General features: G+C 38.7%; 2 protein-coding genes across 2 annotated transcripts in view; both read right to left on the bottom strand.

The window, feature by feature from the left end:
- Positions 1 to 12444: 12444 nt before the first annotated feature.
- On the bottom strand, positions 12445 to 53868 carry gabra2a (gamma-aminobutyric acid type A receptor subunit alpha2a). Its single transcript, XM_010750089.3, has 10 exons — positions 53316 to 53868; positions 52999 to 53075; positions 48510 to 48622; positions 40107 to 40174; positions 27344 to 27564; positions 26198 to 26280; positions 24798 to 24941; positions 23039 to 23191; positions 16550 to 16752; positions 12445 to 14261 (listed from the first exon to the last, which is right to left on the bottom strand). The coding sequence occupies exons 2-10, from the start codon at positions 53064 to 53066 to the stop codon at positions 13959 to 13961; spliced, it is 1356 nt and encodes a 451-aa protein (XP_010748391.1). The 5' UTR covers positions 53067 to 53075; positions 53316 to 53868; the 3' UTR covers positions 12445 to 13958.
- A 14960-nt stretch (positions 53869 to 68828) lies between these two features.
- LOC113745784 (uncharacterized) overlaps positions 68829 to 71086 on the bottom strand; it is a 3258-nt gene continuing 1000 nt past the window's right edge. The window contains exons 2-3 of the mRNA XM_027278758.1: positions 69015 to 69114; positions 68829 to 68854 (exon numbers count right to left, since the gene is read on the bottom strand). Of these exons, the coding sequence (XP_027134559.1) occupies positions 68829 to 68854; positions 69015 to 69114 (126 nt within the window). The remainder of the gene's footprint in view (positions 68855 to 69014; positions 69115 to 71086) is intronic.

Consider the following 71086-nt stretch of genomic DNA (forward strand, 5'->3'; position numbering starts at 1 on the left):
CCACCACGAAAGTCCTGTTCTGCCGCCTCGCGGCTAGTTTAAATATGGGAGAAGAAGTGGAGTGTGGGTGTCATGAACGGGAAATTTGCTATAGAGACCAAAACTGTTTTTTGTACCAGGCTGGTAACATGTCTATTTCTGCTCTTCTCGTTCTGTAGCCAGCCTCAAATGGACATTCGAGGAACTGCAGTTTTTGGCACTTCCACTTTGGCTCCACTTTACAGACATGGAGGAAACCTGAGTCTGCCATGTTGAACTCCCATTTTCTGTAGTACCCCAGAATGGACAAACAGTGGCTCTAGCTGAGATATTTTGGATGTTTTTGCATGTTTCATGGCCACTGTAGTTCCTCAGTCAAGCCAGGTAGGAGAGAGGGTGAGGTGAGGGGGTTTCAGTCTGTAACTCCATCACTGGATGACACCAAATCGTGGTGTCATCCACGAATGCCCTGCAGTCATCCATATCTGCTTTGTGGGACCTTCTCCAATGACAATGATTCCTCGAATACAGTCCTGAAAGAATAGTTTAACAGAGAGACACCAAACACATAGATATTCAGAATTTTGCCTCATTAGATCAAGACATTGCAGTGTGTATTTGAAAGCATATTAAAGGAGAAACCTAAATAGGAGAACGTGGCAGAAATGTCAATGCAAAGTTAATAACTTTCAAAGTTTATTTCTATAATACTAAAGGAAACGCAGAGGAAATTTAAAGTGCTCTACATGAGGCGACAAAATTAGAACAACACTGAAAAACACATTAGAAAGGATGAGAAGAGATAAATGTTTTCAAGCTGTAGAGCTGTTGGTGTGAATGTTAAGCACTGTAACTCCAGTAGCTCTAGTCCAGACTACCACTAGTTGGTTCATTAGTCGCAAAGGACTGAAGAATTTATGCTCATCTTAATACACGGGCCAAACCTTGGCAAGTGTGTGTGTGTAAAAGTTGTGATGAGAGGAGACAGTTGAATCTCAAAAACAGCTTTGGAACACTGATGTGATCTGCAGCTCAGAAAGTTGCACTTATGCTACAGTTCATAACTAATGCTCTGTGTCATGGAGACTTTGCCCTCAAATGGATTAAAATTCACTAGTGAGATAGTAAATTAACTTATTTAATCAGAGCTTTTCTGGTCTGTTGACTCAAAATCACTTCACTTCTCACATTCACACACTGATGGCACAGTGATAGGGAACAGTTGGTTCAGAATCTTGCTCAAGGACACTTCAACTACACTTGGGGAGCCGGTTATCAAACAAGCAGAATATGGCAGGTCTACACATCCAAATATTAGAAATCAATTACCAGTCTTCACCAGTGCCTCACAGACACAGTTCCTGATATTCACCACAAGGAATGAAATTGGGGTTAGGAGCAAGTTGCTGTCCCAAGCGAAGGAGTTTAAGTATCTGAGGGTCTTGTTCAGAAGTGATGGGAAAATGGAGTGTGATATGGACCAATGGGTTAGTGCAGCATCTGCAGTACTGCAATACCGCAGTACCGGACTGTTGTGGGTAAGAAGGCTCAATTCTTCTGGTCCATCTATGTTCCAGTGTTCAGCTATGGTCATGATCTTTGGGTAGGAACTGAAACCCGTCCCCGGATAAGCAGAAGACAGGATGGAAATGGGAAAACAACATTACCCTCTGTTGTGAGAGGCCTGGACGATGGTTACTCACACTAGCAGCACAGCAGAGAGCGAAGTGGGAGAAAAACAGCTGTCTTTGAGTCGAGGTGCATGAGATAGAATAAGAATAATCTAAAAAACCCTCAAAACAACCAAATACATCCACAGCAACAATTCAAAGAGCAGGGGGAGTTCAGAGATAATAAGAATAGTTTAAATTAGAAATAGAATTGGTTCTCTTTCAAATCAAACATCCAGAGATATAAGATGTAACATGTTCTTGAATCCTGCTCTACACTGGCTTTATATGAACTGGTTCAGCTGTCAGGTTCAGTTCAGTTCAGTTCTATACTGTTCCAGTTGGGTAAGTTCAGTCAGAATAATGTTTTTGATTTTATTGATGGTTTTTCATTTGGTCTAAAAATCATAGTTTGGCTTTCTTAATTCCATAAGTGGCCAATCAGAACGGTAATTTCTATTGAACCTATAAGCCTACCCACATATCACCTAGTCTTTGTTAACTTGTGTGCTAGGCTTGAGGTCTAAGTTCCTCTGACATGTGTTGTCAGCTGCAGGCTGGCTGGCCCAGGGAGCAGCCCTGGATGCAAAGGGGTGTGCTGGATGTGATGGGGTGGAGTTGGATGAGAGTAGACAGCTCTGGCCTCGAACAACAGTACGGCCCTCAGAAAGCTACTCCACCTCAGAGATCAAGACTCCCCTGGAGGGCAGAAGCCTCATTGTGTGTGTGTGTGTTTGTGTGTGTGTGTGTGTGTGTGTGTGTGTGTGTGTGTGTGTGTGTGTGTTAGTAAATGATTTGAGTTATAGTGACAGAAGTAATGTTATGTTTACATGGCATGGTTTTGTGCATTTACAGTATGAGCATGTGCATATTTTTAGGAACACTATACAGTATACTACACAAGATCACACTTGGGTTAGGTTTTTTCAGCCTCTAGAAAATTGTGAAAAGATATGATCACATATATTATGAATCTGTATTTATTTTTGCCTATAGCTGGTGTGTGCAAAGCTTCGAGGGTTTGAGTTTCTGTGTGAATGGGCTGGTGACACCCATTGAAACACGAGCCAGCAGTGGGGATAAGGTGATGCTGGTGCAGATCAAAGGCAGGTGGATGAGTGCTGAGAGGAGGGTAAATGTGCTGATGTGCTGTGGATGCTGTGCTGGACCTGATTATAGCCTCTTCAGCAACACCGGCCATTCAGCAGGACTCCACTCTCAGCAATGCTGTGGATCTGTTAGGATTTGGACGCCTTGTGGCCTGCTGACTTGTGTTTGTGTTTGCACAGTGCAAGATTTAAGACCCAGTAACAGCTACATGTTCATCACTTGAATCCAGGGTATAAAGCATGAATGAACATAACATGATGACATCACACAACATGAACATAACAAGCTGTACTGCCATGAACTTTGCATATATACAGTATATCCTCAACTTTTTAGCACAGAGCGAGCAACAACCTGGGCTGGGAAATAAAGCCAATGCAGAAGTGCCAAAAACTGTAATTTCTCAAGTGGCCACTTGAGGCTGGCTACAAACGTTGTTTAAAGCCTGAAAAAAACAGTTTTGGTCTCTATAGCTAATTCCCCCGTTCATGACAACTGTATGGGTGAACTGTGAGGGTGAATGTTTATACAACTCACCTGTTCAAATGATATTAAGTTAAGATGGCTTTTTGGAGCACCCAGGCGTCATTCAGCCCGCCTCAGGTCATTGACAATGAGACAGTGGTTGTCAAGGGATACATGTAGATTTGTCTACATTTTAAACACAGAAACAGGGATTACAGGACAAGAGCTAATTGAAGAATCGAGTTCCAGTTTTCTAGTATTTCTTAAGATAAGATAAGACGCAGCTATGAGCCTGCTTTCAGCCATGACTTTAGGAAAGTTTGGGAAGATAGGAGCAGGCCGCATGCACTCTCAACATACATCTACTAAAAGTGCTTCTTTTTGCAACTAACAGGCTGTTACTATTGACAATATCATGAAAAGAACCCTGCAGAGATAGACTTTTTTTTAAGTAAAAGTAAATAAGCTTTACTTTTGCAGATTTGGGCTGAGGTCCTACAGCAGGGGTCTGCAAATAAGTTTGGACCCGGGCCAATTTTTTTTTCTGACAATTCCATCGCGGGCCATGACCATGCCTTTCTATTATATTAAAAATAAACGTTATTTAACTTTAGAAATGCATTTAATTTAATTTAAAAGATTAATTTGCTTCTATGTGCTGTTATTACGCCCACTGCGTCTGTCATGAAACAGGCAACCTGCCCTAGCAACCTGCCGTAACTAATGTATACAGCAGCGCAGATCTGCCGCTGATGTGCATTCACATTCATATTTGATATTTGAGCCGACCTTGTTTGGTTTTGTTTTTTTCATTTAATGAAACACATTTGTTCACGTTGTCCGTTACAAGAGGGACACAGGACACTTTGATTTTGCACAGGTTACAGCGCACGCACGCACGCACGTGCCAATTAGTGTTCCGACCTGTGCGTCAAGTAAAGAGGCTGCGAGGATGTTCTGGCTGCTGTCACGTTACTTATCAGCTACTTTTCAATAAATGTTGTGAAATCTGTGGAATTGTTGTATTTTGACAGGAAACATGAGGTTTAAAAGATATATTTAAAAATATATATATATTTTAAAATAAATCAACGTCATCTAGCGGGCCAGATATAATTGATGGCGGGCCAGTTTTGGCCAGCGGGCCGCTAATTGCCGACCCCTGTCCTACAGTATTGCTCATTGTGTTAAATCATTAACAATCAAATCAAGCTACAAGATACAAAAAACACCTCAGGTCACTTGACTGTGTACACAGTGGACCCCTACCAACAGTTCGGTGAGGAGATGAGAGATTCAGCAGGCTGATGATGCTAAACAGATGGCTCAAAGAAACGTGTGCTACTCAATCAATAAACTATATTGACAATTTCAACATCTTTTGGGAATACAGGCACCTCTTTAAGGCAGATGAATTTTGCCTTAACAAGTCAGGAGTACAGCTGCTAAGCTCCAACATTTTTTATTCTCTGTGTCAGACACCAGCAGCTCCTGTCAAGGACAAGAGGCAAGACAAGCCAAAACAACAGATAAGACGGCACTCTGGCAAGGGTGCTGAGATAAGGACTGACCACGGATGACAGCGGATCCAGCACAATAAGTGGAGTCTCCCCCAGCCCTAACAGGACACCCATTAACCTTCCCCATCGTCCAGCCCCTCCCACTCCACCACCTCAGAAACAACCCTCAACCAAAAGTCACAGAGCCCCCCCTCTACTCCTCTGAATCAACATATCTGTGAGTCTGACTGATATGTGCTGGGTCCAGGCTGCAACACTCAATAATCAACAATGTTCTTCCTCAGGAACAGTTAGGGCCCTATGGAGTTCAGGCAGTCTTCTCAATCCCTGTGATGACAGGTAACAGAAAAGTGGTTAAACTGCTGAGAAATAAAAAGGGTTCAATTACATTACATTACATTACATTACATTGCATTCAGCAGATGCTTTTATCCAAAGCGACTTACCGAGGAGGACATAAGCTGACAAAGGTGTAAAGGAGCACAGAGTAGTTGTTAGTTTTGTTAGTTTTGTTAGGCAGGGAAGCATTCTCGAAACAGAAAGGTTTTTACAAGTTTTTTAAAGGTAGAAAGGGATGTTGCTGTTCTTGTAGCCGTTGGTAGGTCATTCCACCATTTGGGGACAACCACAGAGAAGAGTTTAGAGTGACCTCGCTTTGCGAGAGGCGAGGGTACAACTAGACGGTTTGTATGAGCGGAGCGTAACGCCCTGGTCAGGACGTGTGAGCATTTAGTAAGACGCTGAGATAGGCAGGGGCAGATCCTGAGATGGTTTTGTAGGCTAGCGTCAGAGCTTTGTGTTTAGTTCTGGCAGCTACAGGCAGCCAGTGCAGGTCGCTGAAGAGTGGGGGTGACATGTGTCCTTTTAGGTTGATTGAAAACCAGTCGCGCTGCGGCATTCTGGACCATTTGCAAAGGTTTGATCGCGCAAGCAGGTAGGCCAGCCAAGAGCGAGTTGCAGTAATCGAGGCGGGAGCTGACTGTAGCCTGAATCAGGAGCTGAGCGGCATATTGGGTCAGGTACGGTCTGATTTTTCTAATATTGTACAATGCATAGCGACATGACCTCGCTACGGAGGAAATGTGCTCAGAGAGAGAAAGACGATCATCTAGTACCACGCCCAGGTTTTTAGCAGCATGGTTAGGGGTAATGGTGACAGTACCAATTTTCAGGTTGAAGTCATGGCAGATTGACTCATGGGCAGGGATGACCAGGAGTTCGGTTTTTGACAGATTAAGCTGGAGATGGTGGTCTTTCATCCAAGTTGACAGATCAGAGAGACAGGCGGAGATGCGTGCGGAGACCGTGGTGTCGTCCGGCTGGAACGACAGGTATAGCTGTGTGTCATCGGCATAGCAGTGGTAGGAGAAGCCGTGTGAGCGGATAACATGGGACAGCGAGGTGGTGTAGATGGCAAACAGAAGGGGACCCAGCACCGACCCCTGCGGCACCCCCGTGGAGAGGGTATGAGTCGATGACAGACGACCTTGCCAAGACACATTAAAGGAGCGTCCAGCGAGGTAGGACTCGAGCCAGGAGTGGGCAGAGCCTGTAATGCCCATGTTAGCGAGTGTGGTTAGGAGTATGTCGTGATTGACTGTATCGAAGGCAGCCGATAAGTCGAGAAGGATGAGTACAGATGATTGCCCTCGTACTCTGGCTGTTTTTAAGGCTTCTGAGACAGATAGTAAGGCTGTTTCGGTGGAGTGGCCACTTCTGAAACCCGATTGCTTTGGGTCAAGTAGGTGGTGATGGGTGAGGAAGTCAGTGATTTGTTTAGAGACCGCCCTCTCAATGGTTTTCGAGAGGAAGGGGAGCAGTGACACCGGCCGATAATTTTCAACCGAGGCGGGGTTAAGCGTAGTCTTTTTTAGTAATGGCGTAACTCTGGCTTGTTTGAAGGCCGCTGGAAATACGCCTGAGGACAGTGAGGCATTAATCACGGATGTGATCGGTGGGACTACTGTAGGAGCGATATCTTGTAGGAGTTTAGAGGGGATGGGGTCCAGTGGGCAGGTGGTGGGTCGGTTGTTTATGATCAGTTTGGATACCTCGTCTTCCGAGAGAGGGGTGAACGAGGAGAGAGTTGCGCTGTTGTCTCGGGGGAGTAGCAGGTTGTGACCGGGGGGATCACAAAATTGTTTGCTGATTATCGCCACCTTGTCTGTGAAGAAGAAGGCAAAGCTGTCAGCAGTGAGGTTGGTGGCAGGTGGGGGGGGGGGGGGATTGAGTAGCGATTTGAAGGCGGAGAAGAGTTTCCGTGAGTCAGTTGTGCTTCTGATTTTCTTGTTGTAATCAGGGCCGGTCCTAGCTATGGGCAATGTGGGCGGCCGCCCAGGGCGCATTCTCCGTGGGGGGCGCACGAACGCCCGAAAAAGCAAAAAACCTCTGTAATTTTTGATACCACTCATTAAGTTAGCGGAGCGGGCGTCCCGGGAGCGGGGTGTTGACAAGGCAGAGGGGGGCGTCGGACAGACCGATGGGGGCGCACGCATCCCGGGGCGCACGGCGCATCCAGGGGCGCACGGGCGGCCGTGAGGGCGCACGAGAAAATGTTCGCCTCGGGGGGCGGTTCGCCCAGGGCGCAAATGTGGCCAGGACTGGTTGTAATACTCCATTTTAGCAATCGTGACAGATGAAGAGAATGACGCTAGGAGAGATTGGAAGGCTTCTAGGTCAGTGGGGTTGTTGGATTTGTGCCATTTCCGTTCCGCAGCTCTGAGTGCTGTACGTGACGAGCGGATGGCATCAGTCAGCCATGGGCGGGGCTGAGTGGAGCGTGCAGGTTTGCTGGAAAGAGGACACAGGGTATCTAGGCATGCAGTTAGTGTGGAACTGAGAGATTCTGTGGCTGCATCAACATCTAGTGGAGAGAAACTGTTGGGAGGGGGAAGGGCAGCAGCGACGACTGAGGCGAAATGGGCGGCAGACAAGTTGCGGAGATTGCGTCGAGAGATGGTCATGGGTTGAGGGGTGGTAGGTAGTTCTGGGAGGGAAACCATGAAGTGGATGAAGAAGTGGTCCAAGGTATGTAATGGTGTTACCATTACGTCATCAGTTTTGCAGTTTTTGGTAAGGGTGAGATCCAGTTGATTGCCGTTTTTGTGAGTTGGGGGAGTACTGACTAGTTGCATGTCAAATGAGTTGATGAGGGATAGAAAGTCTGTGGCGTAAGCTTTGCCTAGATGGGCAATCTATTGAGTATAGCTTGTCAGCCCCAAAATTCACCAGTGTCTCCTGTTATCCCCACAAGGTTACCCCTAGTTAATATCAGATCACTAGCCAACAAATCTTGTTGTTAGTAAATGACATGATTATGACCTATAATCTAGACTTTTTAACTGATGTCAGTTATCTGCACTGACTAAAACTTTTTTATGATAACTGCGGTTTTTAACATTCACATAAACAATAACATGGACACAAATGCCAAAAACTTTGCTCTGTACTTGACACTTTTGGCGTCTTCCAACATGTGAAAGGGCCCACACACACTTAAGGCCACACTCTGGATCTGGTTCTGGATCTCTAAAGGTGTTGACATTTCTTCTGTTGTTGTTAAGGTCTTGGCTCTTTCTGATCATTTCTGTGCGTTCTTTGACTTACAAATAACTCCAAACATTCAGTTAAGCTCTGTGTCTGTTAGGAAAAGGTACATAAATGAGAATTCCAGTGCTAAGATTATGTAAGCTATAGCTATGTTACCAACCGTGAGTGCAGAGACAGCTCATGAACTATTGGATGTTTTTAACTTGAAAATCTCAAATGTCATGGATGCTGTTGCACCTATTGAAACTAAAATGACCTTGAGCAAACAGAGAACACCATGGAGGAACACTATGATGGTAAAGGCTTTGAAAACAGAAAGCAGGAAAGCAGAGCGTAAATGGAGAAAAACTAAACTTCAAATTCACCATGACCTCTACAAACAAAGGTCCTACATGGATGAGCGGAGTTATTTTGTGACCATTGGAAATAATCAATCGGATAAAGTGGCTATGACATGGGGTTCCTCAGGGGTCAGTTCTTGGACCCCTTCTGTTCAGCCTATATATGCTGCCTTTGGGACAAATTCTGCAGAATTCTAATATCAACTATCATAGTTATGCAGATGACACACAAAAATATATCTCGCACTGTCTCCAGATGGCTGCAGTGCATTGTGTCACTGTTTAGAGCAAGTCAAAAATTGAATGAACCAAAATTTTCTTCAATGAAATCAAGAAAAAAACTGAGGTCATTGTTTTTGGCAATAAAGAGAAGAGAGTTGCTGTCAGTAAACACCTTGAGTTACTGTCTCTAGAAACTAAAGACCAAGTCCAAAACCTTGGCTAGCTGATTCATGCCTTCATCCCCAGACAAGACTACTGTAACCGTTTTCTGACTGGACTCCCCCAAAAAAGTATCAAACAGCTGCAGCTCAAGTTTTAACTAGAACAAAGAGATCAGAGCACATCACCTCAGTTCTCAATCTTTACATTGGCTCCCAGTTAGCCACAGAATAGATTTTAAAGTTATGATACTGGTTTACAAATCACTGACTTGTTTAGGTCCAGAATACATGAATGACATGTTAGCAGAGCATAAACCCAGTAGAGCTCTACTGACTCAGGTCAGATAGTGGAGCACAGAGTTCAAACCAGACACGGTGAAGCAGCATTTAGCAGTTATGCTGCACACAACTGGAACAAACTACCAGCAGGACTGAAATCAGTCCCAACTGCAAGCACTTTTAAATCCAGGTTAAAACATTTCTCTTTTCATGTGCTTATGGCTGAGCTCTTTTAAATCATTTTAAATCGTAATCTTGGATTTGCACTCTCAACTGTTTTTTCTTGTAATTTTTTTTTCTTTTTCTTTGCTCTTGCTTTTAACTGTGTTTTAAATGTTTGGTTTTTTATGCTGTTTTATGCTGTTCTTTTTAAATGCTTTGTCTTTATGTAAAGCACATTGAGTTACCTCTTGGTATGAAATGCACTATATAAATTAAAATGCCTTGCCTTGCCTTACACAACAAGAAACTCTACAAGTTGTAAGTTCTTTGTGTTCTTACTCACCCTGGGTTTTACCTCTCAGGCTACATAGTGCAGTATATTGCAAATTGAAATTATTTCTTGTCCTTGCTTGTTCCCCACAGCTGTTGGGTGAAGAGGGCATTCCAGTCTTGGTCCTTTCTTAAGGGTGATTCAGCAGAGATCTTAATGTGTTGAATATTTGTGCTGACTCCTTGTGACTAGAAGACTAGTAAGAAGCTCTGACAGTTCAGCTATGTAAGGAAATCTCACTGGGATGCTTGGGGCTTTAGTCCTATACACTATAGTAAAATCAGATAATGTGTTACTATAAAAACAATGGCAGTATAAGCAGACATATATCTAATAAAATAACAAATATCATTTAGTGTTGAGTATCTCAGTTAACAGCAATCTTAGACCCCAGATAAAATATATAAATATGTGGTGTAGCCTCATGGATAAACATTTCAACAATTACTGCAATTCAGTGGTGTTATTTACATCAGCACGTCGAGGTTTTTCATGTTTCATATATTTTCTTCGAGGCCTTGGAGTCATAGAAAGGGTAAAGAAAAACAAAAGGGATATCATCAGAACATTTACATATGTGGATGGGTGTACTGTGGGTCACAGATATAAACATCTTTCTTTCTTTCTTTCTTTCTTTCTTTCTTTCTTTCTTTCTTTCTTTCCGTCTATCCATTCTTAAAAAAGAGTCCTTCATATCATCCGTGAATGAAAACATTTAGAAGCTAAATACATGGATTATGATTACTCTAACCCTAAGTAAGGGATGTAGTTAAATAAGTGCACAGTGAGCAGCAGGTAACACTAGACAAACTGGTGAGGGCAGTAGATTGCACTGACCTGATCAGAACTTCATTAGATCTGAACTAGAGTTCTGTGATTTCTGCAAGATTATCCCAATAAAGCAGATCCTGACACAACAGAAACAAGTATCACAAAGAAAGAATATCTGGGTCTGTAATGCCTCACTTTAGTGACCTTCTAACCTAAAACACCTAATGATCCTATAGAAGCAGTCAAAGATATTTCATGTTAGAAATCACTGTTTTGTGTAAATATATTCTTGGTAATTTTCCTTGTGCACATTATCTGTTTTGTGTCCAAATATGCTGATCCTCAGTTATATTGAATTTTCTGAGAGGAATAAAGTAGAAATTCAAAGAATGGTGTGGGGAGGAGTTATGTAACTTCTCTGTGAAAAATGGGAGGAAATATCAGAGGACGTGTTGTAAAATGAATGGATTCTCAACCATATGTTAGGGAGATCTAAAAACCTCTGTTTTGGATGTGAATGTCCTCCTTGATCTTTCTCTGGTCGTCCACTGACTCCTGGGCACTCCTGACCTTTGACCTCTTCCCAGTGGATAGTGTGAGTGGCTCTGCTCTGGTGTTCACACACGTCTGGCTCAGAATTCTGACTTTGTAGTCAAAATTCTTAAAATGCTTACTGACAATTCTGACTTTTAGGAAATCCTAATGCCATCTACCATTACTGGTATTCTCTTGCCTATGGGGTGCATTTGTGAAGGGGCTCATGCTGAAAAAAACAGTGTGCATTTTTGAGAGTCCCTTTTTTGCACATTTACAACAATATTTGTCAACTTTTGTTAACTATTTTAAATAGTTAAATCCAAATATTAAATGTTACACCTAAATGTAAATCTAAATGCTAAATTTAAATGTTAAATCTAAATGTTAAATATAAATGCTAAATCTAAATGTTAAATATAAATGTTAAATATAAATCTTGGCCACCACAGGCCACCTCAGTAAGCATGTTTTCCAAATCATGTAGCATTGGATTCTTGTCAAGGCTAACTTAACTAAACTAGCTAACAGTAGCCAGTAGAGATTTGCTACTAGCACCAATGCACTTTACGTGTAGCACATTTGTTTCTATAAACAGTAAAACTCACACCGGTAAGTGGGACGTATAGAAACCAATGTGTTACACATAAAGTGCAGAAGTCGCCGGACATGTTTGCAGAGCGACTGAGCTACTCGACACCCCCAAAACAGTTTTTTGTACCAGGCTGTAAACATGTTTATTTCTGCTGTGGAGTTGGACATTTTAACATGGGGACTGACTCACTTCTGTAGCCTGCCTCAAGGGGCAAAGATTTACAATTTTTGGCACTTAGACATTGGCTTCATTTCCGCTTGGTTTTCACACATGTAGGCTGTGAAGGTTTTGCCCAGGTAAAAACAGGAAGACACTGAGATTCATTTTCAGTGAATATCACAAGTTTGTATTTGTGGTCATATGAATCAGAAGCCGTTTCTCTGCCTAAACATTTAAAGAAACACAAACAAGGTCAAAGTGTGCAAGAAGGAAAAAAATATTGTATCTAGAATAATGCTCTAAAAAGTCTAGTCTAAAAGTGAAAAAACTGTGTAACATTGCACATGTACATACTGTATATTTATATGAGAAACATATATAACAAATATTTTTGGCAGAAAAACAGACATAATTTCAAAAAACGTAATTTCAGACAAAGACTACATAATATTTAATGGAGTATTATCAACACAATATGCTTTTTGAATGATGTTAAATATTAAGTCTTTTTTTTCCTGCTACATTGCTTATAAAAACATTACAATAAAACAAAACATTTATTTAAATAAACACAAAAATGCATAAAGACATGTATCATCATCCACAGTGTGACACAGTCCACAGTGGAAAAAAGTCTAAAAAGCTGTACAAAAGCTACAGAGCGGCAAAACCGAGTCCAGTGAGCGGCAAAGCACCATGTAGCCCTGGATGTTATAGTGGTCAATCTGTAATGTGGAATAAATTCCCAGCAAATATACTGATATGGTATAGATGTTAAATGTGACAAACTGCTAGTCCAACAGACCCAGACTACTTCCTGAAAACTCAGTTTTTGCCCAGAGATTAATCAGATAACAGTTGGGAGGGTTTCATTGATGTTAATGTTCAGATGACGACACCCAACAGTATGCTTCGGTCAATATAAACATTTTTAAGTTTAATATTTAACCAAATACCACTAGTGGACCTTAATGAATGTGATGATTATACATATATTTAAATCAATATGTTTATGCAAATTTTTCCCAATAAAACCGTGATGCTACTCTGCTAATGCTACATGTGCTGCAAACAGAGCTGAGAGTATTGCGGCTAAATGGTCAACATCACTGAGAGCTGTTTCTTGTCTCTTTTTAATTTGCCAGAATGGCTTGTAATAATAAAAACAGAAACTGACCCAACCCTACTCAGCCATGCTGTATTTTCAACTGAGTGCTGACTCACTGCTTCCCAGCTCCCTACTGCCTAATCAATATAGATGTTTATTAATGATAAAACTGTCAAGAGACCATAAAACTCATTTTAGTGCAAGCAAATATTAGCAGAGAAACAGATTCATAAACATTTGGCATGGTAAAATAAAATTCACAGACATTTTCTTGTAATTATGACTTCCATTAACCACCAGCATTATTCATTTCCCAATCATGGCACAATTTTCACAAATTTATGAGAAAAGAATGTTATTGCTGTTACTGCTGTTGATTATGGACTGTTTCATGGACCGTGGTGATGAAAATTACATTTTTAATTTCCCTCCTGCAAGCTTTCTCCATTTCCTGAATAGAATATCTGACTCTTTAACTTCTTACTTTTATTCTATTCTATATATCTGTGCGGACTGAAGCTAAACCAAAAGACTAAAAAACTCTGAGACACTGAGGCAAACTGTGATTCATTTCTGTACGTTTATCATCTTTCACCTTTAAGATATTCATTTAATCCATTGCTAATATAAAATGATTAATTAGTGCAGTTTTATAGTATATAATAGTTTTATAATACAACAGATGCTACCATGGAATATTTAGAAGTCATAATTAAGAGGAAATATCTTCTTTTTTTATGCAATGTGTTTGTAGATTTGTGACTGACACTGATGAAACTGAAAGTATCCTGTTTAACTATAACCTGGGAAAGGTGCTTACTCTTGTAATATAAACTCTCAAGTCTATTCTAACCTTGTTATGTTTACCTGCTTCAATCCAAAACTGTCCTCAGTAAGGGAAGAGAAAGGAATTCTCTATGCATGTAAACAGTTTCTGACTGACAAAATTAAAACCAACAGATGTATTAATTCCTGAATGGGTTCAGAGCGAGTCCTTACAGTTCAATTAGAAGGATCCATGTCTTTAATGACTGGCTCTCTGTTCAGGTAGGTAGCCCAGTAGACCAGGTTGAAGCTCCCGAACAGCACAGGGAACATAATGCGGGAGATGCGGTCGATCTTACTGACGCTGTTAAAGGTTTTCTTGTTCTGCTCGGGCTTCTTCTCTGCTGTGGTCTTGTTGGGATCGCTCAGGGCGCACTTTGAGATGGTGGGCAACGTGGAGTCCTTTGTGATGTTGGGGGCGTAGTTAGCCACAGCTACAGCATAGGCATTGTTCTTCTTCATGATGGACGCTTCCTTTTTCTGCATGAAACATGGCTCAGAGTTAGTATGAGACCTTTTCAAGTAAATAACACTAATTTCCCATGTTAAATTCATGATGTGGTGCAAGTTTTGAGAGGACAGTTTTGCTCAAATTTTCAAATTTTTTCTAAATCTGACACACTGGACCTTTGATTGTCACGGCTATGTAGTGTTTTTGCCTTGTTTCCCTCTTTGTCTATCTTCACTCCTCCAAACTGCGTGTTAATGACAACTCAAATGAGACTGAAATTTACCTTTCTTCATGTTGTAATAACAATAATTATGACTCCAGAAAAGCAATTACTATAATGCAGTGTAAGGTAGCTGTTAAATAATGTTATTCATAACAGCTGTATTTTACAAGTAAAAATAAATCTATTTAATCTATCTAAATCTCACATGGACTGGTCATGTGCACTGATTAAAATTGAGGTGTATCTGCTTAATCAGATGCGAGTGAGACTCAAAACTACTGTATAGCTGAAACACGTCCTGTGTAGATCTTTGAGACGAGCTAAATCTAGGGCAACTGGACTTGGCTGTAGATCTACAAACACATCTAGCTGCCCCAGATTTACCACTTCTCAAAGAATGGTGACCTCAAGGTTTAAGAACCTTTACAGACTTCCTGTGTAGTGTCATTATTATTGTTATTATTACTACTATTATGTTGTGCAACTTCAGGTCATGCTAACCTCTCTGCTGCCCTCACTTTCTCTTCTCTTTCAGAAATAGTTTTTATTCACTCAATAATCCCAGTCCTTTTACTTGTCTGTTTTTCATGATTAATGTTCAGCTACAGTGCTACATTCATTCATAACAGCTGCATGCACCTCAACATTTCCAGCAGATATTCATGTTATACACTACTCACAAAAAGTCAGGGACATTTGGCTTTCGGATAAAATTTCAGAATGTACCTAAAATACACTCTGACCTTTACAGGTGAACTTAATTTGATCTTCTCTAAACTTTTGAAGGCACTGTCCAACTGTTCAATGTTTTAGTACATATTGCAGAACATGCCGTTCTCTAGTGTCTGATCCATGAATCAACCACTAAATGTTGTGGTTCAATTCAATTTGTATTATTATTTTTTTTTTTTTCATCATGCTGTTCACATTTTGACATCATGACACGAAGACGACACCTAACAATCCATCAACAGTACCTGGCCAGTGTGAGTCTTCAAACAAGATAAGTACTTAGAGGGAAGTGACCTCTGAGTGTCAGTGTGGCAGGTTGGAATAAAGCCTTATTCACTCCAGGGACATAAGTGCCGCGGAACGGCTGCACTGCAGTCAGCCACTCTAATCAATCAAACCATTCCCACCAGGCGCGCTGTGGAACGTCTCAGCAGCGTCCCAGCAGCGACTCTCCGCACTGCTGCGCTATTATTCCATAGCACTTCTATTTTTGTCACGAGCCGCTGCTAAACCGCGTAAATATAAACAGAGCAGATTGCACCAGACAGGAAATCCGACACAGAATCAACATAATAAACTTCCGCCCCCTTTCAAAATAAAACACAATATGCAGTTCATGTAGCCTATGACAACTTCACATCAACATTACGTCATGACCGGTGGCACCAGGTCAGCAGTCAATCGATCAAAGGGTCTCAATATGAATGATGAGAGACTAATTGTTGAAGTGGAACAACACACAATCATTTATTACACAACAGATGCTTTTTATAATCTCCTCCATGTCGGAGAAGCAAAGTCAGCTGTTTGTTGTTGTTGTATCTTTACACACAGTTTATCGGGTGGTCTTGTGTGCAGTCAGGATTCTTGTCTTGCTACGCTGCCGTTACGCTGCAGTCACGCGCCTGCTGGGGATTGACGCCAGGCAGAGGACGGAGCTAAACTGCGGCACAGCCATTCCACGGCACTTATGTCCCCTGTGTGAGTCCCCAGTAAGTCAACTTGTGGACAGCATGAGACCTCTAGATGAGCTGTAATCGATGGTCAAGGATACATGACAGATTACAGAGACATTAACATTTTTTTGTTGTGCTATACGCACCACTGTTGTAATTCTACTTAAATGCTCTACTTTCATGATATAATATCACTGTAGCATGAAACTTTTACATTTTCTGCACCCAGTCAAGTTAAATATCCCTAACTTTTGGTGAGTAGTAGGGCTCTGATATAGCCTAGTATATTTAACCTATAAGGAATGTTCTCTGTTAGTTCATATTGTAGAACAACCCCAGACACAGTCACCCCATATATGATTGATCCTGAAGAGGATTGGACCCTCGAGGTGTGTTATAGCCCTACCTTGTCATTAACAACGCTCTTTCCATCCCAGGCCCAGCCTCGCTTGGTGAAGTAGTTGACAGTAGCAAATTCAATGAGTGCAGAGAAGACGAAGGCGTAGCAGACAGCAATGAACCAGTCCATGGCAGTAGCATAGGCCACCTTGGGTAGTGAATTACGTGCACTAATACTCAGGGTTGTCATTGTGAGGACTGTAGTTACACCTAGAAAAAGAGGACAAAAAAATACAAAAAAACATGCTATTCAGTATGAGAGGACAGACAAACAGGAGACAAAGAAATTGCAATAACCGTTTCAAATACTGATATTAAATCTGTGATCCTGACTTCCTAAGGCAAGCTTTTTCAAATCCTTTACAAGCCTTAATGGCAGCCTGGCCATTGAATGATTGCTTGTTGGAACATATGTTCCATATTCCAAGTGTTATTTACAGCCTGACTCCAGAACAGCAGGCATGCTGAAAGAGGAGATTGGGACAGAGAGTGGTAAATTACAAGATGTAGGTGCAAATATGCAGAGCTGTCAAAAAACACATGTTCATGTTTTGCTGCAGGCATGGGATGAAAATTTCACATAAAACAGAACAAAGTGAAATAGAAACTGAACATGCATATCAAGTCTGTTTACTTGGCATAAGGAGTTCTATTCAGCCTGAGAAAACAGTTTTATAATGTCTTCTGTGACAACAGTTGTACCAACAATGTCTACCAATACATCTCGTCACATTCGCAGTCTTTCTCTCTGTAGTCTGTGATTGATTGGCTGTCAGGTGTGTCTTTTTAATAACATACCAATCTGCATCAACATTTTTACACATTTTGTTCATGCAGTTTGTTTTTATACCCATCTTCAGCAGCCCCCAATCCATAACCTCCAGACAAGAGGTCAGGAGTGGACCAAAAGCATTTGAATACAATCTCTCCACACCAATAAATATTCAATTGCGCAAATTGTCTCCTCATCCTGATTCAATATTTCTAGACCCACAGGTCTTGGTCTTGGTCAGGATTTGGGGTCCTCACATATCAAATGGAAAAAAACAAAAACAAACTCATGAGCTGATAACATATAAATTAAAGACATGTTATTTGCCTATTGATGTCCTCTTCACTTCCGATCCTATGTACTAGTTCAACAGAATATTCAGGGAATATGCTAATAGCCAAATTCCATCCCAACATTTTGCCTTCAATATTGACACAATAGGACACACAGAGTGCACGCAAACCATACTTCTCTGTGGCATCCAATTAGCATGAAATGGGGTAATATTCTGGGTTATTATTGGGTTATATTTTAATATTTGTGCTGACATGTCACTGCAGGAGTAGCCAGAAGACAAACTAACCCAAGGGATAATGTACAGTGTAATACACATTTCCATAACAGAAAACAGACACATAACATATACATAATCCCTAAAACAATAAACAAAGCTGTTATCCCTCAAATAAAATAATACTGAAATGCAAACGTTAAAATCCTGCCCGAGTAACTTCCTTTATGTTAAAATCTATCTATCCAAAAACATTAATAAAGCACTAAAATAGAGGTAGAGCCCTGACCTTTAATGACTCCTCTAGATTTTGACCATTCTGTTTGTAACAGAAGTCTATTCCATAGTGGTCTATGTATAAAAGAATGACCTCCAGGCTTTACTGTTTATTCGCTTTACCTTGCATGAGCGCACACTGCCCTTGGTGTAGTGACCATGCTATGTATGCACCATGGCTATTTGTAACCCCAGATGTTAAGCATATGGTTGAGTTTCAGCTGTTACAGGCCCACCTTCTTGTACTCATTACCACCTACATGTGCTTTGGGAGGTTCATCGTGGATTTAATGAACATGTTGCTTTGTATAACCTGCATTTTGTTCTTTAGCCTCTGTACCAAGCAGAGCAGGGGTAATTAAAGACACTGTATCCAATTTTTTTATTGCAATGTCACCATGCCTTGTTCTGCAGGAACTCTTCGACTAGTAGCTGGAGAGGTGCCAGTTCACTTCCTGGGCACTGCTGAGGTGCCCTTGAGCAAAGTACCAAACCCCTAACTGCTCCCAGGGTGCCAAGCACACACACACACACACACACACACACACACACAGACATGCATGTGAATCTTGCCAACAGTGGACTTTGTATTTTCATTGTTTCTGGTCATTTTAAAAATACAAAAATAAAATAGAAATTTAGTTTTAAGGTATTTTATCATAATATTACTTAATATGTGCAGCCGTTAGCAATGTCTATCTATCAAAGAGGGGACCTCTATAGACTACAGTGTAACTGTCTGCAGTAAATAAACACTCACACACACGCACATACATACTATCTGTGCTTCAGGTCATATTTAAAAGCTCCCTATCACACAGTAAACACAGCACCATCCACTATAAGAGGATAATGTGCTTTCCTTTTGATGTTGGTTGCTTTTATGGAATCTCATCAGTCTCAGTATTAATGACAGCATGCTGAAGTATTCACAAATGTATTTCAAGATTTCTATCTAAATCACTCTCCACGTAAATATTTTTAATGCACACAAATATATTTATCATGCTATTAAAAAAACAAAAACATACTTCTTGTTTTAAATGATAATAGTAGTTGGTGATAAAAATGCACAACTATTTATTTAAAAAGTATTTGCAAAATTATGAATACAAAAAGCTTTGTAAAGTGAGTATCAAAATATGTTTTTGATGAAAAAAGTGGATTTCTACTATATTCTAGTGCAGGGGTCTCCAAACTCCATATTTTACAATGTGAAGACGCCTGGGGGACAATACAAACATTTAAAAATGAAAAATACCAATAAAAGTTACATACAAATGTTCTGTAACAATTTTGTTTTCGTTGTCATAATTATTTTTATTTTTTTTAAATGGCAACGTCACCAAATCTAATCCAATCAGGCATGAACACATCTAAAAATCAGTTCATCCTTCCTTTCACATCTCAAGTCAGATAACAAAGAATAAATTGTATGGAACATGGTAAACTTGCATGAAGTTGATACAAATCTCATTTAAACATGGCTTATTATGAGTAATGCAAAGTCTGTTAACACTGAAATTTAAAACATTTCACTCTTCACTTTAACAAAATCATTCAGAAGGTACACATATATAATACCAGCAGTTATGTCCTTAAAGGTATAAATGCTTCGTTATGTCAACCGAAAAAGCAAAATCTTCCAGCCATACAGTATCTGACAATCCCAGTGGGCCATAAATAATATATTCTAAAAATGAAGCTTTGGGCCGCATGAAATCTGACTGCGGGCCGCGATTGGCCCCTTGGCCGTACTTTGGACACTTTGGTTCTAGTGCAGTCAGAAATATGTTTGTGAACAGAATTTTTATTTTCCATATTCATCATGTGTGCGCACACATAGATGCGCAAAACCACAAACACTTACTTTACATTGCAATATTTTTATATCATTGTTACTTTACCTTACAATATTATTTATATCATGGTTACTTTACCTTACAATATTATTTATATCATGCCACTTTTACCTTCACACACACCTCTTCCCTTTTCATATTTCATCCTTAGAATATTTTTTTTTGGTTTTTTTTTTGCACTTGCCTGCATTTGGAGCAAATACGTAAATTACTATTGACCCTTCGACTGTTGACCTTTTGGTTATGATATTTACAGAGGTCATCCATTTTTAATCTGAATTCCAATCAGGTGTGACTTCATCATGAAGGCTGTATAAAAATGTTCACATTCTAAAAGCATGCTGGCGTTATGATTATAGTTTCTGCACTGGTCTGTGGTGCTGAGCCCTCCCCTGAATGTCCAGACCTACCCCACTGAGTGTGTCTTATGATTACATGTGACGAGTAAAGTTGATTGTTATTTTTGTGCCAGTGAGCCAGCCTGAGAGGCATCACTCATCATGTCTGTGTGTAAGTATGCAAGCTTCATACTAATCATTTTACCCATAAAATACATAGGTCGCTTTGAATCAAGTCTCTGCTCTCTCCTTTATGAAGTCACAGAAAGCCTTTTAACACCTTTCCTTTCAGCTCTGTTTGTCACCATAGATAATGACTGGATTTTTTTAATGTGCATTATTCTCCATGGAGAGCATTACACCCAGACAGGTCCCTGACATTTCACCAAATGGGAAATCAGAGTGCCAGTATGGGTCCACTGGCAGATATTTAGGCAGGGCGAGACCTCCCTGCAGCATGACCCTCATCTGGTGGCCAGCCTGCAATGGCCTGATAAAATGTTGCATGTCAGCATGAACACCCCGTTCATAGTCAGGACTGCAAACATGGGCAGAGAAACCCTGCAGGTTCAGTGGAGGAGAGGAAGACTGTTTGGGAATCTTGGCAGGGATGTTTGGCTTTATGTGCATTTCAGATTTATCCCAATAAAAGACACCACGGTTCTCTTTTCTACCAAATGTAATACAAGAAACAATGGAAAGAGTAGTCTCTGTGTCCATCTTTTTCATTTTAATTTACTCTTGAATTCAGCTCTTAACAGGATAAAGAATTCTGACTTTGAGAAATATGGAAATCTTTTTGTAATATAAGTTAGGTTCCACTTGACAACCTCAAAAACTCTGTTCACATGTCTGTTCCACAATCAAACGTTGCATTTAAGGCTTAAGAAGAATAAAACCATCTTGCACTGTGTCAGCTCCTCCTTCATAATATTTTGATCACATTTTTTGAAAGCACATTACACAAAAAGTCCCTTTATTCATCTTTTGTTCATTTTTTTCCTTTTGTTCTATGTTGAAAGTATTAATGCAACCATGTCAGCAGGACAGAATAAATATCAATGAATGATTCTTACCAGATCTGTTATCCAGCATCTTATACCTTATACTGAAATGAGACTTCATCATGCATGTTTAGGTCACAGAATGTTGTAATTTCTCATATTTATAAAGTGCAACCAAACTCTAAGTCCATGTTTTTGTGGTCTTTTACAACGACCCATAGACTTAAAAGAGTTTTGGCACTGCACTTTGTTCTGGTTTGATATATGATGTCATTATTTTTTATGCTTGCATTTACTATATTACTCAGTACTTAATATTGCATAATTGTTGATACATTCAGTACTAAGTGATGATGTTTAGGGGATGATGTTACACAGAAAACCTGCTGCTTGAACAAATAAATTGTACTGTGTTAAATAAAGACGGTTAAGCTGATTTCAGCTGTTTGTATTTGTTTGCTCATAGATAGGGAAGGAACATTCCCACACATGGAATTCACCTCTGCAGTGCCTTTTGATTATTTTATCAAGACATTTCTCATGGTACACTTACAATGGGTCACTATAACTTGTAATATTTTTATATCATAGTTACTTTACCTTACAATATTATTTATATCATGCCACTTTTACCTTCAGTACTTGTTTTTCTGCACATTGTCTGTTGTTTGCAGGTTGTTTTGTTGTTTTGTTTTATTGTGTAGGTTATAAGATACTTCTGTCTGTTTGTTGTGTTTCTGCCCTTTCTACTTCTAACAATTAACTAATTAATACTACTACTACTACTACTACTACTACTACTACTACTACTACTTAATAATAATAATAATAACAATATTAATTATTATTATTATTAGTAGTAGTAGTAGTAGTAGTAGTGTAGTAGTATTAGTATTAGTATTATTAACTAATTCTGTAGTGTACATTACACTCTGCTGCTGTAACAAGTACATTTCCCTGTTGTGGGATGAATAAAGAACAATCTATTCTAATTGAATCTAATACAGGAGGTGAATGACAAGGAATTTCCATTTGTTTTCTGTAGGTGTTTTTATGAGAAGGTGGATCTTTTAATTTGAGCAGTGCCGAAGGTTGGCATGTTCCACATTTTATCTAGTGTGTCGTGAGGTGTCGGACATACTGGTCTGGTCCTGGTCTTGGCCTTGAATTAGTCTCGCCCTGCCTCGGTCTTGGTCTTGTCTCAGTCTTGGCTGACAGCCTTTCATTTACTCTGGTGACTTACATAATTTAATCAGATTCACATTCATTTGATTTATTTCCACATTTCCACTGAGTGTAAGGCCCCTGCAGACCAACCATAGCTGTGTGTGAAAAATGTCAGTGCTCTAATTCAAAGTGAAACTCTCTGCTTTGCTGCAACACAACGTGATGCCACAATGACCACTCAAACACATACACACATGCACATTTTAATTTGTTGTAATGAAAGATAAAACTGTCTTAACTTTCCAGAGTTGTAGAATAGTGTCTGTGAGTGTTACAGAATGTTGTCAGTGTAATCTGGACTTTCTGTATTATGTTTCATTGTCTCTTCTGTAAAAAAAAAACTCAAACTAAAAAGTGTAATTTATTGTTTGGAGGGAACATGTGACATCTTAAAGTATGGAAGTGTGTAGTGTATGGAAGGATGGAGAAATGCAACACAGACACAGATGTTCTTTTTCCCTGGAAAATGTGAGTAGAGTTTGTTAATGTTGAACTGATAAACTTACCAAAGACAGTTCTGGCTGGTACTGACTCTCGGTTGAGCCAGAAGGAGACCTGGGAGAGGATGACTGTCATGATGCAGGGCAGGTAAGTCTGGATCACAAAGTAGCCGATCTTCCTCTTCAGATGGAAGTGAGCTGTCATGACTGTGTATTCACCTGAAGACGAGAAGGGGAATGTCAATAAAAAATACATACATGACAGACATGAAGTGATGCATTTACCAAAGAAAAGAAAGACTTTTTATACTTCAGTATGGAAAATATTCAATACATCATCAGATTTTTTTTTGGGCCTTTTATGCATTTAATGATAGGACAGCTGAAGATAGACAGGAAGCAGGGGGCAGAAAGAGGGGGAAAGACACACAGTAAATGGCCATCCGATACGGGATTCAAACCGGGGCCAGCTGCAGCGGGGACTGTAGCCTCCACACATGGGGCGGCCGCTTAACCCACTACGCTATAACCGCCCCAGCTTCTCTACTTTTATAATCATGCTGATATTTAAGCATGATTCCCAATATGTGTATATGTGTTTTTTGGCAACCATTGTGTTAAATGTCACTGAAGAACTGCATTGCTCAACAGAATTATTATTATTATTATTGTTGTTGTTGTTGTTGTTGTTGTTGTTGATTTCTGTGTATTTGTGTCATGAAACTTTGCCAGATACAACATGGAGCAGCCTTTTGATAAGCCACGGCCTCTTGGAGCTTGTACTGCTGCTGTACGTAGGAAAACAGTCAAAGTATTTCCGTGAGTTCATGCAATTTGTTCCATTAAAAATGATGTAAAATAAAATAGTTATAAGTAAATAAAATATAATACATAATATGATTAGCCATTTTATTTGAATTCAATTGCCGTGCACTAAATGCATGAAGTCACTGAGCGGCAGCAGAAGTTAAAAACAAATCACCATATTCCAGCTGTTGCTGTATATGTTAGCAAACAGTCACCTACTTAAACATCCAGCAGACACAATTTAGCAGCACTGCAACTAACAGTGTTTTTTATTGTTCTGTCAGTTATTTCTAGGATCTATCAATCATCTAGTTCCCTTCTTTTTTTGGACATCCACAGCTTGACTCTGTACAAAGCTGTGTCCGGGTCGACACACTGCCTCCTTCCTGTCGTGGGACTGCAATGGGTGACACACTGTTGTGGTGTGTATACTTAACTCCTAAACTGCGGGATATTTTATAGTGGAGATTGTGGATTTTACGGTCATAGTGCATATTTATTTTAGGTGTGCGGTCTCTATCTTCTGTTCACCACCTCTACTATGTCGCGTGCTGGGGTGGTGTCTAAGAGCAGATCTGAAATTAGAATGAAAACAGGATCGAGATCCTGACCAGTAAATACAGATATTTTGATTACTTGCTACTGTCTATAAATCCAGATATCTGCTCCTAGAATAACAGATGTCCTCAGAAACACCTTACTGACTGAGCGAGTGGCTAAAAATTGAGTTTTCAAAGTGAGTGACGCGCTCTGAGCGATGCTTTGCATATATTTCAATGATGTTTTGGAGGTGACACACACCTCTAGATTGCTGCTGTTGGTTGAAAATGCAGAGGGTAATGAGTGTTTGTCTAAATCCTGTCTAGAATGTGTGCTGTATGACACCCACAGACAGCCTCTCTGGGTGGATATTATAGAATTGTGCAAACAAACATGCTAACATGGAAGTCAGAGTTTTGGTTATTTTGTCTTTTAATAACTCAGAAAGATGAACAATGCAATGTTTTAAAATGCTCACCAGTGCTGGATTTAATGGTCTCCTTTCCCACCGTCTGGCCCACCAAGTCATACTGGTTGAGTCTGGATCCATCAGCTGCCACATCCACTGACTGGGAGGCATTACGAGTCCAGATGTAAGTAACCTCTGTCTTAGTGTAGGCATCTGATGTAGAGAGAGCAAGAACACTGATCAACAAACCAACCCATCAAATCTATCTCCATCATATGTGACACACCACAGCACTGTATTAAAACTCTTGGCTCAAATTACAGAGATCGTATGTACACCTCCCCTGCAGACCCTGACATTAAGAGAGCTCTAATTACTCCCACACAGAGAATCACACCCATGACACAGTTTTATCACACAGTATGAAGAACATACTGTGGTGTGATTCATTTGGACAGAAACAACTTTTAGAGTTAAATAATAGATTCAACTTTCAACCCAGACTATAATATGATATTGTTTCCCATGAATTATAACTCAGCAACTCAACACTACTTAACACAACTTTGGACAGATTTGTTTTTTAGAGAAATTGTATATAGAAAACAGTTCAGTAGAACATTTAAAGACAGTCTTGTCAATAAAGTGAAGTTCCTATTCTTGATGATGATATTTTATCAATTGGGCATTGAGGCCAACACAAAGTGCCAAAAATTGCAATTCCCCTGCCTTACAGCAGAAACATGTTTACAGCTTGGTTCATAGCTACATCCACCACACACAGCTTCACGATGGCTCTTCACAAACGTATGGATAACATCACTGATACTACTTGCATTTTGAGTCATGCAGTCTATGTACTTTATTTTATGCTTTATATTTTTACTTCTTTAATAAAACTGATGATGAAGATGTGTTTTACAGAATTACGAAAGTAAAAGTGAAATATAATTAGATTTCCAGTAACCTAATAATCGAACGTTTTTGACAAATGTAGTCATGTGTGCGACATTTGGACACGTTCAACATTGCAGTCCTTTTAGGATTAGATCATAAGACAACCATATTTTTTGTAGATTTTATTTTCTTACACTCAAACTAATTTGGTTAAAGTCTCCTGGCTGTGGCTTTGGAGGCAGAGCGGATCTTCCACTAATCAAATGATCTGTGGTTCAATCCCCGGCTCCTCCAGTTTGCATGTTGAAGTGTCCCAAAAAGCTCCTGAAGGCTGTGCCATCAGTGTGTGACTAGGTTATGGATGAATGGTTAGCTCCTAAAATGGGTGAGCAGCACCTTGCATGGCAGCCAATGCCATCAGTGTGTGAATAAGATATGTAGTATAGGGGAGGTTGGAAGAAAGGTGCTAGAAAGTACAGTCCATTTACCATCATTTAAGGTTAAATTAGGCCAAGCTTTAGGCTGGAGTTTAAAGAGTGCAGTTTAGATGATGTGAAGCTGCTCAAACTTACAGCTGCCAAACTTGAGAGGACATGAGTGAGAGTCCATGGGGAAGTCTTCCAAGTGCATGGGGCACTCAGCTTGAACAGTTAGCCTGGAAAAAAAAAAGATACACACACCATAAATACAAATCATTGGTAGAATAGAATAATATGGAGTCAAGATGGCTAACACAGTGCAAGCCAGGTCCCAACTAGCTAACTGTGACCGAAGCTAAGCTGGGGTTGCCCTGCTGGCTGTGGTTTGGCCACCTCAAGCTAGTTGGTATCACAGGGCCAGTGGTCCAAATAAAATACAGATAGAGTAGAGTTTGATACAGTTGAGAGGACTAAATGTACTCATTAATTATTAAGTCCTTTATTATCCAAGCCACTTTGTCAACTGTAAATTATTGCGTTATTATTGTGGCTGCCACATCAGTAAATATAAGGTTATTTAAAAACCACAATAGAGCTTTAGTTCAACAGCTATATTATTATTATTGTTTATTAAGTGGAGGTAAGATTGTGGGCTTTGTTTCTTTATTTTTTGTGTAAAGGCCTTTTCAAACTTTGGTCAGGATGATTGGTGCCATTGAATATAATCTGGGTTTTGGCCTGAACATAGATTATACTGAAGTGGTGTTGTAGTAAATTACATTCAGCTGTTTCTAATGTTCATTTTACAATGCTTATTTACAATCACTAACTACAGCCTCATTAATAAACACAGGCTGCTGTTTTCAGCAAAGATAATCAGCAACTAGCTGGGAAATATATTTTGCAGGAGTTGGTAGAGACCAAAAGCAGAGCTATTGATCTGTGAAGCATTTTCCAATAATTTATATAACTTGAACACATCACATTGGCTTTGGTAGGTAATACAATCAACTATAGTCTATACAAGTTGAAGCAGAAGCATGTAACATTTCTACAGTTCCTGGAAGATTATGATCTCACTCAGTATCCTTAAAAAGCAGGGTGGGCCAACTGAAGCAACATGTTTTGATCGTTCAAAAAGGAATGATTAGTTTCTGAAACTTGAGACCGAGCTGATGTCTTGCATTAAGTGGATCAAAGGAGAAGTAAAGCTGAGCATCATCTGCGTAAAAATGGGAGTCACAGTCACTTTGTCTGTGATCAAGTGTTAGTATGTAACATTTGAGGACTATAATGTACCTCATAGTATAGAGCAAGGTTCCATCCTCCATGATCCTCAGCAGCTTGTTGGGCATAGTCATGTTGTGGGCCACTGATTTCTTGCCATTATGGAAGAAGGTGTCCGGGGTCCAGATCTTACTCGCCATCAGGTTGTTGAGAGGAAGAATGTTCATTGGTCCATGGAACTTCAATCGCTCATCCTTCCAACTTTGACGGAAGAAAACATCTACAGTGTACTCCTGAAAGAGAGACAGAACAGGGAAAAAAGTCTAAAACTGAGCTGTGTCCCCTGAGATCCATAATCGGTATCAATAAACCATGCTGGTGGGCCAAAGAGTGAAATTCCTCTGGCACTGGTACACTGAAATAGAACACACTGACTCCTAATCCAAAAGGTGATGTTATACTTCAAATTAAGTGCTGGTCTCAACATCAAACAGCATCTGAATTCCACTGGTGCAAAACCGGAGGACCTTTCTGACTTTGCTGGGGAGCAGATCATTTCCTGTGGCACAGATAGCTGACAATCCAACAAGCTCCATCAGTGACTGGCCAGGTGTGTGTGGTTTTAAACTTGTCTCCTGAGGTCTTTTTTTTTTCAATTTTCACACAACTGCTCATGCAAACAACTTAGAGCAACATCACAAATGCATATGAGGACAGAATGTACACTGTGCACTGGCCACTTTCAATTGAAATTAAATGAAATTAGTTTTATTGTCACATATACAGACACACACACTACAACGTACGGTAAAACTCTAAAAATCAAAAAGAATAGAGAAGCTGGATGATGAAAGGCTGAGGCTAGACTGAATTGTTGGCTTTAAAAATGTATGAAAGGTGGAATATTTAAGGTTTATCAAAATGCTGACGCTGTACTGTCATGTCTGCTTTAATTTGTATGAATAAACTGTGAAAGTAGTATGAATAATGGCTGAGAGCTGAACTGCAGAGTTTCTCTAATTTGTATGAAGAAGCAGCTGAAGGACTACTCTAGTTGGAAAATTGGTAAGTCTAATTACAATGAATGGGACTGGAAAGTGAAGTGAATAAATCTCACATGGTTTGTCAACTCATGTCTATTCATTCATACTTTCACTTACTACTTGCTACATTCAAAGTGTAGAAAAGAATTTAAACACTTTGTACTTTATATTGGTCAAATGTGGAGAGTGGAAAAAGTATCTAGGTCTTGCTCAATGAACTTTGGCACCAAAAAAGAGACGAGCAACCACATGTGAATATATCTCCTATAACATAGTCCTGTGATGGGTCAGCATTTTAGCCTGCCACCTAGTCCGCACAGTACAATATAAATACCAGCCTTTGACCTTTGACCTTTCCCCTTTCAGTTTCCAGTGCTACTCCTCATGATTTGAATTCTTTGGCGGTATGTGGTCCACTACATTTTATTTTAAATGGTGATGCATGCATGTCTTGCCCACCGTGTTTTACAGACTGTCCCTTGCACTGCACTTGTTCATGCTGAAGTAGTCCAGAACACTCAAACTTTAAACCAGTACTAAGGAAACTCCTCCAATCACATGGATCACTAGCTGTGTACACACGGGGGTTCACATTAATATTAGAGTATTTTTTATCATTGCATGTTTTATTTGTTTTCTGTATTTGATTAATTTGGTTTTTAGTGCATGGTGTGTTACTTAGCTACCTGCATATAGTTAAATCCAGCATTTTAGGATTGTTTTTTCTTTTTATGCTCACTTGTTTTTAGGAACATTTGTTTTAATCTTTTGTTATAAATAAATGATATATTTATTGTCATATAACCTCACATCTTACTTTTTGTGGACTTGACTGTGTTGGGAACATTTCGTAGGCTGAAAAGTAATTATTTGGGTGAAAGTCCCAAGGTGGTGTTTGCTACTGATAACATTTTAGACAAGGCCTCTTTTGGCCCAGTTATACTTTCATATGATATAGATACAAAGGCCCATAGAGAGATCAGGCCCTCCAACGATGTGTTGGCTGGAGAACAGGCCCTTGTGAATAATTCAGAATGCCATCTCAGAAAAATGCCATTCATGTTAAATTAAAAATGGTGCCATTCACAAAGTAGTCGGCAGTTCTGCACCCTCCTGCTTGATTGACAACCCCCAGCTCTGCCACCTGTACGCTCAGGCCAATCCAAACTTTTCTCGTCTGTTGTTCACCGTTGGTGGAATGTCCTACTAGTTCCTACCAGATCAGGGGCGTCCCTCTTTACCTTTAAAAACCTCCTGAAGACCTCCAGCTCTTCAGGGAGGACTTGTCACTTGATTCTATCAGTAGTATTTATTGCTGAACTAACATGTCCTTGTCACACTGTATCTGTTTTTTACAAGTCACTTTGGAAAAAGGTGTCAGCTAAATAATTAAATGTAATAGGTAAATGTGTGTTGATCACAGCAAGTTCTATATCAGTAAAAATGTGGTGCATATAATAAATATAACACACAGTAATGATAACTTCCCCATCAATGTGGATCTAATGACAGTACATATCATAAACCACAATGTATTAATCATATTCAATTAAATTTGTTAATGATTCCTGTTCTATTCTGACTGATTTATCTCTGCAGCTTTACAGATGGTGATCATGTTGGTCCATTAGTCTGTATATCTCACTGTCCATTATTTAAGAAAAGCAAGATTCTTCTGAACATTGCTTGTTCTACTCATTAGTTCTTAACTGGATGTCGATTAGCATTGATTGATTTGGTTTTGGGGAAATATTAAAGGGCAAAATAGCCCAAATCAATTCTATGTTACTGTGATTTGTTATTTGTCCAGTCATGCAGTCACATCTGATTTTATTTCCTCCCCTTTTTTAAATAAATAAGATTTATGCGACAATTTCAATAAAATGAAAGTGAATTTACAATGTTTACTTAAATGGAAAATGACCAAAGAAATCATTTTAATAATAATCTTGTTGTGTCTATAGCCTCAGATGGAGTTGATCAGGTGATTGTGGCTTGACAAAGCGACATCTGGCCAGGTTCAGATCTGTCTGTCAGTCTCACGTCCAGCTGTTTCCTGAAGCAACGTGTCATCCACAGTTTACATCAACATCACTGAGGCCTTCTGTCTGTCCAGCTGAGTGGAAACGTCTCTGCGTCATTATGTATTTCTCATTATTCCACAACATGCATAGAAACAACATTTCCACGCAAGACATGTGGTTGTAGGTTTCAGCAGCCTTCCAAACTGTGACACTGACAACAAACTGCTATGAGTTAGCCATCCTCACTATGTCAGGATCTTTGCTTGTGATGTTTCAACTAACAATGTTTAAATAAAAATAAACTTAATAGTAATATTTACATAATCATCCCCTGAACTAAATTCTGCATGTCTGTTTGAAGAACAAAGGGGAAGTCTGAGCAGTCAAGTGAACCAGCTCGGCTTTCTTTAGCTGGTACCCACACAGCTGGTGGCAGATTTCATGGAGGTTTCCCACCAAAACCAAAATGATGGCATCAGTTGTTTACTCAAATAAAAAGCTTACATTTCACTCAGACAAGCAATCTCTAATGATTGTGTGGATATGACGCTGTATAGAGAGGTCAGGGTGTGAGAAGTGTCTGACTGGAGACCTCAGAAACAACATTCAGTGCTTCTCACCATAACCCATTGTGTGTATTAAAGGTTACGTTTAGCTGATAGCTAATTAATCACCCGATGTCTTTCAGTACATGGGGCCTTCACTAAGAACCAGGCATTTCAAAAGACACCAGCAGACAACAAGAAGCACAAAAAACACACAACAATCTGAAGTCCACAGCTGTGTTTTATACAGTCAATGAGTCCTTGTCTCTAGGCAAAGTGAAGACAAGTGAAGCCTCTTGTGTTTATGAGAAAAGCTCCACAGTTACCTCCCATAGTCAGACCAATGTGCTACTGTCAGCTCCAGGGAATAGCCAGCCTGAGACCTGTGAGAGTGTGTTTAAGGGCCATAGAGGATGAATATTTTATTTCAATAATTTGATTCTGTACAACAGGTGAACTATGAATGACAGATTTTTTTGGCTTGATGCCAGAGGTTGGCAAGCTAATCCACCAATATTCAGGCCGGTCTGATTCCTCTGAGTCATTTTTTGGTTTAAAACGCTGGCATAGATATTCCCTGAAATGACTGCTAGGTGTGTAAAGCAGGGGTGTGTGCTTAAAGGTACCAATCACTACAATACATCAACTGCATGACTGGACAAGGCTGCACAGCCATTGTCCACTATCGTGACCAAGTTCCTGAAGGACGTTGTATCCTCGAGGTCTAATAAATGCGTCTGGTGCATTTCCTTCCTCATAAAACATTTGCAAAGACAATGTTTTGATGTTGACTGGAGCTGCACTAGTACAGCTGACAAAGCCTCAAATGCTTGATCAATACAATGCCTACTGAGCTTAGAACTACCAAAGTATATTGGTAGGAGCTCGGTCATACATCATGTGAAATCATTTCTCAGGATTGAAGTGGGAACAGGAGTTAAATGCATGATGGAATTCATAAAGACAAAAGTAATGGGATCAGGAAAAAAATGAATCAGGACCGAGCAGGAACAAGATGTGACTCCACTGTGTCGCTGGACAGACTGCAAGGCGAGATTGAAAGACTTAATAATTTAACATTCTATAACATCCTTATAGGTCAAGTCTCTGTATCCATCTGTCTGTCCAACATCAGTGTGTCATGTGTGACTTTTAAAGGCCACACTTCGCCTTGTGTACAGTGCAAATAAAATCACATCCATTTTTTATACTGGCCTCTGACAAAAGGAAAAAAAAAATACACCTGTTCTCATCTCAGAGCTGGACCGTTGCCTTTTTCAGGATAAAAACCAGCAATAACTAAAAATTCCAAAATAAGACTTGAACCACCTGTCAGTCATAGATATCAAATACTCCAGTAGGTATCTAAAGAGTTTTGTACCTGTAATCTCTCTTCTAAAGACATTTTTACATTTCATATCTTCATAAAAGAGTAATGTGGTGTAATATGTATGGAACATCAATGTAACACTGAGCCACTAATGGTTATGTCACAGTGGAATAGAATCACAGTTCTAACACAACAATCACATCTGTGTTACAACAATAATATTCTTGATATTAAATCTAATATAAATGCTATACCTATTGTTTTTACCAAGATATTACCAGTTTATTACGTCTGTAATTGGCATATTATCATGATTTGTTTTGACCTCATTACAGAGCTGAAATGCATTGTGTGCTGTATGGATGATATTTTTCATGTACATTAAAACATTATTATTTTTTTTTATTATTATTTAAAGGAAGGAAAAAGGTCTTAAAATCTAAATATCAGGAATGTTCCTTTTTGTCTCCACTGGCTGGAGCGGGTGTGTCAGTGTCTGTGTTAGTCTGCCAGCTGCTGTCAGTCAGAGTGCTGGGGTTACACAGCTTGGAGATACAAAGCAGACAAAACTGCTCTGTATCCTAAGTGTCATGGACGGACGCGTTGTTGTTAGCAGTGCAGAAGCGTCAGGACCACACCGGCATCTAATGTAACCTGCAAGACATTAGCCGTGCACTTTTCCCTGGAGGATGTTTGTTTAACAAGATAGATGTGAAGGAGACTTTAGCAGGAGGCTGATGTGTGTTTCAGTGTCTCTGCTCTACCTCTGATAAAAGGCTGATGTCACTGCCTGATGCAAGATTCGATTGGCTGTATCAGAAAAAGGTCTCATCTGTATTCATGAAACCACAAAATATGAAACAAATTTTTCCTTGTGGTTTCAAATTCTCTGATTTACAGAGAAGCTATTTATGACAGACAAGAAAAGACATTTATTTTGGACTGGACTAAAAAATGTCATTTAAAAATGGAGGGCTTTAGAATGTCTCCATCAGCAAATCCAGACAGGAGAATTCAACACACAAAACAAGCAGCTGTGTTAGGTTTCTGAAGAGTCTCTCTGTGTTTTCCCTTCCACAGTATTTACGTGAGAAGCACAGACAGGACATTATAATCCAGCAATGAGAAACCTTCGCAAACAACGAGGCAGAGGGAGCAGCGGGGGGTTGTGCAATCTATTAGGGAAAGGGAAGAGGTGTGTGCATGTGTGCGTGTACACTTGTGTGTCCTTGCGTGGGAGATGTGTGTGTGTCAGAGTTGAGCTATCAAACGCAGAGAAAAGATAGACACTGTGGTGCGAGGGAAATTATCTGCTGCAAGTTTGATAGAGACATGGCATGAATTAAACATGAGGCTGTCTCTCTCTTTTGTGCTGTCTCGATCAAGACCACTTCCATCCCTCTGCCCCTCGCTTCTGTGCCACTTAAATATTTGAGGAGGGCCAGGTGGTAGGGAGGGAGGGGTGGGGGTGTTGTCGGGCGGCTGGAATTGTGATGGAAAAACTGCTGAAAGCTTTTACGGACACAAAGCGTTGCGTAAGTGCGTGCACGGGAGTTGGAGTGAGGAAGGTTTTCTACCAGTGTGCAAGCTGGATTTCCACATCTTAGCATTTTAACAAAAAAACATTATATTAACACTAAATCTTCACTCATAACTTTGGCTTTTTCTATATTTTAATAATAATAATAATAATACTTTTATTTTTCTTTGTAGAAAAGATGAGGTCTGGAGTTATTACATGAATAAAAGATGGATAAAGATAAGCACATAAAAAAGGTACAGGCACAGGATGTTGACCCCAACAGGTCTAGTTAGAAAAATAAAAATACATATATAATCAGAGTGGCTGGAGTGGTAGATGCTCCGCACTGTGGAGACGCGTTAAGTGGTCCACTTTGGGCCAGTACTGGTATAGCTGTGCCATAAACCTGAAGCTGTGGCACATTACCTGAGCTGTTCCGCTCCGTGCTATCCGCATAACTGTTGCTATAGCGTCCTGGTAAGATATCCTCTTAACCAAAAGTTCCTTCACTGTGGAATCGTGTGTAATTAACGCTTGTGTATTTGCAGACACTGGCGGATCAGCCTGCTCGGACTCCACTGTAGACTGCTGCTTTGTGTTGCTTTGTATTAGTTATAGATTGCTTTGTTTTGCGTTGTTTTGTTTTTTTTGTGCGTTATTTCGTTTCAGTCTTTGAATTGGTTGTGTCTTTGTTTATGTTGTTTTGGGTTAATTGCCCTACGGTATTTTGCGCCTCTTGTTTTCTTATTTAGCTTTTTTTTATTTTGTTTAGATTAAGTAACAACTGGTTTAATTTGATTTAAAATAGTTTAGACTGGCTGTTTGCCCCCCTCCTCCTTACTCTCCTCCTATTAAAGGCACTCTATGATGTGATGTGGTGCACATTGTAGACTTTCGCATATACTGTACACACCGGGATGCTGTGATTTTCTTTATAAATTAACAGTGTTGCCTTAGGTTTAATTTTCCTGTCGTTGTTATTATTTGGGGTTTATCTATAGTGTTATCCTTTTGATATTATTTTGGAAATCTCCTGCATACTGGGTGTTTGTATTCTTTGTATTGTGTCTGACCATCACCTGTAGAAGTCAATTTAGTGCAGTCTGTTGGAGGACACGCACAGTCAGCTGTTTTTGTTATTCTTTGATTGTCACTTAGTTTTAAAAAATTACATAAAATATATTTTTATACTGAAATCACGTCTGCCTTAGTGTGCTATTCGAACCTGTGTGACCTTAAGACTCCCTTGGTGGAGTTCCTGGGGTTTAGGCCCCTCATTGTCGAGCTTTTCTATACCTACCCTCTAATATTGTGTCATCACTGGACACAATCCGCTCGCCACACTTAGGAAAATTTCCAAGGTACATCGAGGTAAAAGAGAAGTCAAATCTGAGGTCCAGAATCTCTGAGACCAAGTGGCTCACTTGTTTCCAGAAAGACCTAACATAAGGGCATGTCCAGAAAACGTAAGCATGGTCTGGTGATCCACATTCCCTCCAGTGTAGCTGAAATCTCTTCACCACCTCTATCCATAGTCTCATGGAGAGAGCAACAAACTGATTTGGAAGCTGGAGAACATCATTAACTCTGACTGTATAGGCATGTCCATTAGAGACAGCTCGATGTCTTTGGATTTTCTATATTGAAAGAGTTAATAAAAACTCACCTATACTACACTGTATTTGCATAATTACTGATCTCTGGAATCTTTCCCCCTGTCCATATCCATTTAATTTCTGTATAAAAGAACAAAGCCACAGTCCTGTTCTCTTCTGTACTACTCACAGTCTAATTTAAGACAGAGTTCTGCATTAAACAGATAGTTCAGGTTATTTGAAGTGTGGCTGTGTATGAGGTACTGATCCATAGTTAGTGTGTTACGTAAAGTAGAAGGCAACCAGCACACTCACAGGAGCACAGAAGCTAATTAATGTACTGGTGTGTACAGGGGCAGCAACAAAACAACAAAAATCAATATCTGTTCATGTGTATGCTATATTTATAATATTTTTCACTTAAGCCTCACCTCACCTCAGCTTTACCTTTCAGACAGTCCTTTCCAACATAAACTGAAGCGTTTATATTGATCTATGCTGTCTTCAAAACTACTTCAGATTTCACTGACAAAAAACACAATTTCACCTCACAGAACACACTTCCACTGCTGCCATCAAGTAGTTTGTGTGTGTTATTGTGTGATTTCGTCGTTTTAACATGTTTGTAGCAGGATACCACTAAAACAACATGAAGCAAATTCAAGAAAAACTCAGTAACCTGATGTGTTCAGGTCACAGAGACCCCTGTGACCATGAACACTGCACATGTTGACAGCCTCATTCAGTAATCAGACATGGAGGACTACCCCGCTGTCACTCTATAACACAAAGTAAACGGAAGAATGTAAACGCAGCAGGGTTAACTTGTCTGTGTGTGAGGTGTTTCAGTGGTGATCCAGGCCTAATTCAGGGGCTGAATTACAATTGACTGATTCAAGTAGAGAGCCCGCTTTAGTTATAACAAGAAGGTGTTATCCAAAGTAGAAGTCTATAGCACAAAATTCATGTTTCCTACATTTTTACACAGAGACAGAAGGAGAGACAGAATTAAGCAATATTACATGAGAGCTTTAATGTCATGTGCTTGAACCTCAGACCACATCACTGTTGTGCCAATAATTTAATTCAATAATTGGAGCTTACCCTCCAATGTAATATTATGACTATACAACTATAATCAACTTAAAGTTTCAACAAAATGTTTCATATTTTGGGGCAATTTGGTCTCAAAATAAACATGTCTTTGCTCACCGTTTCTATGTTGGTCTCAGTTTCCATGGAAATACGCAGGACTTTACTTTTATAGGTAATGGACCTGTTACTACTCCAGCAAGTAGTCCGAACCTTAGTAATGACCTAGCAACAGAGTCATTTTAATCCTAGACAACCAACATTTGTGGACTTTCCCAAACTGAATAAACCCCACACATATGAAGAATAAAGTGCTTTGTTAGCACAATCTTGTAGTGACTAAATATCTACTAAGAAATACATTTTTCCATGGACACATCTTCTTAGTCCATGAACTTTACATTTATAGCACTGTATTTATGATCCAAACATTTCTAATAACTCCTCAGCATTCTGAAGTCAAAGGTATTAAAAAAAGATCCATGTAATCATCTTGGTGTTAATTTCACCTTGCCTTGCCTTGAACATGTAAAATCACTCATCCATTCTTGATTCTTTCACCTGAAAAACATTCAGCCAAATTTAGGACTGTTATAAGACAACCTAAACTACAAATGATAATGAACTAGATTACTATAACTCCCCTTTTACCTGCCCAGTCTACGACTGGTCCAGAACTGTAGAAGAAGACCATTAACCAGCTCAAGAAAAACAACTCACATCCATCCCCTCTGCTTTACACAGGCTTCCCATCAGTTCAGAATTCACTTTAAAGTTCCTCTTTTCACACAAAGAGCCCTGCATGGTTAGACACCAGAATACACCTCCAAAATGCACCACCCTTACATCACAAATAGGTCACTTACACGACTGAAAACTAAAGTTGATTGCGCCTTTGAAGTGGTCGCTCCAACATGGAATGCTCTTCCTCTAGAAGACCCTGTGAATGTTCTGCGGTATCTGTTGTAGCCTTTAAAAATATATAATTAATAATATATTCTTCTTGTTCTGTTATTGCTATATGTTTATCGTTTTTATTTGATTTGATTTATATTGCTGTTCTGAAGCACTTTGTGACCTTGTTCTGTAAAAAAGTGCTTTACTCAATAATTAATGAATAACAACAAAGATAACTTCATTTTGAGTAAAACCAACTCCTGCTTTCCCATTTAAACTATATTTGTAACTGAAGGTCAAACACTAGAAGCAGTTAGTGTCTGACCTATTTCTGTTTGAACTATGTGCAGCACCTTTTTTCCTTTTAGTTCACTGGGTCACCAGGGACCCAAGGTATAAAAGTGTTACATTTTTTATTCGCAGTATGCTGGATACGGGCGAGTCAGTAATGTTTTTCCTCCCACAGAAATGCTGGAGATGCCACATCTGCAATGACCGCAAGCTAGCAGCTGTGATTTGTGCTCACTGGTCTGACTTGTTTGGGTTTGACAGATGACAGTTGCAGTAGCCTATATGTAAGAAGCATGAAATATAAAAATATATTGGTATTATTAATATTTAGAAAAGTTTACAAACAACGTGATTTTAGATGTCAGTGTCAGGGTTGAGTAGTTATAATTTTAACATCATTGCTGTAATAATTCAACGCACAGGCTTTAGTGCTGGAAGTGGAAGCAGCAGTATGAGCTGCAGCGTTCTTAATTTCTGTTCTGTGTGTAATGATTCATATCCCACTATTCAACCAATGGATTGGATTAAAGAATAATGCTGACTGCTGACTTGCTGGTTTTCATATTTCATGTACATCCATAGATCAGAATTTTGAACTGTATCAAATCATCCTCACTGAGCTCACAGGTTTGGTAGTCAGAGAGCCAACAACTCTTTTGTAGTGGGGACATCTTCAGCACTAAGACAAGCCAAAGCTGTTACTCAGGCTTCAAATGTCCACTGACTACTGAGGTAGCTCATCATGCAATGAGTATAGTTTCCTATAAAGCATGGCAATGGAGTTTAAAGTAAAGTATTTGTTAGAACTGTACTGCTGCATGCTTTGTGTGTGGTGCAGTCGGAGATTTCATAGAGCTACAGTAAGCTACAATGCTATGATAATATTTCCATCCAACTATAGAATACTCCCTACATAACATCTGTCATTTGTTTATAATATGGGCATGTGTAAGCCGTCACATGAGTACATGCATCCAGAGCAGCACCCACTAGTGAAAATATGTTCCCATGTGCATCCATGCAGGACTAAAATATATGTGCAATCCCATCAAAATGCTGCATTAGAACATCTCAGAATAGGGTTTACAATGGACAGCCAATACATGATAATGATCATTAATATGTTTAATATGTAATACATAAGATGTCTCCATATCAGAGCTGCATGGCAGGATGGATGATCAGATCTAAATTTTAATAACACTGTCTGACCCTTGCCATGTCATCACTCTCCTGGTTGGAGTGGCTGGGTTTCCAATAGCAACAGGACAAGCAGGGCTGACAGGTCTCTGTCTGGAAGATTTTATCTGCTGGATGTGTGTAATTACATCTGAGCTAACCCAGCAAGTCAACCCTGAGATTTTATAAAGGACCATGTCAGATTAGAGGTGGATTTCTTCAGGAGTCCTGTACAAAAATCATGTGTTTGGCCTTGATTTCTGCGGTTGGTTCGAATTAAACAGGACATTTACACAGGGATTATAATGTCGCATTTTCATTATATGATAGCTATGGGCATTTTATGTATTTTTATTGCTCTGATATCACTATAATCAAAGCTTTTGCGCTAGCATACATCTTTTGAAACAAACCTACCTCTGGCAAACATATCCACATATATCCAATATTAATAATAATTCAGACGGTGGATTTCACACAGTGCCTAGTTACTGACAAAAATATTGGTAAAGGAAAGCTTTTGAAAGGGAAGAGGAATCATCATCTGAGAACCATGAACATTTATTACGTCTTCCACATCAGACTAATAAGCTGTTTATAAAACCTCCAAATTCTCCTCATTAAGTAATTATACTGACAGTGATAAAAGATTAGTACCATAAATCAGGACTCATTAATCAGTCACAGTGACTGATTTGCTAGTTATATGAATCTTTCCTAAAACATGACCACATTTCATCTTTACTGGTAGGAATCAGTGGTGGGAAATCTGATTAATTTATATCGAGACTCTGATCTAAGGTGTCTGCTTTTCACAAAAATTGTAGAGATTGTGGTATTTACTGTCCTTTTTCTTCTTTTCCCAAACTGCATCTCATTGACTAGCAGATCTGTGATAGGTGAACAAGCCAATAGAGTGATGCAGCCAATTGGAAGGCTACGCTGATTGGATGAATTACTTTATGTAACTCTTTCTTGGGTGACCAATTCTATTCAATGCAACTCAGTTGTGAGTACTTGAAAAGTTTTATAATTGTTATCTTCTGGCTTCTGCATACAACATGAAATCAAAGTCTTGGTATCTTTAGTACAATTTACAGTTCTACCCAGGAAGTTGGAATTTCTCTTTATTAGAATATTAGACATTTCCTAATATTTTGCAGTTTGCAAAGTTCCTCGTTGACACCCAAAGCAAAAGCCTTTTCAAAACCAAGTGTTATGCATTTGAAACTTCAAATTCACTTTCACTGAGCAGTTTTATGTGTTGTCTTAGGTCTGGAGAGGATGATCAAGAATTGGATGAAATTTGAGACTTACCATATCTGTGTCAGACACTGGACCAAAACTGGTCACGTAGATGTCAGTCTTCACTTCCGTTACGCGGTCTGTGAAGACAAAGAATAAATTTGACGAATAAGATATTAGTTGATACCTAGAGGGAGTTTACAAGCTGAAAGTGAAAGGACACGCTTTTCACAGTTTTTTGTTAGACTCATGTGGAAAACATTCTTTTGTACATCCTAACAGAGCAATATTATGATTTACTATCAGTTGGGTTGTGTGTTTGATGAATGCAAGTTCAATGATCACTCTTTTTAGCTTCGTTTTTGGTTTCCACCAAATCCTGGGGAAAACTATCTGGCTGCTAAATGCCCCACTATGTTCACCACTACGTTTTTATAGTCTGACTTTGTCACTGCACATCACAGTAGATGGCCATTCAGTTCTGAGAAACTAAGACCTGGACAAAGTCCAAATAAACTCAGTATATATATCTGGGTTTGGTAGGGTCTGGTTTACTGTAGTTTACTGGTCTTGGTCGACATGATTTAAATGAATCAGATCTTAAATCATTCCTCTCTTATGAATAACATAGCTTATTTAAGGAAAACTTCTGTGCACTGTGTGTGTGTGTGTGTGTGTGTGTGTGTGTGTGTGTGTGTGTGTTTTGAGTATGTAGCTGAGTGAGAGTAAGATGGATGGTGACTAGAGTAAAGTTAGCAGTAAAACTGCAACTGTAGCAGTGCAGGTTAAACTAAACTTTGTCAGTAAATAAATGCTCTAGCTGCCTGAGACCTATCTCTTTGTTATCAGAACCTGCAGGGTGAGTGATGTTAACAGTGTGATCCCTCTGCTTCATCATGTCTCTGACTTTCTACTTACTGTCACTGAGGTAGAGCAAGCGGCCACAGTTCATCTTGTGTGGAGAGATTGTTGAGCCACCAAACATAAATTAAGCATTGAGTGATTCTTCCTTATGCAGGTGCATACAGCAGGAGTGTTGCAGTAATCGTTCACTCTCACAATTCCTTGCGTGCTGAAGGTGCATCATTTACTTTACATCGCCCATAAAAAAGATGTGGACTGAATACAACCTATTTGTCATGTGAATATCACCACATTTATCAAACACACACTCGCAATGTACAAAATTTTAATCTAGTGACAACTTTTATGACTGTTGATAGCAACACACGCACATGCTTTTCCACCAACATAGACAGACCCATTTGGTCTTGATGGTCAGAAAGAAGCACATGATGGATGACTGATTAGAGAGATGTCACGCTGAGTGGAATTACTTCTGGGCTTGGGTCAATGTTAAGACTTTCAGACTGGTTTGATACTAAGCCAAAGACCGGACCAGACTGGTGGTAATGAAATTTACCAGTAGGTGTCGTGACCGAGCTGCTCCCATATAAAAGTTAATGAAATCTGTTAATGAGTGGAGTCGAATTCTTCCACAACACATTCCTGAAAATGTTGTTAAGTCATGAAGGTTTTCAAAGTTGTGTGGTAGTTTTGGCAGGCACAGCAGTCATTTTGTAGTCACACATAACTTCCAAACAATATCCAGCTATAAGCCATCATTTTGTTTTATGTAGGCTACAGGATGCACTATCCATGCTAGCCCAACCCATGAGATCTCAGAGACGTAATTGGATCATTTATAGAACCAAGTAAGAAGACAGGCGTTCCCTTTACAGCAAGAGAAACACTTTGTTCTAGGTTATAGTAAAAACAGGCATGCATCAGACTATTGCGTAGCATCAATCCTGTCTACCATTCATCTCTGCCCTTTATTAATGTTGGACCACATACTACCACTGTAATTTACTGTTACATGACAAATCTGAAAATACAGAGGAAGATTCATCTGGACACTTAAAGCCACTCAGTGAACTCCCTGTTTCTGTCTGTCTGTAAAATGATTTCACTTCTTTCTAACAGTTATCTGGATCATCAAGATGAATAATCCTTGGTATCCACGGAGTCTGTTCTGAACTTGGCAAAACTCCACTCTGTACTCTGTATCCTGGGATTTACAAGACAAACTTTATTTGGATACACAGCCTTGTCCTCTTCTGTGCCCTTCCAGTCGACAAACCGTGATGAAGTGTCCTCTAGGGTGCTAACCCTGACTAAGCTCTTTCACTATTAATGCATCACGACATTCTGAACCTTGGTGACACACTGCATAGCTGGTGTCCTTTTTGTTTATTTATTTATTTATTTATTTTTTCACCCCTGCCTCTCTACAGCTGCCAGTGTCACCAGGACAGGTAGGTGTTAATGGCAACCAGTGCCTACATTGGAAAACAAATGATTAGAATCCATTAACACCATACACTGTATAATTTTTCTTTCCCCCTGGCTGTCAACACTAACTCAAAAACACAGTGAAGTGCTACTTCTTTATTGGGAGCAAGTGTGGATGCTATTTTATGCAAGTAGCTTAATGCAACCCCTAGACAACAGCATGTCCTGGTATTGTCATGGCCTAACAGCTTAATGTGGAAGACAGATCTTGTTACTGGGTCAAAGTGGAAGAGTTCAGGTATTTGGTGATACACACAGTGAGTTTTAATGGGTTAGAAGCATCAGACTGTATCAGAAAGAGCTGAGCGTTGAAACTAATCTCTCAGTTCACTGGTCAGAACTGATTTTTAGTAGTATTATTGTGATTATTATTAGATGCATTATTAGATGTCCATTTTTCTAACAAGAACAGACTGGATCTTCTGACTGCTGGTGGGAAAAGTGTATCTTGAAACTGTGTGGTGCAAAAAGGCGGAAAGCTCCTGATTGTCAGAACTCAATCAATACATATGCTGATCTGGTATTATTGTCTGAATTTACCTTATCACAGTATATACCAATTTCAGCTTTTGATCACAATTCTCTAAAAAACAGATTTTTTCAAAAATGTTTAAAAAAAAATGAAAATCACCCAAATTATTTTAAAACTCACAATTATCAAAATTGATATGAGCCTCAAACATCTGTCAGATAACTGAAATTACATTCTAGATAACTCTCTTACTGTGTTTTTTTTCACTCAGCCTAATAATTCTAGATCATTTCATCAAACACATCAGCTACAAGCAACATAGAACCCCCATTACTGTTAATAGTCTGTTTTATTTAGGTTCAGTTGTTTCCATGAGACAGTACACTCAGGCACACATAAACCAATTAAAGGAAGCACAGCAGCTGCACTTTATTGCTTTGTTCAGTGTATATTATTACAAGTCTTATTTGTGCATACTGCTGCTGGATATAAAATCTCTCCAACTTCATCAAATTCCAAATGTTACATGTGGAGAGCAGAGTAAACACATGTGTAACATGCATTCCTATTGGATGGTTTAAAATGAACTTGAGCTCAGTGAATCATTTGTGATGAGCATTAATACAAAAAAGAACACGATTCACCACATCTCATTAGCAGTGAAACAGAAGCAGTGGGAACAACAAGGCTACTACTGTCTTGCATGCACTATGTGTAAAATGAAAATTTCTCTGGTGACCTCTATTGTGCAGCCAACAGTTCCCTTATATCCATAGTTTTTGGATTATTGCTGTTGTTATTTTGCTTGTTGCCAAGGCACCGAGCTTTGATATAAGTCCAACTGAAAGAGACAAGCCAAGTCCAGCTTGACCAAGGCATGGGCCAGACACCATCAGCCATAAATAACCATAAATGTAGTGTGCTCAGTAAATGTATTGGCTCGTTGTGCAAATGTATATCAGGAATGTTTGACAAAGGAAATGCTAAGCTGCTGTTTGGAGACACCTACACTGAGTTTCTGTGAAGGCGGACAAGAGGGTAAAGACAACATTGTGTGACAAACCCACACAAAGAATAATAATCCTAATTTGAACTCATAAGGCAGAGAATGGAGAGGGTGCAGCAGGTAAATTTGGACACTGTGGGCCAATGAGTGGATAGTAGGACAACAGACATTGTCAACTTAATAGTGACCACCACTCCAGCGGGACTCTTACATGGCTGGACAGCTAACAAAAATATTCAAGCCATGAGTTGTCAGCACGTACTACAAATCATTCAGCACTGTAAAATGTCTCAGCATTCACTGGGAAGAGGTCAGAGGTCATCACTGACTTCTCATGTCATGGGAGTTCTAACTAGAAAACTTAATTTCCTGATGAAGACCATGAGATGAAACAGAAAGCTCCTGGAAAACGTGCAAGTGTGGAGAAAAAAAAATATATATATATATATATATATATATAATATATATATATATATAGTTAGAACTGCCTATTTGTCCATTTTACTATTCAGCTCACTGGTTTAATTTCATCTTATATTTTAAACTTACAAAAAATGATTTGCCACTTAGGGTCAGTGGAAACATGCATGTCAGGAACCAGACTAGGACACAGGACTCAGGCGCAGAGATGGTGTGAAAAACAGCAGGCTTCATTAAGTGGCAGCAAGGTTTACCTCTTACAAAGTAATAAAACAAAAAGGTCTATGAAACTTCCTAATGCTATGACCAAAGCTATGAAAACTACGGCTTTAAGGAGAGCAAATAAACCGCTATGAAAGGTATCAAAATAATAATCGCTCCAGTCGGAGGAAGTACAACTCAAACTATCTATGACTAAGAAAACTCTGACTCAAACAAAGGATAACCTAATCTAAAAAAGAAAATGCTAAACTAAAAATCACTCCTGAAACTGGAGGCACACTAATCTGAGGATGAGAAACAAAAATCACTCCTGAGGAGGAAAAACAAAAGGGCTGAACTGAAAATCTAGAACTAAAAATCTCTAAGTTGAACTATAAAAAAAATACAGAGCAACATCACTCTTTAGAGGAACAACGCTAAGGCGAAAACAAGCTTGAAGACAATTACTATGGCTGTGGACGTTGGAAAAGGGCTGTAGTGGACGCACGAAACGAAACACACTGGTAACAAGACAAAGGGAGACGCAGACTATATGAACACATGGAGGTAATGGGGAACAGGTGAACACAATCAGGAATCAGGGAAGACAATCAGACCGGTGACACATGAGGAAGGGCAAGTGACCTGAAACGAGAGGAGAGTTACCTTTCAAAATAAAACAGGAAATGACAAGACATGGAGATAGAACAAAAAAACCCAGCTTGACTTCACCGTGGTGTGACAATGCAATACTGACATTATCATATTGATATGACAAAGTTGTTACCAGGGGCTTATATACACACAGTTAACATTACTGTTAATTTAGAGTCCAGTGTTTGCTCTCCTTTAGCTCAATATTGAAGAAAATGTCTGACTCTTTAGCTGGAAAAGGCTCTGCTATGTTTACCTGGTCTACAACATTGTTGGTCTGCTCTTTGGTAGTGAGCACACAGCCAACTGGAGACAAAAATCACTTTTGTGTGGGTTGAGTTGTGGGAATTAACGAAAACAGCAAACGTGCCAAAACGTGTGTTAATAATCAAAAATCACAATAATTCATACAATTGTTCTGATATGGCACCTCTATAGTCATGGTTTGGTTAAAGAGCGCAAAATGAGTGAACATATGTTGTCAAAATAGCTACTAGTACTAGTTTAACCACATTATGTTAACCCTAACCATAACCCACTGTCATCGCAGTAAAACCAGCAATGATCAGGGTAAACTAAATGAAATGGTGGTAAATGGAATGATGGTAAAAGAAACCAACACCATCGGCAGGAAATTGTTAATGAGCAGTGGTGATACTCTTCAATGTCTTGTGTTTTGTCAATCCATCCACCCTGACCTTCTCCCGGAAAGCTTTGAGACTCGAAAAGAACATCATGCAGCTCATAATTCACAGAGGTCCTTGTCGAAATGCCAAAATGTCAGAACATTCATTTGAGGAAACATCTTCTTTTACAAAATGACGGCACGATATTGAAAATCGTTGTTTCTTCTTCTGAAGGAGATGTTTTATTGAAATACTTTCTATTTTTATGATACATCCAATATGTTTTGGTAATGAGTCTTCAAATATTTAAATTGTTCTAAAGTGACTCACTCGTGACAGGGCATAAAATTAAATTTTTTGTATACATAGCAGAATGTCCCTACTACAAAACTACAGCAGTCTACAGTCCTGTGCATATTTCTTTTGATGAATTTATGATGTGGTATCAGGGCCATGTCAAGAATTTAATCCCTAAAACATTAGAACAGGTCTCCGTCATGACCCTTTTTATTTATTCACACTTCAGTTGTTGTTGTTTTTTCGTTTAAAGCATTGTGTACAACATTCAGTATGCATTTAATGTCCTGTGAGGCTCACTTTTACATAATATTAAAAGACCTCTCTCAGAGTCCCAAGACTCAGGCTGAAAAACTCAAAGTGTAACAGCCACCACATTGCAGAGAACAAATGCTTGTTTAGGGGCCTCCTGGTGACCAAATAGCCCCAAGCAGCCACTTAATTGACTTCTGCCTCGAGCCAGCTGCATATCATTCGTGTTTACCATAATTAATGTGACTGCACTGCTGTTCTTTTCCAGCAGCACTGGCTTGACGAATATATCACATCAGAACAAGATCATATAACTTGTGAAATCTAAGGTTTACTTTGGATTTCAGAGAAAAGGTTAGGGATTAGGATTAGGCATGTCATGCAAACTGAAAGAGACTGATACTGTCTATTAGCTCTTCTTTTATGACTTTCCATTATTGGACCACTGTTAAGTTACTGTCAATACAATTAAAAAATAAATCATCCATCTCTTCAACGTGCATAATGTTCAATCACATAATGTTCAATCCCTTTCAATTTAATTAGCATTTTAAAGACTTTTAATTTGAAAAACATTTGCAGCAGGTGTTTCATTGATGGTAATCTAACAGTGATAGAAAAGAAAAGTCAGAAATAATTCATGGACATGAATATTAATGGATTAATTTAGTAAGAAATGAGAGCAACAGAGTGGTGAGTATGTAAATACACATTATTCTAAATTTACCATATGAGTCATTATATGGTAATATTGTTGGTAATAATTTGAATAACAGCTTTTATTTGCTGTACTGATGGTTCAGCTGACACATTTCTACCAGTATTGTTTTTTTTTTTCATTTTTAATTTTACCTTAACTCTTATCTCTTTCTGTTATCAAGACAGTTCTGGTGAAAATGACAACATGGTACAAAATGGGCCACAAAAACACATCAAAGCTGTTTCACCACAAGCCTCCAGTGTAGCTTCCAGTGTCCCTCATTATTGATATGTGGGACTCATTTGATGTTGTGGTGGAAAGCACACATCACTCCCAAATCTTCCACTGATGTTCAACTGGGTTGAGATTTGAAATAGGATATGACCAAAGATCCAAAGATCCAAACCTTGTCTCTGAAAATGTTTCAAACTTTTGTTCCCCTCCAGCTCATTTTTCCGCGGAGATGATCAGTCAACATTCATGCCTTAAAGGTCCAGTGTGTCATATTTAGGGGGCTCTGTTTACAGAATATGGCAGAAATATAAAATATTATGGCCCGCCATCAATTATATCTGGCCCGCTAGATGATGTTGATTTATTTTAAAATATATATATATTTTTAAATATATCTTTTAGACCTCATGTTTCCTGTCAAAAATACAACAATTCCACAGATTTCACAACATTTATTAAAAAGTAGCTGATAAGTAACGTGACAGCAGCCAGAACATCCTCGCAGCCTCTTTACTTGACGCACAGGTTGGAACACTAATTGGCACGTGCGTGCGTGCGCTGTAACCTGTGGAAAATCAAAGTGTCCTGTGTCCCTCTTGTAACGGACAACGTGAGCAAATGTGTTTCATTAAATGAAAAAAAAAACAAAACCAAACAAGGTCGGCTCAAATATCAAATAGCCTAAAAAATGTGAATGCACATCAGTGGCAGATCTGCGCTGCTGTATACATTAGTTACGGCAGGTTGCTAGGGCAGGTTGCCTGTTTCATGACAGACGCCAGGAGATGCAGCAGTGGGCGTAATAACAGCACATAGAAGCAAATTAATGTTTTAAATTAAATTAAATGCATTTTTAAAGTTAAATAACGTTTAGATTTAATATACCATGCTTTCCCCGTAGGAAATGGTCATGGCATGGTCATGGCCCGCGATCGAATTGCCGACCCCTGCCCTATATGCTCCTTTGGGTTGTATCAACGTGGGTTAGGAGACCGCAGATTTAAATAAGACTTCCAAACTGCGGTGTGGAGTTTGAAAGATGTGGGTATTCACCAGGCAGAAAGAATCTAATGAAATTTTTGACTGCTTTGTATTATGGGAAATCAAGCAACCGCGTTTGACTCAAGGGAATAAAAGTCAAGATACTTTCAAGAATTTTCCATCTCTTGTGAGTCACCAAAAGTTATGAATGTTCAATAGTGAATCACCTGAAAACTCCTTTACTGTTTAAGTGTATGTGTAGTCTCCCTTGTCTTACCTCCTAGACCAGGTCTCAGTCTGTTGTCATATCCATCCAGCAGACTGTCCAGGATCTTGGTGAAGGTTGTGATGTCTTTGAAGGTACGTGTTGAATTGGAATCTGCTTTTGACCTAAATATATGATATGATTATGGACACAGAGAAAGAAAAATGAGAACTCCACTCTAGCTACAAAAATAGACTTGATTAGCCTACTACTAAGAACTGTGGGTGATGAGACCTTTTGGTAATCCCCACCTACAATATTAAATCCATTTTATCCCAGATTATTTCATACTAAATCTGGTGGGGGAAATGCTGTGGGTCATTATTTCTGCTTTGTGAAATGGTGATGCTCATTTTTTTCATTTTGAATATATGCAAAATACTTTGAAATTCAAATGACACTGCACAAGGCTGAATAACATTTAATCAACTAATCATTAAAAAATTTTACCATAGGCGACACATTTATGTGATCCCATTTTGATTTTGTGTAATATCTTTTCACTGAATATGTAAGAACTGTAAAGACAATGAGTTCTTAAAATAGTCTGTAAGTGATGTGATTTTAAATGTAACAAACTGGTCAAACTGAAAGCTGATAAACATATGTAGAGATTAATCGACAAAAGACAACTTTTTCAACAGTTCTTTAGTTCAACATTTTTACAAAAACACTTCACATCCTCTCTGAGGGGCTTTAGTCAGGGCCTGTTTAGCCTAGCGTAGCATAAGAACTCTATTCTATCTTCAAAGACCTACACCTACAAAGATCCAGAAACCTAAATAATTAACACATTGTGTTTGTCTGAACTATGCACAGATGGAAAGGTAAAAATTAGAACGTATGGTTTTCAGAGGAAGTATGTGCTCGAACTACAACTTCACAAATAGCAGTGCACTCAACTTTTGTTCACCATTAGTTTAATTATTTTTACAAATGTCCATGTAGTGACTGACCAAACTCCAAACTCTCTGTCACTTCGTAGATGATATGATGTTCCTGACACATTTTCCATGAAAATAACAATTACACTTTCAGTGTTTGGTTGTGCGGTAAGAATCATGTGTTCCCATCACCTACAAACCTAGAACTACCCTTGCATTATCTAAACAAAACACCCATTGCCCATCTTTAATTAGTAAACACAACTCTAAACCAACCCTAAACCCTAAGCACGCATTCAGACAGGGAACAGGGAAACTGGCAACCGGTGGTGGGGGAGCGCTGAGCTGAGGTGTGTTGCTGTGGGTGTGTCTATACCTGCTGAATGTAACTGCTGTGAAACAATCAGGAAATCACTTTTTTTCTCTCATTAACAGTTTTATTGAGGCCGGCACTCACTCTCTGTTGCTGTAACTCTATGTGTCTCTACCAAAGCACTCTCTCTCTCTCTCTCTCTCTGTCTCTCTCTATCTCTCTCTAATAATCGGACACAAATCTAATTAAACGTCTTCATTATTCTATTCCCCTGCATTGCAGGCTGCTGACGCAGAAACGCATGACCCCCACTGAAATGAATTGAAAAACGTCGCCGGCGTCCAGTGTCCCTGTCTGGTTGCGCGCTGACAAAAAAAAAAAAGTCCCCCTAGTGGTTAAATCAAACTTTTCACACTACTGTCCACAATCAGCCACAATATTAATGGATGTCTTTATGATTTTGTTCAGGTTTTGTTCAGAGTAATGTTGTGTCCCTGATGTTCAGTTAAATGTCTATCACCAAACTCAATTTCCAGTAACGTTTCATAGTTCAGACTCCACTGACTAGATGAAGTCCAGATATAGTTTTCCCACTAGACCTATTACAGATCGAAGTGGACTCTTTCATCTCTGCTGATTCAATGAGTTGCATTCAAAATCAAATGTAGCATCCAGTATTTTTGGTACGTGATACAGTTTTGACAACTCTTATTTAAAAATCTATCTCTTATAAACTTCATGGAAAGTTTATTCTAAATTATTGCAAAACCACTTTATGTGTGGCAAGTGATTTCACCCATGAGGTAGGAAGATATAATGATAATTAATATAATTAATAGCATCAATAAAGTTAAACCATTAAGCTGTGAATAATTTTTATCATTTTTTTATGTATTAGGGGACACAGATGAAGCCATGATAATCCCTAATGTGTGCCTAAAATGTTCAGGTAACACTTGATCATAGTCTGTAACATACAGTGTTATCTCAAATGTACAGTGTGATGATGTGAAGGGGTAATAATCTGGGATTTTAAGATGTATACTGCATGTATTACTGCATGTATAATTACAAGTTACAGACTTTCTGAGCAACAATGTGATGTTTGAGAGGACTTTAAAGAGAACTTACTCTGCAAGTATGTTTAACTGCATGACAACTTTTCTACCACAGGGTATATACGTGTGATCATCCTTGAGAGCTGCACACGTGTCATAAACGCGCATCAACCATTGTTTTTTTCTGGTGAAGTCAGCGGCAGCTGAGACCTTCTTGTTATTTATTTTCCCAGTGTATATTCTTCTAAACATGCTTCTACATGTGTTAATATGCTACGTTGTTCATTACTTTCACTTTTGTCTGTTTTTACGACCGGCAGTTTGCACAGGGTATTTTATTTTGAAAATCCACCGGATTCTCTCCAACAAATGATGTTGATTCAGGCAGACTTTTTTTGACATGTGATTTTGTTGTTGTTTTTTTAAATTTTATTTTTGCCAGTGCCATAAAGCAACAATGCTTGGGGATATGTGGTCTTTTACATATTTGAAAAGAAAATACTGTACTGTACTGTAAGATCACTTTCATAGAATTGGCTTCTTTATTTTATAAAAATATCTACAATAAATATTAACCACAGAATCTAATCATATCGTATCATTCTTACACTGTATCGATTTGAATCGCTCTGTAATAAAAGTATATCATTGTTGAGTCGTATCGTGGCCTGTGTATCTAGATGCGTATCGAATCATTTATCACAGAGAGATGTGCAACTTTAGTGTGTAAAGAGGTGTTTGCCTGTGTTTTTGAGTTTTTAGTTTCAGATGAAAGCTGATTTTATTTTAACTTAGTGTTGTGAAATGACCCGTAGCTCAAGATATCATAGTGGATTCAGTCTTTGCATAATTTCAAAAACAAAGATTGTAGTGATCATGTGCTTTACTGTTACTGATGACAGTTAAACTGACAAGGCATAAAAATCAATCATCATTTGTAACTCTCCTGTCATCTGATGGACACTCCTGGTGTTCAGTTCAGCTGTAGAAACCTTGTAAAAAAAAAATTACCTTGTAATATTCAAATATGTCTCTTAGTTAAAAAAAGTATAATCTAAAATATTAATTATTTTTCTTATGGTTACCCTGTTTAATGCACAATTTCATACACATTTTTTAAAATTTGCTTTATAGTGTAAAAAAAACAAACTGTCAGCTGTGGTTGCCAGAATTTAACTGTCATTCAATACAGCAAAACCTTTCCTAATATTACAGTAAAAGGATATTAGTACTGTTTGTACTGTACTGCATTAAAGGTTAAACAATGACAGTAAAAGACTGTGAAATGTTGAATTAAATATTTCACTGTATACTGTACAATTAATCTCTAATATAAAATACTTTATTCTGTATAAATTCACTTTAAAATGTACAAATATAGGTTTTGGCATATTTTACAGTCTTTTACCATAAAATCATAAAACATTTTTTACAAAGCAGCTTGTTATGGATTCACTATAGCAGAGAATCATTAGAGAGGAGACAATGTGACAAAATGGCTCTTTTAAAACACACAAGTCTCAGTGTGACTCTCCATCCTTCTTTTCTGAATAACAATCTGCCAACTGTAATGAATCTCCACAACACGTTAGGCATGTTTTATGTCTGATAAGTCTGGATGTGATATAAACATATCTAGTTTGAGGCGCCACGTGACGTCACAGTGCAGAATAAAGTGGCTGCAATTTGACGCCAAGATTAATGTGGATTAAGATTTGAATTTACAGAAAAGGTTTGCTTGTCACTCCCACTATATTTTCCGACAAAGTGCACCGTGATGGGTGGTGGAACATTGAGTGGCTATTCCTTGACTTGAGTTGTTTGGTCGATTATGAAAAAGCCGAACTTAGCAGAACGTCATTACAACTCTTAATGCACTGAAGACAATATGGAACTACGTGTGATATTTTTCTCACATGCAAATATCCATTCAAATGTTCCATTTCTCAAAGAGGTCTGGCGTTGCGCTCGCTACATTTGGGTGAACTGAGCGCACAGAGAAACCGTCAAATAATGGACGTGTCATGATGACTCTTGTTACAAATGCGCTTCATTAACGGCATTGGTCGTGTATGATGGACTACTGCTGCTTCGCAAACATTCAATAAATCGTTAAAGAACATTTAGGTTTAAAGAAACAGCGCCGTGTACGCTGCGTGCGCGCGCGGTCAGCCTGCCGTCAGGGTGATTTTCTCTGTAAAAATATTTAAAAAAAAAAAAACACACATCACTGATATCAAACTTACCCTGTCTGCCACAGAACGATCAAACAGACCAACACAGACGTGACATGTGAGCTCCATCGTCCTCTCATCGCTGAAGCCTGAGAACAAGACGGGAAACGCTCTCAGTGCGCGTAATTACATGGTAGAGCGGCACTAAGCACCTTACATCTGTTACAATTAAACACAGCCCACACAAATATCTCGATAAAGACACACATTGGACCAGTTTAGTCCATTCACACTGCAGCACACATCTCCAAACACCACCTGAATGAGCTTTTGTTTTGCAGATTGCGTCCAATTAAGAGTCATTTGTGCGATCGATGAATGCTGCCTACCTGAAACGCGACAGGTGTCTCCGGGGGGAGGGGGGACGGGGGGTGCCAAGCGAGTGGACTGATGGAACACAGTGAACACAGAACCTAAAAAATGAGATAAGTAATCCAGAGAGAGAAGAGCGCGGTTACTGTCCGTCCATTCTGTCAGCTCCTCCGACAAGGAGTCCCCACAGCTCAAGCAGACGCTGACCTGAGAGCAAACTGTACGGAGAGCAGTTCTACTGTAGCACAGATGGATACATGCCGAGGCGGAGTCCTGCCTGTAGGGGGGCGTTCATTTCAATGAGGAGTTCGTTAGTGCGTACGACTGCGCACGGTGTATATCTACCATGCAAGTTGCATAAAAGGCATGCAAATGACATGAATGGGTGTCAATGGCTTTTATGGTTACTGCGATTAATTTTTCACTTAATTAAATGTAAAAAAAGAAAAGAAAAAGTAGAACTGAAGAAACAAAAAACAAAAAATCCAGAGACAGAAACTAATGAGAAACATTTAAGAGGCAAAATAAAGCTAGGTAGATACCACTTCACACAAATGCAATCATTTCATGCATTGAGAACATTATTTTTTTTTTTCAGCTTCAAAACAAAGAAAGATTTGGAGCCACTGGCTGATCCCAACATTGGCCAACATTCTGGACACTGGACTGGACCAACCTACTAACTGGAACAAATCTTAAGCGCAATTTTCTCAAAGTCGGCATCAAAGAAGCCAAATCTGACAGCCATACGGTATATGGTCAAGAGCCAGCTCACATTAGTTCCTCCAGGCTGCCACAGCCAAGTGCATTCAGCTCAGCTCAGCTCAGCTCAGCAGCATAAAGCCCTTACTCCTCCTGAAAATGCTCTGTGAGCCTACAGTATATCTGTACTATGGAAAATGTTGCCTAATCTCAACAAGCAACTTTTCTTCTGTTTTTTCTGACCTCCAGTGGCTCTCACGTTGCTGCAGTGAAACAAGGCTGTCAATAGGGGGTGTGTGAGACCTTGCGCAGTGCATGTGCATGAATCACGGTCACAGCTATTATACTTTTTCTCCATAAGTTTGCCTTGATAGTAGCATCACGTCCCTCATCAATATTTGAGCAAACTTGTTTGCATTATCTGAGAGAGGCTAAACCACAAAGCTGTTTCTACACTGCCCTCTGCTGTCAGAATCAAGGGTGAGGCGTAGAAACAGTTTATGAATCTTGACTAATTCAAAATTGTTAATGTAAATGCTCTGATTAATACATGTGTTCTTTGATTTTGAAACAGTAGGGCTAGTGTCCATATAGCATTTTTTCTGTCTTAACGCACAAGCACTTTCTATGGACATTTAGTGATGGATATTACACTCCACCTCTACCGCTCCCTGAGGGAATATAGCCTACATGTTGAGCAGCTTTCCAGATTATTTTATTGTGTGTTGTATTGGTGTATGAGAGTTCTTTAATGAGCTTTAATGAATTAGATGAACATTTGAATAAATGTTTCCATGCATGCAGTAATATTACAGCAGCAAGTACTGTTAATATTCAAGCAGCCAAACAACAAACTGTATTTTTTTAGATGGAACTCTCAAGAGGAAACAGAATTAAACTTTTAGCTTCTGAAATAAAGGTTTTTAGCTGCTCTGAAAGAGCATAGGATTTATCAGCTGTTTTAGTTCAAACTATTTCAGTGTATGAACCTGGACTGTGCGGGTGACCATTTGAATGTGCAGAAGAACAAAGAACATTAATTAATGCTCTTTGTTTTATTGCACATGCAATCTCTGTGCAATACATTTTTAATTAGCACCATGGTCCACATATCTTTTGGTCATGTAGTCTTTGAAATGAAACCAATTGTAAAACTATTGGCCTTACATCATCAAGTCAGCTCAGCTGTCACCATATTGTTTTTACTATTATAATGGGCCCAAGGCTATATAGAGGAGCCCTATAAGTCTAACACTTTGTACAGCCCATGTAATGGCTGTACTCTACAGAATATCAGTATACAGGGACAACACTTTTGGATATTGTTACAGGTGATACATAAACCATACCCATCAGGGATGCAAGCAAAAATAAAAGATATCATAAAAACAAAAGTGCTATGGTACTGACAAAGAGTTAGATTTTCTCAGACAAGACTGATTGTCTGCTGTTCCTCTCCTTTAAGACCAGTATTGTTTTTTTAACAATCAACTAGAAGTTGCAACTGCTACTTTCACAATGACAGCCTGACTTGTGTGAGCACACTTTGAGAAAGAAGAAAAACAGCAGGAGATGGATTGTAGAAGCACCAAGACCCGAAAGGTCGTAAATGTCTCAAGTAATCGTCCCTGATGGCGGCAACCTTCACAAACAAAAAGAAGGAATAGAACTAACTGCTGAAAAACACCAATGGGAAATACCTTTGGTTGTCCAGCTATCTTCTGCAAGCAGGACGTGTATCAGTAAAGATACTCCATGATGTTTACATATGTATGTGTGTAGCTGCAAGGAATGAAAAAATACATGGATATCAAATCAAAATAATGTAAATGCAACATTTAATATGAAATAGCTGAATCAACCAAACATTGCTATTCTTACCAGTAATTGGGACAAGTGACAAGTGTGAAATTTTATTTCTGGGGTTGACTCCAGCATTTCACCTAGCACCACTACACACTGATGGGTAAAGCCTGTGCTGTGTCAAAACCACTTGCTTTCAGTAGGGGTTGAACAACTGCCTTGTCAGTCTGTGTTAGGTTACAGAGACAGAACCCTCTATTACTCTGGTACTCATCTAGAAAATAAAGTTATCAGAGTCAACCCAGGTGACAGAGAGGAAAGGAAGAATTTGTGATGTTGGGAGACATGCTGGTGACAAGTTAGTCATTCCCCATAGTTTTGACCCTGAGACACTCTATTCCTTGGGCAAGGCACTTAGGACAGGCAAAACATTACACCCTTTTCCTGCATTGCCATGGACACTGAAGGCCCACTAGAAAAGAGTAGTGTGGGCCAAAAGTACATTTTGGTAGTCTGTGATTATGCCACAATATATTTTGAAGCCCTTCTCTTGAAGAAGATCAAGGCCCACCAGATTGTCAACTAATTCAGCTATTCTCAAGAGTCAGAATACAAGTTCACAAAAAAGGCCGGCCCTGCGGTCTGTTTTTGCCAGTCCACAGCAAAAAGCATGGCCTCTTTCATGTAAATCTTCTGAAAGACTAAGTATAACAACCAGAACAAGCTGCAACCCTGATGACACGTCATTGATGAGGAAGAGCCTAAGGAGCAGTATTTCCCCTCTTCAACAGACACCAGTGTATCCAGATCTGAGTCACCTAACAGCAGAGAAATGCCAGGAGCTACAGACACACACAATAAAACTGCTCTTCAGTCTCGAGCAAGGTTGTACACACCTCACTGAACATCACATCCATCTGCATTCACATTCTCAGAGCAGCAACCAATAAGAGACACCACCTATCACATTCCAGCCAGACTTGTTCTTTAACTTAAGTGAGAAGTGGAGGAAATGCTAGATACAGGAATCATTGAGCTTCTTGCAGGGCAGTCCTGTCAGAAATGACAAAGGCACGTAGAAGATGCAGAGGTCTTGAAGAAAGACCAGGGTTGCAGCCATGGACTTAGCTTTGCCTTTGATAAAGGGTTCATCCTCTAAATAGTATGAAAATACTGCAGTCTGCCAATCATGCGCATTCTGCTGCCAGTGCTGATGACTGTTTGCTCTCTGGACACTACATTTCCTGCCTTTGTTAGGTCATGGAGTGAATCCAGGCATCGAGTGTAAATGCTTAGTCATAAGCACAGTCATAGTGACCTGAACACGAAAAGGCACAGCCGGCACAAGCTCTTGTTTATGTGAGTGAGACTAAATGAAGGTTAGAGAGGAATTGCCTAATCACAAATATAGCCTGCTGTATCATGCATACCAAAAGCAGTTCTTTTTGATCAGCCGGATATCCCAGTGTTGGGGTTATTTGACAGAGTTGAGCAGGTTGCCCTGCACCAGTGTTAACCTGGTGTTAATCAACTCTAATCAACTCTGCAGAGACATAATTAAGCTCTGCCTCTGCCCGCACACTTCTTTGGTTAGAGACCGCCACAAGGCAGCGCCATGTTCTCCTCTACCACGGTAAGTTCAATGAAGTTCAAATTTACTCAAACCAATATTAATTGATGCTGTACAATGTACAATGAAACATCTACTTTGAATTTTTGCTTTACGAAACCTTGTTTGTTGCCAGGACTGGTCAACAGCAAATTCGACCAAGTGAGCTAACGTTAGCAGTCTGTAGTAAGCGCTGCTCACCTGAGCCCTCCCCACACCTCTCTCCTGAAGCTGATGCACCACGCCCCTCCACAAAGGCCGTATTGTGAAATCAATGAAGTGTGCAACCCTACAAGGTCTATTTAATGATTATACAGCGGTGGTAACGGTATTTTCCATGAGCAGTGACTGTGTGTGGTGCTGACTTCAAAGACTTGCTATCTTTTTCAGTCATCGAGAGATTTTGCCTGCCACCTGATGCCCACGTTATATACAAGGATGCAACAGTGACAGATGTTGATGCAGAAATATTCAGCGACCTTGTTGGAAAAGGCAATGCGGTGCAGACAGTTTTCTCAAATGACGGTGAAACATAAAGGCAAGTAAAATCATGCTCTCTACAGCCAACAGAATAAAATCTTCTGTCTTCTGCTTCCGAGATGTCGGATTCAAGCTTCAGCTCAAGTTCATCAACCATAATCATGAATGAGGTCTCTTGCAAGAGACAAAAGACTTGTAAGACTGACTCCACTTATATCCACATAGAAACTTGATACCGAAGCATTATTTTATCATCCATTATCCATCTTCTATAAGAAAAAATGGCTCCTTATTACATATGTGGTCCGTGAGGTTTGAAGCCAAACACAAGAAGTTTAAAGATTCTTTTAAAAATTTCAAAAACATAACTCAATCACTTGCTAAAGCATCAGATAGCCATTGCCTATCACCTTCAGTCTAAAACAAAACGAGTATTGGCCAATTAAATCTTTTTCCCTCAGAGATGACAATGTGGTCAACAATAAAATGCTTGAAATGATTTTGTCAAAAGATGTTTTCTCAACTACTTGAGTTCAAGTTGATGGTGTAGAGTATAAAGTTGGACTTGTCGGCAGTGCAATGGAAGAAGAAATGGCAGTCATTTCTAAATAGGTGATATACTTTTAGTTGAAGATTATGTCCATTTTTTGACAAACAAGCTATTCACAGGGAGTTTTGATGACCATCATCATGAATTCAGAGTGAGGAAAGGTGTATAATGAAAATATCTGAGCTAAAATTTCCTAAACTATTTGATATTCAAAGTTCATACAATGTTTCAAATGAAAGTATGTACATTATACCTTCATTCATGCGACTGCAAGAGAGAAAAATAAATGTTCTTTTTTAAAATGATTTTGTTTATTTAAATTCATTCTTATAATGAATATGAATTAATATATAATATAGAAAATTAATTTAACATTTTTAAGTGTTGATACCCTGACACTTTTGGGAGTGAAAATAACACTTCCCAAATAGTAAAAATGTAACTCAGAGCAGTGTTATTTGTCTAATCCTTTAGTGTTACTTTAGTTAAAGAAGTAACTCTGGCATAGTGATAAAAGTTTAACTATTTTGAAAGCGTTAATTTGACTCCAGAAAGTGTACAGCTATATAAACCCTGAAAGTGTTGAAATGTATTAATTTATTATTAATTTAACCTCAAATTTATGCTGTGTAATAGACTCAAAGGCAAAGAAATCAGCAAATGCAACCTTGAGTAAATGTAAGTATGTACTTCTTTTGAAATACTGTTGCTTCTTACTGTATGTTTGTCAGTACTGAAGAATTATTCTAAGAAGTTGAGTGTCTTCCCTTGTTCAACTTCAGTCTGTCCAACTCAGGCCATGTCTCAAGTAATGATAGTTCTAAGTTTTGATCAGATGTTCATCATGAGCTTGTTTTCAATATCAATATTTTTTAATGTGATTTAGTCAAATCCTAGCAAATCTGGATTAAGCTCTTAGGTAGCTGTTTCATAGATGACACCAATACTATCCATGGTGCTCCACTTACAGCTGAATTTAGCAACTATATGAGTCTTGAAAGGTTCAGTCCAGTATGAAAAAATCTGCCTATGGCTATCTGGAGAGCTCCATCTTGAAATCAGCCTAACCCTGGAAGCTTAAAGACTGTTTGGTTGGTGGCACAAGACTGGTGGATTCCTACACATTCATATTCAACCCTTAGGTCAAAATTTGCAATATTGTTTTCGTAAAGTAGCTTGTTGAGCCTCCAAAATCATGGTCCCAAACAAGGTTAAGCCAAAAACTTTTTATTTATTTTGCAAATATATATTTCTGTGTGTACTGATTACCAAAATATTGTGTACTTCATTTGCCCACTCACAAATTAAGTAGACAAAACATGTACTGTTGAGATCATGTGATGTAATCAAATGTTTTTTTATTTATATAAGCTGGTGGGCCTGAATCCACCTGGATCAATTGTAGCACAAGCTACCAGGATTAGATTAGATCAAGCACGCAGACAGACTTTTAGAGGTGAACCCCCAGAATAAGGGTAGGTTGACATTAGAAGCATGCATCTGTGAGCATTTGTCCTTGCACATAAATGTATCATTTTAGATAATCTATTCCACGTCTTAAAGGTTAGAGGTTAAAGGTTAGTTTAAAGCTTCTAACAGGGATAGGGAAAGTATTGGGTGAGGGAATGAGAGCCATCGCCGTTGAGAAGTGTTAAGGCTAAGCTCTGAACTTGCCACTGCTGAATACCTGTAAAAGGGGAATGTGCATTCGTGCTTGTGGAAACGTGTCCTAAAAGCTCTCAACCTCTTCCTGGGAGAAGATGCTTAATCACGGAATATCTTGACTATCACCATTTACATATGTAAAGCACAAAAAGTTTCCTCCTACCTCAGTGAAATAGTAGTTTCACTACTAGAAGAAGTAGGGATAATAACGTCATGTTCCATCAGCCATCAGCCAAGCAGCCTTGGTCTTACCTTGACGAGAGTAGCCAAACAAAGACAGTGCTTCCTTCCTTATCTAGACTTTTGATCGTGAACAAGCCTCCAGCTCATTGCTGGGTCTATATCTGTCCACAGATGACTGCACTGGGACCAATAAAACAAGTGCACTAGTTGTAATAGCTTTGAAATGGAAGACTTAAGAGGGTTTTAATGGCTGCATGACACCTCACCTGTATGACTGAACTCAATCTGTCAAACACAGATTCATGGTAATGTCAGGTTGGTTTATCTTAATTATATTTCAGGATTGACATTACCACATGGACCACAAATAAAGATAATTTTCTCCAGTTCTAATGCTTTATTGACAGAAGCAGTCTTTCTGAAAAAGAAAGATAAGAAAGAGATATTAAAAATAAAATCTTGCATAGACAGGCTTATTTGAATAATATCTTGGTTGCTCTGCCACCCGATGGTATGAGTAATGAATTTAATATCACTCTATTCTTGCTGTAATTTCTAATATTTGGTCTTGCTTTTGACACTGATGGTTTGGTGGTCTGATTAATGTCAGCAATATCAAAAAAAAAAAGAATATATATTTTTTTGGCCTTTTTTTTATTGATAGCACAGCTAAAGATTGAGATGGGGAATGACATGCGGGAAACGGCCACACTGGTCGGGATTCGAGCCTTGGCCCCCATGGCGAGCCTTCACATATGGGGCGGCTGCTCTACCGACTGAGCTAAATGCTGCCCCAGCTATATGAAATCTTACAGAAAGTTGATGTGGACCTGTGAAAAGAAATAGAAACTCCTTTGTCTTTGAAATATTGCCAATTATCTATTATCGTGGACCCATAAAGTTTTACTGTGTGTGTATGACAGGTCAAATTAATGGCTGTGAAGAATGTTTCCAACAAACAGTGTATGTTATGTTATGTATGTATAATAGATATTCAGATTCCCAAAGCAATTCATTTACAATTTACATTCTTCCACATCACCTCTGCTGGAAACCAGAGAATCACTTTAGCCAGGTTAAGCTGTACTTTTACCGTGAATATCTTGTCAGTAACCATTTATAAACCAAAAACTTGACAACGCCAACACCAAAGTTCATTCAACCTTTATTAAAGTCTCAAAAAATCATTGAGTGCACATCTCATTACAGATATTCTGGTGAATACTAATACTTATGACTGTCACATAATTAAATAAATTGTAAACACAATAAATGTTAAAAACCTCTGTATTGACAGTCATCATCCCCGTTTTAGTGTTTTGTTTGTTATTGTTGGAGCCAGATGACAAAGAAAGCCTGACTGTGTGGAATTTGTTTTGTAGTACACTCTGGTCTGCCCACTGAGAGCTCAAGGGCACTTTCACAAGGAAAAAAAAAAAAACAGGATTCAAACCATCAAACACATGAACTGATGGTCTGATCTTGCACCTGAAACATCATCAGTCTTGTGCAAGTGCCCCAAATTTGTTTAATATTTATTAAAGTCTCAAAATCATTGAGGTCATGCTCTCATTTTCAGTTATGTTGAGAGTACAACAGATTCAAATACACAAAAAAATATAATAGATACCGGTTAAATACAGTTTAAAACAAAAACATATACTGTAGGTACAAGTGCACTAAGTTTTATTGTGAGTTGTAAAAAGTTGCAAACTAATAGCAGTAAATTATGTGTGTATGCAAAACTTTGAGCATCAGTCAATCACTGGATCACGAGTCAAAAAATATGGGACCAGTTTAATGAGATCATTTAGACAGTTGCCATTAAGTGCTTTAAAAATGAATAGAAACCAATGCCTGCCACATAGTACTGTTAGAGAATTTAGGTGTGTGTCTAGAAACAACAAAATGATTTCAATTATCGGCTTCTTAGTAAACATTGGGAAATTGTGCTAAATAAACAAGAGGGCAGAACAATATTTACTTTTCTTTGTCGACTGAACACAGACTTTCTTGAGAGGAATGATTTAAACTGATTGTTAACTGACGACTCCAGGACACCTTAGCAAGACAGATTGGAGATAGTTATAAAGATCATTTTTATAACCCCCCGTATTCAGTGGAGGTACCTGACCTGAGGGATGACTAAAATAAAAGTGGAGGTATTGAAAGCAGCTAGCTAGCTATAGCTACAGTGCCTCCTTGACAAGACAGGAAGTGGAGGCCTGTAGGGTGAAGTGAGAGGTGTGGTTGAAGGAGTGCACCTGAATAAATCTATGAAAAGATACTGCATGATTTGGATGGTGACGATCAAGTCTAAATAGATCTGCAATGCAGGAATGATGCAGTGTTTGGAGGAAGAGAAGCACCGTTGCATCAAAAACATTTATTTTCAGTGATCTGCAACAGTTTTGAAAGGCACAGACAAATGCTGCCATGCCATGCATCAGATCAGAAAATGCTTCATGTTGTTTTAGAGGGCATGGACAACGAACACATGAAGAATGAGACAGTACTAACAAATGCAAACTTAATTACCATGTTTGATATAAAACTTTTGTTTTCTCAAGCATAAAAACCTCTTAACTCCTATTGTACCCCTTTCTCTATATTCACATTCAGAGCAGTACTATGTGGTTAGCTGCTTATTAGGAATGTATAATACATTTTTAACTGTTTCAAAGTCATATGTCATGTATTTCAACATTAAACAGATCCCAGATAGATAGCAAACTTAGGATGCCATCTTATGGTCAAATATGTAAGAACAACATTCAAGCACTAGGGTGATGACAAAAAACTCATGTACATGCTACTTTTAGATGGTTTGCTTCTGCACAAAGCCTAGACCAAACTTTTCATTCAGAAAATGAAATGCTTAATTTAATCAAAATGTGTTTGATCAAGTGATTGTAGCTGTTGTGTATATGGGTTATAGGATTAATAGCTATAAAAAGTTTAAACAAAAAAATAAAGAAAGTACATTAGTAAACAACAATTGTCTCATCATCTCTGACAGTCATCTGTCTACTGGTGAAATAAAGAAACAGTGGACAAAGGTCATATTTCAACACAATGCCTTGGGCCAAGAGGCTCTAAAGAGCATGGCCGCACGCACCAACATATTCATATTTCAGCTCACAAATCACAAGCAAGTATGAGACAAAAGGTGCTGAACTTATGGCTTAAATGGCATGTGAAAAAACAAACAAACAAACGAACAAACAAACAAAAAACACATCAAGCAATGTGGACTGTGTATAGAGCTGTAGGGCAATAGCTCCCTCCGGTGGTGTGAAAACTACATAGCACCGGCTCAACACATCATAACATAAGATGCAGTTTTATGTTTGCTGCAAATGAAGAGATTTGATAGAATTAAATTTCTAAAGTGCATTTGCCCTAGAGCACATAAGTAAAAACGTGCTCTGTAGTTACACTTCTGATGCAAATATATCAATATCACTGTTTCTGAGGTAAATATTGTAATTTGTACTCCACTACATTTGTCATATAACTTTGGTTAGTGGTTCCTTTTCTCCACATCCTTGCTGCCCAGTGAAAACTCAAGCACCTCAAAAGAGACCTATAAAAGAGGTGTTGGCTTTCTGATCACCAAGAAAAAAACAGGTATTATGGTATGGTAATCCATCCATCTCAATAACACACTCTGACACTCTAAATTGCCACTTGTTTATTGTCAGTAATTGAAATCCTTTGTGGGATAAAGAATCAAATCCAAATAGAAGTCCAAAACTGTTGTGGTGTATCAATTATAAGGCACATAATTTGTGTTATTGGTTCAGAGTAGCCTGGACTGTGCCTGTACAAGCGGACTGCACGTGCAAAGCCAAACAAATAAAAAGGTTTGCAGTTCAGGGAATCTCTGAGGAATGACAGTGCTTCTTTATAATATATCTTTGTGACATATTTAACAGCATGAAATAATTGCAGCTTCTTGCAATTGCAATTATTTTGCACAGCCCTTAATGTAAAAATCATATGAAAAGCAAGATGTAACCAAAATGTTCCACTGGTTCAGCTATCAGCAAACCAGTAAGATTGGTGGAGAGGTGGAGTTCCACAGGGGATGTGTCACAACCAAGACAAGCCCAAAGAGAAGCACTTATGAATGAAAGAATTACCCGTGCCTCTGTTTGAGGTGATCTATATGGAGCCCCCATAGTGACATGAAAAAAAAATGACAAGAAAAAAAAAAAAAAAAGCATTGCGAGATCTCGGCTTTGAAACTCAATCTCGAGTTTTGTTTGACTGCCAGTGGCTCGAATATTTTCAAGTGCACCCTGTTCAAGTGGATACCCACCCAGCACGCAAGCAGCAGGCAGCTGGTTTGTCCTGTTGTCATGGCGATCACTGTAGTCCAGAGGAAGTCCGGTCAAAGTTGCTACAGTTTAACAGAATACTTGTTACAACTTTACTAGTGTGTTTATCTGTTTGTGTGTTTACAAATACGTCTGTTGCAATAATCCCTCAAACATAATAACTATTACGTTTGTGGCAAACAAGAACAACCGCAACGACCGTTATTCATTGCGTTATTACATTTGTGGGAAGTTATTACAATATTGAAAGTTGAAGATTTTCACGTTTGTGATTTTACGTTTTTTTACGACCACGCATCACTACCTGCCAAGTCTATCGATTTCACCCCTCCACTCAAAAATCTGTTTTTCATATTGTTCCTACACTTGAATGTTTGAGTTTTAAACTTTTGGGATGTCATATATTTGCACACTTCCTAATTTTTTTTAATGAGGGAAAAGATTTTTAACAAGATAATTTAACTTTTTGGGTGTGAAAACGATATCAGTCACATTAGTCTATTTTTCAAAGAAAACTATTTTATATAGGCTACACCTTGAAACATGTCTAGGAGTCTTTAATGATTGAATTGTGTTATTTATTTACATCACAAAATGATAACTTAATTGTGATAATGTTCACAGTTATTATTTAGCTACATGCCACAGACTGAAATCAGATGCTGTTGTTTCAGCTGTTATGGGGTTTATTTTGATGAAACACACGTATCTGTAAACACACAAACAGATAAACACACTAATAAAGTATCCTGTCAAACTGTAGCTACTTTGAACGGACTTCCTCTGGACTACAGTGGTTGCCATGACAATGGGACAAACCAGCTGCCTGCTGCTTGCGTGCGGGGAGGGGTCCGTTGTGTGATAGTGCAGTGGACAGCCAGCAGCTGGATTTTGCACCCATGGTCAGTATTAGTATTAGTAGTGTGTGTATAGGCAAACAAACAACAACAACCACAATGACCATTATTCATTGCGTTATTACATTATTACAATATTGAAAGTTAAAGATTTTCACTTCCTCACAATAATAATAAATGCCTGCAAATGTAATATACATTTGTGGGAAATCGCGTGTTTTATTTGTAGTGTGCAGCACTGCGGTCAAGTGAGCAGACGTTCGTCTTTTCCTGATTTCAAGTGCGCCCGTATTACAGAATGTATGGCAAATGCATGTAGTCCATGATACGGAGCAAGCAAACCTATTATGCTACTGTAAAATCTCTTTGATCCATAATTTCTGACGAGGGTTGATACACATAAACTCAAGACCATCCTGACTGTTCACTCACTCAGTATCAAGCATATTTACTGCATCATTTTGGAGAAATTCAGCCTCAAAGTTCATTATTTTGATTTGAAAAAAGGCATTATGCTCTATATTTATTCTACTGTAAAATCCCTTTAATCCTTCTGACAAAAGTTGATACACTTGAACTCCAGATAATCCTCACTGTTCAATCACTCAGTATCAAGCATATTTACTGTATCATTTTGGAGAAATTTAGCTTCAAAGTTCCTTTTTTTTTGTTGAAAAAGGCATTATGTACAATATTTACTCTATTGTAAAATCCTGTTAATGCATAATTTCTAACAAAGGCTGATATAGCTGTCCTCAGGGCCATCCTGACTGTTCCCTCACTCAGTATCAAGCATATTTACTGTATCATTTTGGATAAATTCAGCCTCAAAGTTCATTCTTTTTAATTGAAAAAGGCATTATGCCAATAGTTACTCTACGGTAAAATCTCTTTGATCCATAATTTCTTACAATGGTTGATACACTTTGGCTGTTCCTCACTCCATTCACCCATACGTAACTTAGATGCAATATTGTTTGTATTTGTTTCGTTCATTTTTGAGTAAATAAAAATTCCCATTTCCCTTGCTAATTTCCATGCTCTCTCTCTCCTTGAACATCAGCAAGGTTTGCAAGGGGGTGGAGGTGGGAGAAAAATGTGTTCATATACTTCTGTATGTATGATGTTTTATTTTCAATTGTGAAAACCAATAAATAAAGTGGAAAAAAATGAGTAGTATACCCTTTAAACCTACTTTATAGATGTTTAATTATGCATTTTAGCATTTCCTGAGTTGGTAACTTGACACTAAATAAGAGTATGCATGGTATTATAACACCAGATTTGCTCTTCCAACGACTTCTTCTCGTCAAATGTGGAGGAATGGCGCCAACACCAGGGTAAGTTGCCCTTGCAAATATTTCTCATGGCTACTTGGGCTAAATTGACATGGGATGTTGACAGTATTAGTAGCTAAATAGTGCCATCCTATCCTTTTCTATGAATAAATATAACATTTGTAATAAATATTTGTGGCATCTACACCGCACATGGTTAGTCTAATTGTTTAGCCAATTAACATGCTCATGTTAATTGGCACACCAAGTAACATATGCAAAGTATGCACAATAGGCTATGTTGTATACATTTTTATCAGTGCAAATGGCAAAATAAACTATAATATGTCAAATGAAGCCTAACTGCGTTTAGGTTACTGCATGATATTTTACTATTTTCCAGTAGTTAGGCTTACATAACTCATCCGCCACTTGTTGCGGAGCCTATAGCACGCAGAAACTTAGTCGTTACTTGCAGGCCAGTGATGGACAGAGACATATGAGGGTGACAGGCAGACCCCACACAGAGACTGGTTATTATTAGGGAATTTATTTATTTTCTGAATTTCTAAGGTTACAGCACACGCAGCCGAGTATGTGCAGTCGGGCCTACAGAAACACTTAAAGAAATGCAGCAGCATAACACAATATCTTTTTCTTTTTTTCACTTTAGAGTCTTTGTGTTCTCTGCGTTTGGAAAGGTAAGCAACCCCACTCCAGCCAGATGTAGGCCTACTTTTAATTAATACATTTAATTATTTTTCCCTGGATTATATTTTTGTTCATTTCATCCAAAGTTCAACAAACAGGTGTTTGGAGCAGGCATAGCGGCAAGATCTCAATTTCGGGTGAACTAGAGTAATTTTGGATGGGCCTATTAAATTACTGATGTTAAGTCAATGGCGAAGTATTTCACTGGGCGCATTATCAAGATAGTAATCTGTGTCTCTTTGGGCGGGTGCACAACACACACACACTCTGCTTAAACACACACGGAGCACCACACACACATATGCAAACGATTACAAATAAACGTCATTACAATGTAAAAGGTTATTATTGTGTACACATTAAAACCTTTTATACAATACGAGTCAGACTATAGGCTCATTTGCGTTGTTGCAATCATTACCGGGGTAAAGTTGGCTCGTTGTTGGATATTGGCTTGACATTCGGTTGCATCTGTGCTTTTAATTGGAGACCACGACAGTGTCCGCGTAATAAAAGAGTGTAGTTTATAGCATCATCATCATACTTTTATATACTATAGGATTACTGTCAACTATCCTCAAGATTTCAAGTTTTACCAGAAAACAGCGACTCCACATTGTCAACCTACTGTCATTCACCGTGGTCAATGTTAGGGACCAGCAGCAAATTACACGTTTCAATATGAATTTAGTCATTAAAAATATTCACTAAAAATCACTGAAATTACTTTTTACCTTTCTTTTTGCTGTAGTAGATCATACTTGTAATGTCTTAACCACTACAGGTGAGATTTCTCTGAAAAAACACTTTATATGGACATAGTATGTATTTAATAACTGAAAATATTCACTAAAAATGAATAAAATGACTTTTTATCTTTCTTTTTGCTGTAGTAGATCATACTTGTAATGCCCTAACTACTACCGGTGAGGCTTTTTTCAGAAAACAACATCTATCATGGTATAAGGACGCATTTATTCACAAGCAAGCAGCACATGTCACACCACCATTCTTCATTTTCAGCTGGAATCCTGTCTGGAGTCAACCCAAGGCAAGGTGCATGAAACTATCTCTGGCACTTATCACGTTCAATCTGTAACAATAGACAATATTTCACAAGAGATACACCATTAGTTTTGAAGTTGAAATGAATTACTTTATCTCACATTTTTGACACTTACCCAAGTAATTTTCTGTGTTTCTTTTTGCAGTGAGAGGCACCTTTAGGCCACAATAGGAGCAGAAATCCTCCTTTGAGTCTGAAATGAACAACAAAAGGAACCTACCAACTGTATTGTGCAGACAAATTAAATTTGAAAATCACTGGTTTAATGTGAATTGAGTGAAATCCTAACCCTGGCTCTCCTTCAAATGTCCTTGGAAACACATATGACTACAAGTTACAATAAATAGCATTATTAAACAGGAGACTTTAACTCTCTAGACACACATTTGTCTATTGCTGTATAACAAAATTGTTATCTTAAAGAAATGTTTTATGAATTATTTATTTGATCAATACTATCAGTAAAGTACCCAATGCAAGAAGGATGTCCTCAGCCATCTGTCTTCTCTGCTGTGCAATGTCTTTGCGAGATGGAATCTCTGTTTCTCTCCTTTTCCACAGTGTGTTTACCTACAGTAGTTTATAAAAGAAAATACTTATTACATCTTATTTTTTTATATGCACCAAATAAATTTAAGGGGAGCAGAGATCAAAACAATACATTGGCCATTAGCTGTCTACTTGAGCTCTGAATGTTTAAAGGTCACAGTGATTTATCACATACCTCAGAACGTAGTCTATCAGCACTGGTCTAAAGTGTGGTGGCATCTCCTTCTGCAGCCTTTTTTAGGGTTCCATCAGGAATGAGAGATGACTTCAAGACATTGCTCAGCAGGCCCGATTCACTTTTGTGAACATTTCCTTGTATGAGACCTTCCCTTTTTGTAGCGAACGCTGAAGCATAAGCATACTTTTTTGTGTATTAATTTATTTTACATGTAATATTGATTTCATATTTTTTGGAAATATTTTGGTTATTTTCTGCATAGTTGGTATATAATGGAAAATTGTTGAACAAAAATAAGATGTAATAATGATTTTCTTTTATAAACTACTGTAGTAAAAACACACTGTGGAAAAGGAGAGAACAGAGATTGTCGTTGCAGCCATTAAATCATCTGACAATTTGGCCATCTGTCCTACGACACTCGGCAGCGCGAAAAAAATAAAAATGTGTGGGGGGCTGGTTTCGGTGTGAGTCTCTGTCGCCATTGTGTGTGCGGTGGCGGATGTGCAGCGCGGCGGCGTGCGCGCGTGCGCTGGGTTGCGTGTCTGGGCCGGTGAAGCGTCTGGTCCGTCGTGTCGCAGAGTCAGGCGAGAAGTGGCGCGGTGCAGGCTGTCCACACAACTCTATTGTAAAAATGTATTAATCTCCTCTATCTATCCGCTGCAGCGCACGTGCGAGCACGTAATTTTTTGGAAGGGAATAAATTTTGATTATATTTATGTTAAAAAGGAGAGTTACATTTTATATCAAACGTGGTTATGCATACACATACAAGACCAGCGGAAAAGTCGACTTCAAAAAACAAAGCTAAAAAAAAATGAATGGATGATGTTAAAAAAAAAAAAGTTTGAACAATGTAAAAATGAAGGAGAAAGAACAAGAAGAAGCGGATAACAAAATGAAATGAAAAACGACAGATTTAGAAGCAAAAAGGAAGAGAATAGGAAAGAGAAATTTGGAATAACGTAAAATATATCAGTGCGATTTAAGTAAACAAACGAGAAGTTTATGATAAGACAAAAAAAAAGAAATATAAAAAGAAGAGTGAAGGGGAGGGTAGAAAAAAAAGTTATCGAATAAAGTAAGGAAAATGCACATCCACCAAGAGTTGGTTGAGCAACGAAGCAACATACCGGAGAAGAAAACAAAAAATGGGGAAAAAAGGGTATAATAGTTGGGTTTCACAACAAGTAACATGACCAGAGGGAAAAAAGACAAAAACTGGGAAAAAAATAAATGGAGAGAAATAGAAAATGAAAGAAAGAAGACAGAGAAAAAAAAAAAAACAGTTGTAATAAAGAGGTCATGCAGGAGAAAAAAGGAAGATAATAAAAGGGAAAAATAACATAAACCGCCACAGTGCGCACAAAAAAAATAAAACTTATTTTTCAGAAGAAAATGTTTTGAGAAACTAGAGGACGACAGGTAATGTTATAAGAGTAAGCCTGTTAAAACGAATGGATTGAAATTGTATATACGGGGACAAAGGTAAAAAAGGGAAAGTAAGCACTCAAGAAATTAAACCAGTAAATTAAAGTAAGGTGAAGAACAATAAATGAGGCAGTGGGGTCTTCAAGGCAAAGAGAGGCTTCATAATAGAAAGCAGAAACGAAGAAAAAAAAAACAAGAACAAAAAATGAAATTAAGGCATAAAGGAAAAGAGAAGAAAAAGTAAAAAAGAAGGAAGCTTAAATATGTCTATTTTACAATGAATGAAATACAAGATTGCAGAAAATAAGGTACGAAAAAAATTCAGGAACGAAAAAAAATGTGTTACATTAGGAGGGGAATAAATATAAGAACCCATAGAATGTT

Source organism: Larimichthys crocea, chromosome V (assembly GCF_000972845.2).
Source record: "Larimichthys crocea isolate SSNF chromosome V, L_crocea_2.0, whole genome shotgun sequence".
Lineage (NCBI taxonomy): Eukaryota > Metazoa > Chordata > Actinopteri > Sciaenidae > Larimichthys > Larimichthys crocea.

Bases quoted from the DNA above. Each gene is read 5' to 3' on its own strand.
- gabra2a (XM_010750089.3), bottom strand. From the start codon at position 53,066: ATGAGAGGACGATGGAGCTCACATGTCACGTCTGTGTTGGTCTGTTTG. The intron at 40,175-48,509 runs GTAAGACAAGGG...TTGTCTTCACAG, and splicing joins ACTGAGACCTGGTCTAGGAG to ACCGCGTAACGGAAGTGAAG. The intron at 16,753-23,038 runs GTAAGTTTATCA...CTCTTTTTCTAG, and splicing joins ACCAGCCAGAACTGTCTTTG to GTGTAACTACAGTCCTCACA.